Source organism: Orbicella faveolata, unplaced genomic scaffold (assembly GCF_042242905.1).
Source record: "Orbicella faveolata isolate gen_17 unplaced genomic scaffold, um_ofav_v1 contig_46, whole genome shotgun sequence".
Lineage (NCBI taxonomy): Eukaryota > Metazoa > Cnidaria > Anthozoa > Scleractinia > Merulinidae > Orbicella > Orbicella faveolata.
In genome coordinates this window covers 21,986,750-22,058,838 of record NW_028301576.1, presented here as the reverse complement: position 1 = coordinate 22,058,838, position 72,089 = coordinate 21,986,750, and the positions used below count along the sequence as shown (strand labels likewise).

At 40.2% G+C, this 72,089-nt stretch overlaps 4 protein-coding genes and 2 pseudogenes across 4 annotated transcripts in view; 3 read left to right on the top strand and 3 right to left on the bottom strand.

Annotated features, from left to right (window-relative positions):
* Positions 1-43,292: 43,292 nt before the first annotated feature.
* Positions 43,293-44,672, bottom strand: LOC149098892 (uncharacterized; annotated as a pseudogene).
* Positions 44,673-44,860: 188 nt separating this feature from the next.
* LOC149098891 (uncharacterized) lies at positions 44,861-46,159 on the top strand (annotated as a pseudogene).
* A 2,095-nt stretch (positions 46,160-48,254) lies between these two features.
* On the top strand, positions 48,255-49,208 carry LOC149098890 (uncharacterized). The gene has a single exon (XM_089277294.1). The coding sequence runs from the start codon at positions 48,480-48,482 to the stop codon at positions 48,903-48,905; it is 426 nt and encodes a 141-aa protein (XP_089133420.1). The 5' UTR covers positions 48,255-48,479; the 3' UTR covers positions 48,906-49,208.
* A 689-nt stretch (positions 49,209-49,897) lies between these two features.
* Positions 49,898-51,910, bottom strand: LOC149098889 (uncharacterized). Its single transcript, XM_089276736.1, has 3 exons — positions 50,777-51,910; positions 50,261-50,482; positions 49,898-50,026 (listed from the first exon to the last, which is right to left on the bottom strand). Exons 1-3 carry the CDS (start codon positions 51,908-51,910, stop codon positions 49,898-49,900), a joined length of 1,485 nt encoding a protein of 494 aa, XP_089132862.1.
* An 8-nt stretch (positions 51,911-51,918) lies between these two features.
* On the bottom strand, positions 51,919-55,083 carry LOC149098888 (uncharacterized). The gene is made up of 3 exons (XM_089276735.1): positions 55,065-55,083; positions 52,004-53,716; positions 51,919-51,941 (listed from the first exon to the last, which is right to left on the bottom strand). Exons 1-3 carry the CDS (start codon positions 55,081-55,083, stop codon positions 51,919-51,921), a joined length of 1,755 nt encoding a protein of 584 aa, XP_089132861.1.
* Positions 55,084-68,586: 13,503 nt separating this feature from the next.
* Positions 68,587-72,089, top strand: part of LOC149098887 (uncharacterized) — a 13,743-nt gene continuing 10,240 nt past the window's right edge. The window contains exons 1-2 of the mRNA XM_089277296.1: positions 68,587-68,654; positions 68,763-68,971. Coding sequence (XP_089133422.1) covers positions 68,587-68,654; positions 68,763-68,971 — 277 coding nt within the window. The remainder of the gene's footprint in view (positions 68,655-68,762; positions 68,972-72,089) is intronic.

Here is a 72,089-nt window from a genome sequence, read left to right as displayed (position 1 = left end):
AGGCGAATTCTAAGGAAATCTGAGGAGAAACAAGCTTCCTTCTTTTTCAGAAAAATGTTGATGTCAGCATTTTCGTTGAGACACAAGGCTAATTATCACAGTAAATGGTTTGAACCCAGGAGTATCAGTAGTTCGTATAGTGTGATCGTCCGGGTGAGTGTAGTTCTGAAAAGAGCTGTTGTTGGTGACTGACGTTTCGACAACCTGAGCGGAAGTCATCTTCAGAGTCAAGTGAATAGTGTTTGTCAGTCGATGATCTTATAAGTCTGGTCCGTTGAACGTGATTGGTCAGTATAGCCATGATGGTATTGGCTGAAAGACTCGTGTAAAGTTTGTCATCAGTCATTGGTGGGTTTCGATCCGTCTATTGTTAGTCAAGTAGGTCGGTTTTGGTCCGTGTATTGTTAAGTCGGTCTGTTAGAAGTCCGTTTGTCGGTTTCGTTTCTGTCGTGGATAAGTCGTTTGTAAGGCGCCGGTAGTTGTTGACATCTGTTAAGAGGCGTTTGTTCTAGGTTAGTGTACCAGCTTTCCAGAGTCAGTCGTTGAAAATAGTTTGTACTGTAGGTTAAGCACTGAGCAGAGTCCCAGTCAATGTTGTGGTTTGTCAGTTGATGATGTACAACAATGTGACAAACGGACTTCTAACAGACCGACTTAACAATACACGGACCAAAACCGACCTACTTGACTAACAATAGACGGATCGAAACCCACCAATGACTGATGACAAACTTTACACGAGTCTTTCAGCCAATACCATCATGGCTATACTGACCAATCACGTTCAACGGACCAGACTTATAAGATCATCGACTGACAAACACTATTCACTTGACTCTGAAGATGACTTCCGCTCAGGTTGTCGAAACGTCAGTCACCAACAACAGCTCTTTTCAGAACTACACTCACCCGGACGATCACACTATACGAACTAAGGCTAATTATCTCGAAAAAATGCGTGGCTACCCCTATAAATAAATGTAAAACTTACCATATCGTCAATAAAATTTCAGTCATACAATTTAATGCTAAGTGTAGTTAAAATGCTTTATTTTATCGTGATATGATATCACTGTACTGATCACGTCACTGATGATCATTCAAGCTTCCGAATTTTCTGCAAGCCTTACCAGCAAATGTCCGTACCATTTATCACCGTTTCGAAACTTTCTGAATTTTTGGCTGAATAGAAAGCGCCCATCTTTTCGTTTGGCCACGTGTGTGATTTCAAACTTTGTTCTGCGTCGTTGTCCGCTCCATTCAGCAGAACAGCCTCGTCACAGCACGTATCCGATGGTTACTTTTCTTGTCTGGTGAGTTCCACATACCACTTGAATTTCTATTTTATTTCTTTTCTTGCAAGGCAGTTTTGTTTTTGTCGCCAGTCAGGTTTCCTGCATTCACTTCAACGGTTGTCTCGCGCTGTTCTACCCACATATTCATCATTTTTTGACTCCGCTGGGCTTAATTCTAGTTCTGCTTCTTTTTTTATTGACACTGCGTTGCCTTCGCTCGAATTCCCAACAAAATTGTTTCGCTTATGGTCGCGTAACATGGCAAAACAGCTCCGCCTTTGGTTCTGTTCTTCTAAAACCGCTTTGCTTGGGGCGGGTTTTTTGTAAAGGCGTGTCGGTCCTGGTTGTATTTCCGATGGGATTGTTTTGCTTTGGTTAGGCTTTTTCCAACACCACTATGTCTCTCACGTGTTTCAGGTTATTTTTGCCTCCTTTGTCAGTACATGCAGTTTTAGTGTTTTGCGAGAGTCCGGATGGGGGATCAGAAATTTCAAGCAAAGTCTAGGGTAACTTATACAGTTTTTCTTCTTTGGAGTAACCTCTTAGCTTTATGTGTTTTTCTGAGTCATAGTTAATCGAGAAATATTCAATGTTTAAATTTTTGAAAGGATATGTGTGAAATTATTTGAGTCGGTTTGCATTTTTTTTTGTACGTATTTTATCCCCTGGCCTTGTCTTCCAGGGTCTCTGCTGAGGCTCCACACCATAATTGTGGTGTCTATTGGCTCGCACAGAACACGCTTCAAAATAGCGGAAGACACTTAAAACAATCGTGTTGTACGTCTCATATGTAAGAATGTTGAAACAAATGGTTGACAGGCTTTGCTCTAACGAATACGTTTGTCAAAGACCTCCCTTTGTACGAAAGCCGGGAAGAGAATTATAGATCTCTCTTAGCAGAGGCTTATTTTCTTTTAAAAAATTTACTCATAAGAATATTTTTAAGATTATAAGCAGCTGTGTGATATTCTGTCACAAACGGCAAAATTCCGTTGCCTTTTTTTGTTTACTTTGTAGAACCTATATTCTTTCGCTAAATTTAATTTCTGAGACTATATTGGCTAAATTGTGTACTGTGTAGTGTTTTCTTTAAATGTAGCTTTTGAAGAGTTCCTTCTCAGAAGCCGTAAGGCTTGGTCTTTGATAAAGCTTTTCCTGACGCCTGTAGGGTAGCAGGTGGTGAAGTGCGCGTATTGGAGAGTTTCCGTGTCGGTTTGAAGTAGGCACAAGTGTCGAGAATAGATTCAATGGTAAATATTTCCCCCTCGTATACATGTGTCCAAGAAAGTTTCTGTATCTGTAATTTTAGCCGTAAATCCAATTTTTTGGTGGGAGGATTGTTATTTGCTAGCTCTATAAACTTGTTTATTTGTTCGCTGATTATGTTCCATAGAGAAAAGACGTCATCGATTTTTCTTAGCGAGTGAGCGGCGATGAAAACGTTCGTTAAAGAGACTGCCTTGTTTTTCCATTGCGGCATTCTGTGTTTGAAGTCAATTTGGACGCTAAAATGGAAAGAGATTTCTTTTAAGATAAGCCTAAGCATATCCCTGAGAAAGACATCCTCGTTCCCAGGGTCTCTCATCTTGCCGCCCCCTGGAGCGAACGACGAGAGACCCTGGCTGGGTCTGATCACGCGCCACTTTGACAATTGAGAACATCAGGGAGGGGTCCTCTGTAAGCAGCAATTTGTCGCGTTGAGCTTTGTAGAATTCAAAGTATCGCGCTGCGACTGCCATTACCCGCGGCGTTTATCAATACTTTGCTTTCAGGCTGAAAATTCGGATAATGTCTATTCCAAATGTTTACCTAAAGGTTAAACAAGGCTGTTTCGAGGCAATTTAGTGGTCGTGATTTTCAGTGTTGCCGTCTTACCCACTGGATTTATGGAAAGATCTGGAAAGTCAGTCATGTTTCAACTGTGGACGTCAATTACTACGGCATTTCATCCCGTAGTAATTGTTGTTTCTCCTTTGAATGCACTCGATCAAATTGATGCAAAAAACATAAGAATGTCTCTAGGAAAACGTATAGCTTTCTCGAAGTAAAGCTAAGGCAGTCTCTGAAGAAAAGGTGGACGAAGATAAATATGATATTTGTGCGACACAATGTGCTTGCAAACATCTAATCAAATAGCCGTGCCCGGCGTCACCTGCGGCGTCACAATATAGAATGGAAGTAGGCAATATGTTCACGGAATATTTTAAACTTTGTCCCTGGAGAGCCAACACTTAGAGTCTTAAACCATATCTTGCAATAGAAACGAACCTAAACAAATTATAAGCACGGCATGGCAAATTACAGAGGTGTCAAACTCTGAGAAGCGATGTGCAGACCGGAAACCATGCAGAGCTACGACCTCTAAAAATATGCCGTAACACAATCAAACGACTCCGCTCTACTTATAATTTCCATTTCTTCTAATAACACGGCATAAAACGTGCCCCTCAGAAACACGCGTGAAGTAAAGAAAGGTCGAAAAATCGAAAATTAAATTAGAATGTGCACAATTGTCACGAGCCGTTGGAGTGTGATAACAGGTTTTTGGCCTGGGAAAGCACTTCTGTAAAAACCTGGGGAACTCTCTTGCTGCGGGGATCAGTACCGGATCTGTTACAGGGAATTGTCTTCAGAGAGGTCAACAGCACTCAGAACTTAGGTCCAACGATATCGTTTTAATTCAAGAACACAACCAGAATGCAACCGGAACATAACTGGAATGCAACCAGAATGTAACAGGAATGCAGCCGGGATGTAACTAAAGAATATTTTACAAGGCACGACTATTTAAGCCGAAAGCACAACCCTAAAGGATCACGTAAGGTTATTAAAAAGTCTTAACTAAACATCATCTGATACATTTCAGAAAGCTCGATTGGCTATAACGGAATTCAACGTTTACAAGATTAATAACTTTCAAAATAATACAGGTAGATAACAGTTTAACAAAAGACTGTCGCAGATAGAAATTACAGTTCAACGCTTATTACAGTTATGATCCTACAACAAACTAGCAGGTGTCTGCTACGGTCAATGAACTGGAACAGTAAACCTGTAACTTAAAAATGCAAAACGAGCTAAAACTAATATCTACGTTGGATTTCTATATTTTCTGACAGCGAAAGCAAATATGTAAAACATACTTCATTATCTAATTTTCTCTCCTCGCAGGAGTCACGTACACTAATTTATTAACGACACAATAAAGATTATATTTTTCTTTTTCTAGCTTTCTTTCGGTCGAAGATAAATCCAGTTTATCAGCAACGACGGCGAAATGCATACCGCGACGAGTTCGTTGTATTATCCTTCGAAGTTCGGGGCGCCGACGGCGCGGTGAAACTTCAATAAATGTTTTTCACCCTTCCGCTCCTTTCGAAGTGAGTGGGGCTTTCAGTGATCAACTAATGGCCCTGAATTCTCTAAAATTATTTAACCGCCGTTCACAAGACCTACACTTCATTGTGAGGAAAAGATGAGTCAAAGATTGTCCATACACAGCCTCGGCCGCGGTGTACAATTCTCCATTCGCCCTCTTGAGGGGATTTTTACAATATGTAGTGTCCTTCACTGAACCGTACAACCTTCAGCGACTTGGATTTCCGCTATCAGATGATGGATAAGTTTTCCTCGGCGTGCATTGCCGCAGAACATCATATCGTTCCTGGTTTTATACTTTGGTGACAACACAGCCCGCACTCCCGTAGGCTAAGTATAGACGAAATTCCTACTAGGCCGCCCATTCCTTCAATAATAGACCATTTTACAATTGTCTGGTTGGTGACCTGGCCTTTGCATGGCAGCGAGGCTGGAGGTGACCTTGCTTTGATACAGACCTCTCCGCATTTGTCCTGTAAATGCACCTAGTTAGCATTAGAACAACTTGATTTACACAACAAAGCAGTGAGGTCTGTATCAAAACAAGGTCAACTCCAGCCTCGCTGCCATTCAAAGACCAGGTGACTGAGCAAACAACTGTAATATGGTCTATTTAATTGTCATCTCCCAGATTCTGGGAGACACGTGACCAGACCCAACCAGGGTCTCTCCTCGCTCGCTCCAGGGGGCGGTAAGATGAGAGACCCTGGGAACGAGGTTGTGAGAGAGTGTGGGTATAGGAGTTTTTTTTTGGTAGAATGTTTCATATTTCAAGAAATGGACAACAACTTTAAGTTTAAAACAACACATGTTTCGATCGTTCAACGATCATCTTCAGTTGTGAATTCGTTTACAAGTTCGGTTGAATTAATACAAGCAATGGCGTATAAGATAAAACGTGATACAATTCAAAATTTCGAAAAAATTAACGTACAATTTTAAGAAGCGCGAGGCATGTTTCATATGTTTTGCATACAGAAAAGAGAGGTCTTTGAAAACGTTTTAGTTAGAGCTTGGCTTTTCAAGTCAAAGTGTTCCTATCTTGACCAGAAGGTGCGTTTGGCGTGTCAACCATTTGTATAAATCTGAAGGTAATAACCAAAGCCACACTTAGCTGCCGATTTAAGTATCGCCTGTGTAAACCTCCAAACTTATAATTGCTTGTTTCGTTTGGACCTTTTGGGAAATGTTTTAAAGTACTGGAACAATGACTTTCCCATTATTAATCAGAGTGATTCGTGGAATAATGGGCAGTTAGCCTGTTACTAAGTTTCCCCACGTCGTTCGTTCCGCAACGCGCATCGTTCGTAAACTCGCTGGCGCGCTAAAGCGAAAAGTCAGATAACAGCACTTGAGTGCGAAACTCAAACAGTATTGCCTGCTCGCAGGCAAAAAGAGAGTAAGGATGGTATACAAAACTCACCGGAAGTATAATGATGAATGAACTTCTGTAACCCGAAAGGATCCGGAGCGGAGGGGTGTTGTGTGAACTATCGTCGGACAGTTACCACTCCCCAAAAGTCGACGTAGACGAGGTCAACTCGACTTATGATTCGTCTTAAGTAAAGCGCGTGTGCGGAAAAAAAGCTATCAAATGATGGGAAACAAAAACAAAAACAAAAACAAAAAAACCCATGCTATGTAAGTCTTCCTCTTTCTCTCGGTATGCGCAAAAATTTTAAGGATATACATTTTTTGGAAATGCGTATGCTTATATGTTGAGACAAGAAAAACTCCGCATATAGTCCATCAGCTGACGGGATTTTATGGCTTACTTAAGAGGAAAAAACGAAACTTTTGATATTCTTAAGCTTTGACTATTAAGCATCATAAAAATATATGATAGCAAGAATAGAACGGTAGCTTTCCCTTTGTAAATCGAATACTAATACCTTTTTGTGCCTCCATCTTGGATTTTTGGGGAAGGCATCAAAGTTAAAGTGAACAAGTCGCGTTTCAAATGCAAATGTTAAACGTATTTCAACTACAAACATGATTTCCGTTTGTTTTAGTGCTTGAATTATAAGTACAGAAGGCACATGTGAAGTCACAACGCCTGATCATTAGTGATCATAATATGACCAGTTTGCACTTACTGCTACCTATAATAATTGCAAAAACAAAACAAAAAAGATTGTGATGAACGGTTTTTATTTTTATTTTATTTTTTTCAGAAAAAAAGAGAATGCGTGGATAAATTATATGTACAAATTACAAGTTTGTTGAATAAATCCCTCAAAACATTTGTCCCGTTCCTTCCTCCAGCTCCAGTTCCCAAATAAATTATGTGGTCTCACAATTGAAAGTGCGAAAGTGTTTACTCTGCACCATGATCTAATGAATGGCGGACGAATACATTACATGCGGTTGCTCGGGTTCTAAGCTAGCCCACTATAGATATATTGTTTCATAGATATTTCTTTTAAGGAACACTGTCAGTTTTGGGACCGCGCTGACTTGGGCACTAATTTTCTCACTTTGAAAAAAGTTCATCTCAACCTGAAATCAGAGTACATCTAGAAATCCGCTTCAATCTGCGCACTGTTTTGCTTGACTTTCAATCGTTTACTGAGAAACCTGTTTTTTAATTGTGATTTTGTTCATCCTATGGTGTTATTTTTTATCATCCTTGCTTAAAAGTAGTATGGATCGCGTCTCTGTGATATGCAAATTAGCTGTGAAATGGTATCAAATGCACATGTGCATCAGCTGACTGTGTCCCTTTAATCCTTTTGGACGAAAGAAAGCTGTTAAGACTATTGAGAACACTATTAATTGCGACTGCTGAACAGAAGGAGGCTACACTGATCGAGTTTACATTTAATTTGCCGCGACTCAGATGTAAACGATACAAGGCGTGGTGTGTATAGGAAGCTTCTTTCAAACATTTAGCTATTACTTCATCACAAACCTACACACACGAGGAGTTGGCACCAGAAAGCATTAAAGAGGACATCAAAGCTGTAGAAAAGCTGGTGGATCTGCTTGAGGATGTATTCAACAGTCCATGGAAACAATAAGCAGTGTTCACAGGCGTGTTCACGGGTATCGAAGTGGCAACAGAAGTAGGTGATGACTTACTGCAGGGCAAGAGCAACAGAAAGAAGGCCGTAAATGATTTTGTAGCGAACCATTTCTCATCTAATCCTACTTTAGATTAATTTGATCTACTGAAGAAAGCCTAGTTAAAGTATTTTAGGATTTGACGACGTAAGGTTCCCAATAGGGATCTAGAATTTCCTTTTCGTATCGATCATGATGTATCCCTCTGATGGCACGTCTCGGACAGTTTCGTCAGATTGACTGGAATTTTGTCTTCACCTATCCTCCTAGTCAGGTATTAGTCCACTTCCTTGGTCTCCTGCCGCTCCCTGTGGACATCCGCGAAAAACAGCAAAGCAAAACTCTCTCAGTGTGGTAGCTCAGGTGGTAGGCGCCTAGACGTAGAGTTCAACGGGTATCGCGTGTCTACCTCTGATATACAGCAATATACTTCCTGCCTATACTGCAAAGTCATGGCACAAGCTTTTCAGTATCACCGCAAACATGCCTGACATTGGCAATTCCCTCGTGTCACAGCGGAAGAAAGAAGGACAAGAAGCGTTCAGATGGACGCTCGATAACGGAATCATGTACTTGACAATCGCGAAGATCAGTGCTGGAGACTAGAAGCAGCCATGCATGTGCGAACCAGTTCCAGGGATACGGTATAACCACGAAGAGGCTGATACGCGTATGGTTCTCTTGCCATACTCGTCACGTGGGAGACAAGTGCATCATCTACTCTGACACGGATAGCTTGTCTTTCTGCTTGGTCATAGCTGAAACCTTGGAAAGTGCTGCGTGAAGAAGAGGCAAAGTCCAGAGTAATGAAATTTCTTTAGTTATCACCAGCTTGCAGAAGCAACTCGACCAAGGCATTGACAAGCCCATGAAAGCCCTAATTGACTTAGACACAGTCACACGCCGTGAAACCATCCCTTCCTTCTCTGGTATTGAGAAATTGATATCAGTTCAGCATCTCCAATGCAGTGAAATTTACTTCCAAGATATGGCGAGAATTGGGGAGGAGTGGACAGTATCTGAAGCGATACGGAGGCACTTATGTGTCAGTTGTGTGAGCTATACTGGAAGAAGTGCCAGAGTGTGGATGAGCTGCGCTGGTAGATTGACTGCGCCAGAGGAGGGAAACTCTAGCCAGAAGCTGTTGCAAGAGCAAATTATTAGCGGCAATGTGGAGAGATGTCGACACAGAGAAGGCAGTTGAAAATACAACATTAGTAGCTGAGTATTTTTGAGGTGTTTGAAAACACGGTCGTGAGCGTTTGATATATCTTCTTAATCGAGACTAAAACTAATTTTAAGAGGAAACCCAAAATTAAAATCGTAAAAATATCTGCTAATGAAGATCAGATTTCCAGACACCTTCATGGTCATGATTTATCGTGTTTAAACTCGATGAATTGCGAGTGAGTTTGGGAAGTTATAGATGAAAAATGCAAGCGAGAGCGGCGAAGAACGATATTTTACGATCTTGGCGTTTCTGTACTCAAACGAGCTCTAGACTAAAGTGTATGTAGCTACTCTGATTTATGATATAGTGGTTAACAGTTTATAAAATTAGTGAGCTACTACGCGCGCTCTCATTGGTCGATAGGTGTGTTTAGATGAGAGTGTGTAAACACGGTTGTGGCGTTTTAGCTTCGCTCGTATTTTTTAAAAATTATTTTATAAAAGCAATAGAACACTTTTTCCGTGTTTAGATAGGCTCATCTAAACACTCAGGGTTTGGGAGAATTCTCGAAAGTTATACAAGCCCTCGACTACGTCTCGGGTTTGCATAACCGTCTCGAATTCTCCGAACCCTCCTCGTGTTTAGATGAGGCTATGTAAAGATGGAAAACGTGTTCTATTGCTTAAACAAAAAGGCGTTTTTCTAGTAGTATGATGTGGAGCACCTTGATGGTAATTTAGTTTTTTTCAGATAATTGAAATAGAGGTTGAATACACAAAGTAGAAAACAAAATGGTGTCACTGCAATGTAATTTATGAAGTCATCAGAGCTCGAATTATCCTCAGCAATATTGAAATAATATCTAAGATACAAATTTTTCCAAACATATGTCCAGGCCAAAAAAAAGCATTCTTAAAGTTTTTTTTAGAAATCCAAGATAGCGACTAAAAGCAGGGTATTAGAAGCAAATTTAAATTTCGATTTACAAAATGAGAGCTACCATTCTATCCTTGCTATCATACATCACTACGATACTTTGAAATACTGAGTCAGAGATTAAGAATACAAAAGTTTCGTTTGTTCCCCTTAAGTGAGCCACACAACCTCGTAAGCTGATGGACTTTTATAAAAGGCCTTTAAGACCGAAAATGTATATAGTGAAGCTCCAACGAGATTGTGACGGCCGTAAAATCAGTTGTTGATCCGTCTTAGAATGCTCGGCGAAATATAAGTAAAATGATTTCGTCGTTCTTAATTTGAGTTGCAAAAGGTAGCGTAATCGTTTATTCTTCATTCGTAAAGCGTTGCGCTCAAGATATACAATGTATCCGTGTGTTGACGCATATATATATTAAATATACTCGTGTATTATTTCACTATACTTCGCAATCTCACCATATACCTTCATGAGAACGTGCAAAATATAAGCTAGTAATGCACGTTTGTATACGGACGGAGACAGCAGAGCAACATTGGTCGAACTCAATGACTCAAACCTTGACTTGTCTGACGGGAACATGTGTTTGGTGTGAATCAAATAAGTGGCACGTTAATGGTTTCGTTTGTGTTGTTTTCGTCTTTTGCAGGCGCCTTATGCGATTGGTACGATTTTCCGATGATCCAGAATGTATTGAAAAAAGTCGACATACTTGAAAATGACATTATAATGGAATAATTAATCCCTTATTTCAAAAATACATGCGGATATTTTCTTCAAAACAAATACTGCGCAACTTACAGTATATCCGGCGTATTGTTTGTTAAAACAACAAATAAGGAGTACATTTTCTTTTCCTCAATCTCCTCAGCATTTCCCGAATATCGAATCCTAGAATTTGATTGGCTATTTACGTGGGGCAGTTTTCGACGATAGGGACCCCAAGTTACGAACGCTCACATCCCCTCATTAAGGGTTTGGTTTACTTTTAATTACTATATATATAGGCTATGTAAACGTAAAAAAAAAATGAAATAAAGTACATAAAATAAATAAAATAAAAACGTCGTATATCCTTGTCACTTCTTCGATGTTACTCTGATCTAAACAAAATATGCTAAGATCTGGATGAATGTCCTTTCCAACATAGTGATTAACAACGAACACACCTAAAAACGCATCAAAACTATTTACCAGTTAGACGGTGGCCCTGAATTTGCTGCACAGTACAACACGGCTGGAACACTGTTAAACAATGGCGTGTAATTTAAACAAATAGTTCAATATAAGTTTACTTTACTACTCAGTAATAAAAAACTCAGTGTGTACTCTTAAGCTCCATACTGATGCTACATATTGTTAACTTGTTTCTCTATCTATCTCAGAAACCTGAAGGGAAACAATATTCAGAATTTAACAGAGAATGTTTTCTCCGGTTTACCGCATTTAGATCAGCTGTAAGTATACTGATCAATGTTTTAAATATTAATTGTTGAATTTAATTCACATAGTTCCAACTCCTACTCCTAACTTTTTCAAACTTTCCAAAGCTTTAGTAAGGTCTCGATGCCTGTTAGGTATATGGATCGACTTCTTAAATACTAAATAATAATAGGTCAATAAATAATAATAGGTCATACTAAATAATACTAAATAATACTAAATAATAATAATAGGTCAATTGCAATATCTTTAAATTCTAACTTGGCGCCAAGGCATAGGCTTACCCCTTCCCTCCCACCTTGTACGTCCGAAGGTTAAGACATGCATGATATGAGCACAGTGATTAAATGCCAAATGGGAATGGCTAATGCGAACCTTGTTGTTGATCTGCCTCTTTGGGACCGATCGGGGCGAACAACATGTTCGCAATATGGGCAAAAACCTTGTAAACACAACAAAGAATGTCACATATGCTTTTTGGTCAACATGCCAGTATAGAACACTCCCTCATTCTACCTATGTAATTCTCATTGTAAATTCCTAGAGTTGTCACATCAAAGTTTCTGCTCATGTCACTCTCCTCATTTCATTTGAGTAGTGAGCGATTGTGTAGAAGTCACTTTGAGTGACAGAGATCCTCAATTCCAAATCCCTTGTCGGTCAAAACTGTGGTGCCTTTTTCCTTTATCATGTCAAGAAAACCACTGTCTGAAGTTAAATCACTATCCGTAACCGACCCTGGGTATGTATCAGTACACATGACCAAGCTACCATATGGTGTGATCCATATGCCAGTTTTGCCAGTGTCGTGGTTCTTTAAAGAACTAAATGTTGCACCGCTGATGTCATGATTCTCTTAGGAAGAGATCCAGTTTTCAGTCCAATCACCCAGAAGTACAGTATCCTAAAATTCCTCCAGGTAAAGGGCTGAGGTCTATTGCATCGAAAACGGCACAAAAAACAAACAAACAAACAAACAAGAAAAGAAAAAGAAAAAGAAAAAACCGCCCAGGCACTAAAAATTCTGGACTGAGTAGAGTCAGTTATATTTGTCATAAACCCCATTATTCCTAGATGGAGGGTGTGTTGTATATTTTTAGATAGCACATTAGTTCTGTCCTCTTTGTTCGCTTTCTTTATCCATTTTCATAATTAGGATAGACAAATACAGGGCAGGACACACTCAAAAAGACAGTCAAAGTCATTTAATGATAATCCAATCATGTACAGAAATTGTTGTGGATACAATTTCAAACAAGCATAGGAGAATGCAGACTTTTGGTTGCTTTGACCAAATTGTTTCAGTTGTTTGGCATAGGCTTCTTTCTCCGCTTTAAGTGAGCTCAATTCACCATGTAAACATTATATTTACCTGTTCTGTTTTCACTTTCAGTGTCTCTTTTAGATCCTCAATTTCCTCTCTTAACACTTTACAATCAGAGGGTTATCTTCCTTTTTATAAACCAGTCTCCTCCTTTTTACTCTCTCATTTGGCTGCCTTGTAAGAGCACGTTTGGTCGACTCCGGTTTTTGCACTTGATGTTGTTTTCTTAGTAATTTTCTTTTCAAGATAACTGTTACTACATGGCAAATCTCGAAGTTTATTTATATCCCTCCTTGTTGTATTAGTCCAGTGGGCAGAACAAACGAGATCTCGTTTGAAATGCACGCCTTTATTCAGAATTTTACTGTATGCGTGGCGTTTCTCTGAACAATTAGCGACTTCACTGAAACGGTAGTAAGTCAACTTACTATTTGCTCTCAACGAATTCGTACAAAGTGTTGCATCACAGTTTCAGTGCTCGACTCCACACGTGGTAAATTTTATAGTCGGCAGGTCTTCGATATCTGTTCTGCTTCCTGCTGCCTAGTGTTTCGTGCAAATGACATGGCCATTAAAATTAACTTCATGTTTTGCTTGGCCAAGAACATACAAATAAGCATCGACAACCTCTTTTCTTTCTGAGGCTAGTTTTGTTAACGTATAGTATTCACCACCGCTTTTCCAGGAACTCTTACAATATCTCCTTGAACACTACCACTGCCAAAAATGGAAACTCTTTACTTTCTGCGATGTACTTAATTCGTCTACCACAGCGGACGCCATTGTCATTCTGTCCGCACAAATCCGTTAGCGCCAGTCTCCCGGGCGACATGAAATTAGGCAATGTGTACGACGTATAAAACAGTCTTATTATACGTCTCAGATGTATAATGTGTCCAGGTAGTAAAACAGTCGAACTAAACGTGAATAAACTGTGTAAAGGACATGGCTCCGCACGTTTTTAGTGCAATTCGTTGCTGTTTGTACTTGTTTAGCTGAAGAGATGTTCGGGTTCTCGTAGATGGTCTGCAGAGTCAGGTAAAATATTATTTCACTCATACAATGTTTTGTTCTACATTTGCGAAACAAATGTATCGCAATGGAGTTTGCTAAGCTTCCTTTCTGCACGGATCGGTAATTTTGTACGGTCCAGCCAGCACGGTCACTGTCACAAAAGGTCGATTCGTCAACACATGAGCTTTATGGACTATCATGCCTCTCGTACCTAACTAAAGCTAAGGCTAGTTGGACGTGTAACACCTTTTTCTAAGTAAATACGGCCATTTGCGATCTGCTTAATAACGATGTGCACCAAAATGCCTTATAAATCCAAGTGGAAATGAGCATGTATTAGTCACGAAGATGGTAACTATCAAGGCCACAATTAGTTGCTTCCATCTTAGAAATACCACTGGCATTGGCATGCGGGCTTCATTGATTTTCGAACGCCGCATCGAAATCGAGACAATAAACACAAATGCTGACGGTCCCTTGGATAAAGCCACAAATGATTCTCTTCTCTTCTAAAACGTGTGATCATCAAAAATTAAAGATCCTGTAACACATGCTAGGGTCGAATTGGTAATGATTATTTAATGTGCAAATCAATACATGAAAGATTTGACATTTGGACTGCGAAGAAAGATATGAAGAAATTAGTGAGTATCACAGTTATATACACAACTTACCCAGCTGTGAAATTAAAGTCTGGAAAAAAAAATTGGGTTTGAACTGGATTCGAACCAATGACCTCTGCAATACATCTACAGTTGTACATATACCGTTGCAGTGCGCAACTCAGCTATCAAGCCAACTGGGAGCTGGTAACATTGTAAGTTTGTAATATACCCGTAGATGGTGAAGAATGCAAATGAATATATGAAATATCATATATTTGAGCTGCGGAGAAAGTTCAGGTGTTAATTTTGCAGCTGCTTAACTTATGTATATAACTGCCATGGTCATTGATGTCTTCAGATCATTTAACGTGGACGCAAAACTCTAGAATGATTATTTCTTACAAAGAAATCAACAAAAAATCAACCGAAAAGTTTTTATAATGGGTCTAAGAAGAATCATAAGATCCAACGCTCTTTATCATTTGTCAGTAAAGCCTATTACTATTTAAATGCCAGTGTCATGTTTTCTTAGGCTATTAGTCAGATGTCAGTTAAAAGTTTCGCCTGTTATGAATTCTCTTAGGCTTTAGGTCAAGCAATTTTCATTTTTGCTGGTTATGTCCAGCATAGGCTAATTGGACACATTTTTCTCCCAGACCTTAATCGTTCAGGCAACTTGTGTCTTTGTCGGTTGTTAAAACCGACGGGCTTGTTGAAGCTATCCTAGTAGATTAGTAAAATTTTTGTATATTTTGCTGGTTGGTGGCGGAGTAGTTTAGTTGGCAGTATTTCTACATTTGGTCAGTGGCTTCGTAAGGATCAATTTTGTAACAAATTGTTTCAAATTACTCGAACAATGAACTTTATCACCTACCCAAACAATGATCCGTGGAATAATGGGCAGTTTGGATAGTTTATAAAACTCACCGGAAATCTAATCGTGAATGAACTTCTCTCACAGGAAAGGATATGCGACTGGGCTGGGGAGAGGGGGGGGGGGGGGGGGAGGGTAAAATTGTCGTCGTCGAGCCATCACAATTCGACACCTGTCGACTCAGAAGTCGAGTCTGCTAATGTTACGTTTTAAGTGCAACGCGTATGCAGAGAAAATAAAATTACGCATTATGCAAACAAATCACAAGAGCCAATGCAACGTATACTCGTTCTATTAAAGTGTGTGGAAAAGTGATACGTTTCATGCAATCAAGTGACTCAAGAATATCGAAGCTGAAATTTTCGAAATTTTAAGAACGTTATTAGAATAAACCCGAGCTAAAGATATTGAAAACATAATTTTGTGTTGAAAATTTGTAATTAACCAAGCGTGAGGGCCGTACTGTGAGAATATCGGCCCGAGGTCTTGACGGTGCGGACCGAGCGCAGCGAGGTTCGTACCCTGAAACAAGACCGAGGGCCGATATCTTCCAAGTACGGTCCCGAGCAAGCATGATTAATACGATATTTATTTCACGACCGAAAATGTTCAAAGAAATGTGCCACGAACACGTACCAAAAAAAAAATCGCAAGCAAGAGGACATTTGTGATTGAAGTAAGCGAATCAGTCACGTGTGATGTTAAATAAATCAAAAGGGTAAGCTAGAGAGTTGGCTGGAAAAGAAAAGGAATCTGTTATGTGAAAGCAAGGTCTTTCATAAACGTAAACCATAAAACTACCAGAAGATCGCAGTCGCGCGCCATCATTCGGGGCAATGCCCGGTCCAATACATAGAGGATATTGGACTGCGAATAGAGCAAGGTGAATGGTTGATTTTGGTTATTTGCCCTTTGAACTAACTAGTAATAAAATCAAAAACATGTCTTAACTAAACCGAATAGATTCAGTCCTTTGTCTAAAAGGCAAATTGGCTAGCCAAAAAAAAAAAAAAAAAAACGTCAAAAGCAACACTAGCCTTGCGTTCGTTGCTAAAACATTTCTGTACATTTACTCCGATGTGTCATATCATACTCAGTTACCTGCAGTTTTGCTCCAAAATTACCTATCGACATAAAAGGCATGGTTGGACATATACTTTGACGTTGTGTCAGCAATTTCCACTTTGTATCTAAGAATATATTCATGTATATATTTTTTTTTCTTTCTAAGAATGTTCACAAGAATATTTTCAGCACAAAATCGGCAGGAAAGTAAAAATATTCAGCCTCGCCCTAAAAACAATATTTTTATATAAATAAAACTATGCACGCAAAACACAAAAATGCGAGTAAACCTCTAAAATGTAAGCCAAATCAGGAAAGAGCCCATGCTATATGAATGTATAGCTGGTGCGTACAGAAGAAACCCATGCTATGCACACGTCGTTCTACCAGCGTTTGCAGAAATTAAAAGTGATACGTTTTCAAGGAAATGCGTATGATAGCTATCTGTAGCTGAAGACAAGCAAACTCGACATGTATGCTTGTGTAGACCCTGTTCTTATCTTAAACATGGAATTCTAGAGTAAGCAAGGAGTTCTAAATTTGTGTTTTGAAACGACATAACATCATATCGGAATACTGAAAATAAGTTGGCTCTTCCGCAGCCCCGCACCAATTATCTGAAGAAGAGTTTCTCTTACAGCTGAGCCAGGTTGTGGAACAGCATATCCGATGACGTTCGTGCAGCAACATCTTTACATGATTTTAAAATTGACATGCGTCACCACAGTTTTGAATGAATTTTTTTTTAACACGGCCTTCTTGTAAAGCATCTTTGAGTAGGTAGTTTAGGTTAGTTAGTTTAGTTAGGAATAATTAGTTGATCTTTTATCATTGTATAATCTTTGCTGAAGGATGTACTGTGTACAAATAAAGTTATCATTACCATTACGGAATATGTATATACTGATGATCCCTCCCCCCTTCGCGGGGGGAGCTGACTCGCTTGTGAATAATGCGGGCGCGGCTTGTGCTTTATGCAGTAACCCCTTGAGGACACCACCTAAAACAGAAATGAGAGCGGGTTTTCTTTTATTATTATTTTGAGGTCGTGACGTCCGTCAAACCATGGGTCAGAATAAATACAAAACAATGAAATCTCAACTTGTTTGTTATGATGCTAAAGTGATTTATACAGAGTCGCTTAAATTGTCAATTTAACCGTTAAAAAGAAACCCTTCAAAAGGTCTCTAAGCAGTTTCGTATGTGTACAGGTTCGGAAATATGAACGAATTGGAAAGGTATTATTTACGATGTAACTGAAAGGAGCGGAAAGCAGACTTCAAGTAGGAGAAATGAAAAGTTAACTTGATACAAAAATGGACTTGTAACCTAAATTGTTTGTTCGAAATATCTTCGATTTTTTTCATTAGGTGAGGTTCCTATGCATGGCGCTATTGTCGTTTGTTTTTGCCTGAGTGATTTTGCACGCTGAGGCTTTGATAGTACTACGAGGAAAAAAAAATCGTTTGAATTCTCCATGAAGATGTTATTTCAATACACTGATAACCCAGAAAGGGAGCTCAAACTCTGAAATGTACAGCTGTTGAGACGGTCAACGCAATTGTTTTCCGTGAACTGCTTAGTGGATAAGCGAAAGCTGCATAAAAATAGAAACACAGACAACAGGAGAGGAATTGATTCTGTAAAAACACGTCAAAACTTGTTTGTGCTAACTGGCATTTTGCTTGTGAACGGCGATGAACTGAATTTTAAAATTCTGCCAAAGTTTTCTTACTTTTTTTTTCTTATTAGGCCTTTTGGCGCTTCCATAAATAGATAATTTAAGAAGAAAATATAGATGATGATTTTGCATTTTAGATTGCAACTTTTTCACTGCAAAACATTATCGGTCTAGATGTCGGTCTATATGGGAAAATCTAGACCGCATTCGATATCGATTTCAGCCAATCAAATTCGTTAATTTGGTAGTTCCCAGTCCTTGTGGGAGAGACCCATATGATAGTCTACGATTTTAGACGACAACCGTAAAATGATATTTTGTGTGGCCGTACGTTCACAGTGGAAAACAGTCCACCTAATGAGTTTACCACGCTTGTTAATGTAAAATCTAAAATAAAGTAACACAATATTTCCTAACGCGAAAGTACTAAGGGCTTGGGCTTGATAATTTATTAACAGACACCGTAGCTGCTTAAGCATCACGATGAATAAGTTAAGATTTCATTGCTTTGAATGGGACATTTGATTGGCTGGATTTGAAAACATTGGTATCTATTGTTTCAGTTCTGCCGCGTTCCTGATTAGCTTTCATTGTCTCGTAGCCTCGGTTTCTGTAAAGACAAAAGATTTACCTTATTTTTTTCGATTTTAAAATCCTTGGCGGTTAGTTTTGGAAGTTCTGTTACATTGAAACTTAAAGGAAAAAATTATTTACCCGCTTTCAATGACCTTCTTGACTATGCGCGGGCAACTGAATGTTTTTTTCTTTTTTTTTTCTGCGTATTTCCGCCATTTTAGTATTGGCAGTTTTGTAAAATGAAAAAGAGAGAGAGAGAGAGAGAGAGAGTTAAAAAGGCATGGGTATTTGTTACGCTAACTGCGTATTTGCTACGGTAGTAATTACTTACCAGGTAGGTATTTGCTACATTAGTAGGTATTTGATACGGTAGCAAATACGTATGGTAGGTATTTGCTACCCATATTGCGTATTTGCTACAGTCGCAAATACGGAAGAGTGGGTATTTGTTACCAAAAGTAGGTATTTGCTACCGTAGCAAATATGAAGGGTAAGTATTTTGAACCAAACATGCGTAATTGCCGAGGTATTTGCTGCTCAAAGTGGTTTAAGGTTAGGTGTGCTCAATTGCTCTATATTTGTTCGGAATAAAAATATGTAACTGTTATTTCCTCGTTTCTACACTTAGATTGGGAAACTCCGTCTTTAATCGCTGGAAATAAACGGCTTTTTGAGGAGGAAAATGTGTTGGTTCTTTCAAAAGGGGAGAGAGGAAGTTAACTTATCGAATTTCATACCTTTGCCCATTTTCTCCCTGTTATCATATTTTATTGCGTAGCTTACTTCGTTGACAAGTGATCAGTCAAGAATGTGTCAAATTTACTGATGCTTTGAGGAAAAAGATAAAGCAATAAAGGGGCGAAATGGAAACTTCGGGTTTGTTGCTCTTATGGCCATTTAAAAAAAAATTAATTGATTTTGACCCACATACAGCTGCAGGCTCAATTCTGAATAACGAAGAGTTTATTTGAACTTCCAGGGGCTTGAAACTAATTTGCAAAGACTTTGCCCTTCAGTTAGAGCAGTTCGGGAAAGATTACGACAAGCGCGTTGATCTACGTACTGGTTATCGTATTCTTAATCAGAAGAATAGGAGTCGTTTTGGCCTTACACGGACTTGAAACTGAGCTGCCAAGACAAGGATTATGACCGGACCTACATAGACTTGATTCTGAAACACGCAGAGATTATTTTTAAGTTAAATGGCCTTGTAACTAAATTGCAGAGATCTTGCCATCGAGTTAGAGCGGCTCGGTAAAGACTACGACAAGCGCATTACTCTAGGTTACTGTATTAAAGAAGATTACGAGAAGATTACGAGAAGCGCGTTGGTCAAGGTTATTGTTTTCTTAGTCATTAAAGTCAGGATGGGTCGTGTTTACTTTACACCGGCTTGATACTGAGCTGTGGAGACATTGATTTTGACTTACATAGGCTCAATTCTGAATAACGCAGATGGTATTTTTGAGTTCAATGGGCTTGAAACTAAATTGCAAGGCCCTTGCCTTTCTATCAGAGCGGCTCAGTAAAGATTCCAAGCGTGTTGGTGTAGGTAATTGCATTCTTAGTGAACAAAATAGAGGTTGTTTTGGAGTCAGACGGGCAGCTGCGGAGACATTCATTTAGACCTGAATAAGCTAGAATCTAAAACACGGAGACTGAGGTTATTTTCAAATTCAAGGGGGTTGAAATTAATTTGCAAAATAGTGAGAGCCACTCGGTAAAGATTACGACAAGCGCGTTATAGCTAGTCTAGATCTAGGTTATTGTATCCTTAGTCAGTAAAGTAGCTAGGTAGCTAAGGGGTCGTTTTGACTTTAGCCGGGCTTGATAGTGAACTGTGGAGACCCTGACTTTGAGATACATAATGTTGATTTTGAATAGCGCAGAGGTTATTTTTGAGTTCTAGGGCTTGAAACTAAATTAAGACAAAGAAAGGATTGCTTGTAAAGGCTCGGTGTATATTACGACAAGCGCGTTGGTCTAGGTTATTGTATTCTTAATAAAGTAGAGGTCGTTTTGGACTTACACGGACTTGATATTGAGCCGCGGAGACATTGATTTTGACGAACAGGGGTGATTCTGAAACACGCAGAGGTTATTTTTAAGTTAAATGGCCTTGAAACTAAATTGCAGCGATCTTGCCATCGAGTTAGAGCGCTCGGTAAAGATTACGATAAGCCCATTAGTCTAGCTTACTGTATTGTTAGTCAGTCAAATAGAGGTCATTTTTACCTTAGTCGGGCACGATACTGAGCTGTGGAGACAATGGTTTTGGCCTACCTACGCTTGATTCGGAAACACGCAGAGGTTACTTTTAAGTTCAAGGGGCTTGAAACTAAATTGGAAAGACCATGTGTTTTATTTGGAGCGGCTAGGTAAGGATTACGAGAAACGCGTTGGTTTAGGTTGTTGTGAGTAGTCGGTATTTTTTTTACACGATATCTTGTAAACATGAAGTTTGCAATTAACACTTTGCTTCTTCTGAGTTTCACGCATGATCATTGGTCAACTAGCATTGCGAATACAAAGTAATATTACAGCATTTTCCCGAACTTTAAGGTACCATGCACTTTATCAAATATCCCTTAAGAACCATCGCCGTTCATCGTTGAGTTCTTGGTATGTTAATTATAAATATAAATTATACTTAAATTATTGCGTTCCGTTGATTTGTTAGCTTTGACATTTTTGTCGAAAAGAAAACTAGGGACGGTATAATAAACATTTAAGCGTTGGAGATAAGTATTCCTATCGGGAGATTTCATTTGATTGACATTAATCATTGGATGGTTTAATCGTTGAATTAATGATGGCGGTGTTACGCCGTAAAAATGAAACAACTAACGCAAAATGTAACAACGCGAGATGTAACAACTTTTGACCCATAATGTAATATTAGCTCGAATTGTAACAACTTTTGACACAAAATGTAACAATTTCTTTGACGCGAATTACAACAACTTTTTAACTCAAAATATGACAACCTCTTCAACACGAAATGTAACAACGCAAAATGTAACAACTCTGCTCGTAATGTATAAAGGACGAAATTCAGATACTGTATTATCGTTCTTCTCAAGCTTAGCAACCCCTGTCAGTCAAATTATACAAACCTACCTGTTATATGACCAGTTTAAAATTTTAAAAGAACGTGTTAATTATACCAGGTCCGTGTCTCTCCGTCCGTGCTCTACGGACAGACATGAACTTTATATCTTCTAACGCTAAACAAACAACAGCAAATACAAAACATGTACGAAGGCACGAATAATATAATACTACCTGATAGTCACAGTTGGAGGCGTCAGAAGTCACCTGACTTTAGAAAACTGCTTGTCCACTACCTTATAACAAAAAAGTGATCACTTACAGGAGGTGGTAGCTTAAGGGAAGTGATCGTCAGGAAAGAGTTGACTTTATTGTATAAAATCATTTGGTTTCGGAAGGTCAACGTTTTCACTCGACTTAAAATATTTTAGTGCATAGAATGTATAAAGCGGTAGAACAACTCTCTTACTCTTGTTAAATTGCTAATTCAATTTAATTTTTGAATTTTGTTTAATGATGGGGAAAGCAAATTTACACTGTAAGTAAAAGCAAGGGAAAGTAAGTAGTAGAAGTTGTTTAAATAACCATTCTCCAGGTACCAGAGATAAAGCTCTCGAAACTCCTCCTGTGTGTATATAGCGTTTAACAGTGGCAAGGAAGACACTACATTTCCGCCATATTCCCCTAATCTGATAATCTCTTCTGCGTAACTTGTCGTCTCACAATTCTAAGAACTTGGGAATATAATGACCCTTCGCTTCTCTTGCCCGCTTTACCTCTATTAGTATCGATTGTAACATGAACAGCGGTTTATTAATTTAGAATCCGAAAAAAAAAATACTTCATAAGGTTTAGACCATCAAAGGATAATATTGACTAAAGCTATGTTAAGGATTGTTGTAGCCAAGTTTAGCCACACTTACACAGTGATTAGAAATGTCACGTAAGCTCTACTAGTAATAATATGTCGAAAGAGTTGTTACATTTTGCGTTGTTACAATTCGTGTTAAAGAAGTTGTCACATTTTGCGTTGAAAAGTTGTTGCAATTCGCGTCAAACAAATTGTTACATTTTGCGTCAAAAGTTATTACATTTCTCGTTAATGTTACATTTTGCGTTAGTTGTTACATTTTGCAGCGTAACATTGGTCACTGATTTTAGTTAAAAAGCGCTCTAGTACAATGTAGAGGTGCTCTCTCGTTTAAGCGTCACTGTTTGAAATGGAGATACTGGCTCCAGAAACATTAACCGTAGTTGAACAGTACAGAAAATATAAGGACAGCGGGTATTTTCAAACAGAATCAAAGGCTCGTTGAGCCTATGACTGTTTTTGAATCCGGCGAATCAGTGAATTACCCTCAACTTAGTACACACTCACATGCGTATTAATGGTACAGAGTTCCCAGTGTTGCAGTTTGGTATTTGCCTGTTGTGATGGTTGGATATGCTCGGTGATATTAAAAGCTGATAAAGCTACTCTGCAAAGAAGCACTTAGAATTTTATTTCACGTTGTTTTGCACTTCTTAAGTGCATGCAGAGCTGACTGCTCATTGGATCTTTTGTTCCCTTACATTAAAAACTTCACCGTCGTTATCCTCACATAATGCAGACTTATATGACTCAGTATTGTGATTATAAATTGTTAGTTCTGATCAAATCACTATGATCAACTTTCCCTCTTGTTTTCTTCGACCAACTGAAAAAGTCTAGTTTTGGAACGAAACAGTGGACGTTAAAGCCGGTTTCACTACAACATAAGCACAAGCATAAGCATAACAGTAACAGGGGCGTCCACAACACAAGCATTAATGCAAGCACATGGCAGTAAAGACGCACACAATACAAGCAAAAGAGTAAGCACAAGAAGAACAAACGTTCTTGTGCTTCTTGTGCTTGCGCTTATGCTTATGTCAAGTGAGAATTTGCTGCTGTGATCGCGCGCATTAGTATGCGCGAAAGTCCGCCTTCTTGTTTTACTGTATCGAGAAGGTATGGAGCCGGAAAAAGGCAATTATCAAATCTGCGCATGCCAACGTGCTTATGGGTGTGTTGAGGGCGTTCTAACTTCCGTCATGCTCATTCTAATAGTTGCTCTTGTGCCGTATAAAAAGTCCAAACTTCGACGATCATCCTTAGTGCGTATTTCCTACGTAAGTGAGTATTTGCTTCCTCCGGACTTATTTCTTTGAATTAAAAAGGTCCAGAATGTGCAATAACATGCCAGGGCAATTGCATCCTTTGCAAATTTTCCGAGGCGATGTATCTTAGCACAAAACCCTGAGAGATTTTTAAAAAATGGATTTTTTCCACAAAAACCCTTCAAAACACACAAAAACAGAAAAATAAATTGTTTGTTTAATTTAATATAGACCAAGATGCCTGATTTGGAAAGAAGTAAATTGCGCTTATCATATTCTCAAGTTAGACTTTTTGTCCGTTTTTCGTATTTAAAATAAAACGTGATATTTCTTCAGCGAAACATGAAAGTGGGTATTTGCTACAGTATGCGTATTTGCAACGAAATTACATTTTTTGAAATAAATTTGTTTCAACATACAAATTTCAGGTCAAACAAGGTGGAGGCAATTCTTTATTCAAAGCGCCCACATTCTCTGCGGAAAAAAACGTCGTAAAAAAACCAAGGGAAGGTTTTTAGAAGGCAAAAAGGTCCCGCTACCTTCAAAAAAACCTGTTCAGATTAAGGTCGAGTTTACTTGTAAACTAACAACAGGATATTATTCAAACTAAGCTTGGCAAAGGACCAAAAATATTTCAGATTGATGGGGGTTTAAAGGAAATTATCCTTATCTAATTGACCTTCGGATCTGGCCAAACGCTGGATTTTATTCTAAAATTTAGGCCCGTGTATCAAAGAGTAGGTAATTGCTAGGTAGGTGGTATAAGAAACGTGATAGAAAGTTTTATTCCTTAAAATTTAGTATCTTTCTACAACGGTCAAAGAATAAAGTGTTATTGTTAAGGACAATGCCTGTTAAATCGCTTTTTTATTTAATTTAAGGGATCAAAAACGTAAAGAGAAAATAAGCAGCAAATACCTACTTATGTTTCTAAAGAGAGAGAGAGAGAGGAAAAAAAAAAAACCTTCTTCGCCGATTTTGATTAGTAAATTCAAAACAAAAACTTTGTCCTCAGCCTTCGGCCTGTGGCCGTAGTCAATACCTCCAATCCGGCAAAGTTTTTCTCGATACGGACATTGTGAGGAGGTCAACCCAAGGGTAGAAAATTCATAACAGTGAGATTAGTCCTTTAGTTTTATTACTTCCTTCGTCTATGGAATAGGGAAACAGTTCCTTTTTCCTATATCGTGTTGTAGACACACGACTGAAACTGTGGGAGAAAGAGAAATTGTTACACTTGCATTGTGTAAGCAGTTTAAAATGAAATCAGGCAGTAAATTTGCGGAAGGGCACGAGACTGAGGAAAATTACATGAAAACTAGTTTAATTAAACACGCCAAAATAAATGATCAATTCATTTTCTACAGTCCTATGCTGGTGTATTCAGTCCTTGATAACTTTTATAACGTTTATAAGTTTTAAGCAAAGGGAACCAATTACCAGGTTGCCTGATCTGAAATATATATGAGCGCAATTTTGCGACATGCCTTTGTTCACGAAAATTGATGTTGAACGTAATATTTTGACGTGCATTTTTCCACGGTAGTGTTTTGACAGGTTGTTCTACCCAAATTTGGAATTTGTTTCATTTTTTCATTTGACCATTCCAATGGATCATTTACAGTGCTGAGACCATTTCGTAGTATACTAAGACAAGAATTGAAATTGAAGATGGCGGATATCGATCCAAGTCGCAGATCCCACATTAGGGACCGTTCATTTTTTACAAGGTAGGGGGGGCTGGTGGGATTTGGGGGGGGGGGCCATGCGAAAAAAAATGGCTTTCGAGGGGGGGCCATCCCAAAAAATAAGGGAAAAAGGGGGGGTCACGTGAAATATTTTAGTAAAACTTTAAAATGGCATAATGTTTGAATATCAAAAAAATTGCTATAGAATAAACATAGAAGGCAGGATACAAATTTATTACAAACTTTCCTTCTGCTTTAAAAAAACGTTTGGCGACAAAAAGCATTTGTAGCTACTGAAAAGAAGTATTTAACACTGTTGTTTTCGAATGCAACTTTCACCGGTACTCATCTTCATCTCCGCTTTCGTCGAGTTCTTCGTCGCCGCTTGTGCTGCTATGGGAGTCTCTTTCACCAATGCTGCAAGAAGCAGCAATGCTTTCCGTCAGAGTGTACTCTTCAGGGTACATGAAGGTGTAAACATAATCTCTGACTTCCCGCTCAAGGTTGGTGGTGATTCTGCTTTTTGCAGCATTGGTGAAATAATTCCCTTCCAAGAGCTGGGCGATGTATGGCCCATCTCTTCTAAATATCGACGTGGCAACATCCTCAACTTTAAGACACTCTTCCGGGACGGCCGTTCTAGGAGGGTACACAAGGCATTGTGGAAGATCATTTCCTAGCGGGTTTCCAACACAGATTCCATAAACTCGTTGGACGTTGTTTTCAGTCCGCTTCCTCTTTCTTTCATTTGACTTTCTGCGGTTTTCTTTTTTCCTTCTCCTTTTGTTGATGTGCTGTTTGAACTATAAGAACAAGTAGCAGCCTCGCCATTTTCAAAAAGCAACTGAAAACATTTCTTTTTAAGAAAGCTTTTGACTTGTGGAAATAGTTTTAAAGTTTAGCATAGTTGTTGTAATAGTTTTAAAGTTTAGTGATTTCCATTTATTCATTTATTTTAACTTAATGTAAAGCGCTTTTGAGTATGTTTGTATAGTTCTAGCGCTATACAAGTCTATTATTATTATTATCATTATTATTATTAATATGCTGTTATAATTGCTCTTCTTATTTTCTAGTGCTTCCATGTCCTGCGTGACCTTCGTCAACTTAGCTTCTGTACATTTGATCTGTTTTACATCAAAACTGTGGGCAAATTCTTCGCCCTGCTTTAAAGCAAGTCCATTGGACTGAAAGAGTGTGGAATCGTGTTCCTTTACATCTTTCAATATGATATTCAACTTTTCCACTATTGCTCTGTGTTCTTTGATGGAGAAGTTCAGTTTTCTTCCATCACTGGGCCTCAACTGGTACCCTTGCATGGAAAACTCACTCGCCCTTTCTGAACAGCCATCCGCACCTAGAAAAATTGCTTCTTTTGCTTGTAAGATGTCAAACTGCCTGGATCGTTCAGCTGTAGACCTTTTCTTAAACGACTCGTCGCTTTCGCCATTATTGCGCATTTTGGAATGAGCCTCTTTCATGATGCTCATGTAGTAATGCGCTCTTTCCCCGATTGGATTAACAATATAAAGAAGAAAGAGCATGGAAGTGGCAGGCTGGTTTTATCTGACCCAGAGAGCGTTGCTCTATTTGCAGATAAGTTTATTCTCAAATCGAAGTTTGTGGTGGATTATCTTCAGCATCTTGAAGTGCTGGAATTTAAAAGGAAAAAGAGAGCAGAAGAAAAGGCAAAGTTAAGTAGGGAGGAGGATTATCCTTGGACTGAGTTGTGCGAAGGTCTAACCAAGCTTAAAAAGCTACGTGTTCCAGAACTAAACAAGTACTCTAACCACCACGGGCTGAAGCAGCATTTGAAAAGCAGCAAGAGTGAGAAAGTAAAAGCAATTGTAAGACATTCATGCTTACAGCAGAAGAGTCCTCTCAGAGCTGGCCAACCAACACTGAGAAATGCCAGGACATTGACACAAAAAGACAACAGGGCAAGTGCTGACAGCAGTGAAACGGATGAAAGTGACAATGATGAGTATGACAGTGATGCCATTGACTCTGGGGGAGAAGATGACTCAAGTGACGTCATTCTTGCATTCATCAATTCAGATGAGGAAGATGCCAATGAGAGGCCAAATGCCACACGCTCAGGGCGAGCCATAACTAGGAGATCCGAAATTGACTTCTCTTCGGCTTTTGATTTGTTTTTTAAACAACAGCTCTCTGTCGTATAGAGATTGTAAATATTGTCTTCATAGTGAGCACAATAACGTGAAGTAGGGGGATAATAGAGAAATATTAAAAAAGTTGAAATCTAAATATTTTTTGTTCAATTTTTTTTTTGGGGGGGGTCATCCCCAAAAATGACCGCTATAAGGGGGGGTCATGTGAAAAAATTGGTAAGCTGAGGGGGGGTCATGCGATTTTTAAATGGTGCTTCCGAAATCCCACCAGCCCCCCCTCCCTCATAAAAAATGAACGGTCCCTTATTTAGGTTTTGTCAAAACTTGACGTCAGTATTGATGCTTGGTCACTACTAGCTAACAAGCTAACAAACAACCTTTGTTTTTCATTTCTTTTTCTTTACAAAGGATGCTATCTTCACCACAACGTGCATGCTTGTGTTGACGAACACTGTATTCCATCTCTCTCCCTTTGCCAAACACAAGCCATAGCTAAATAAGACTATACCTTCCTTGTTAATGTGTACGTGTGTTTTAGTTATTACAAATTGATATTTTCCGCAGGCTTTGACAAGGACCGTCATAATTAAAATTCGTCAAGAGAGATGAATGGTAGAGAAGTTAATCTCCCTTATAGACCTTAGATGAATGGTGGGGGAGTTTATCTCCCCTACAGACCTTAGATGAACGGAAGGAAGTTTATCTCCCTTATAGGCTTTAGATGAATGGTAGGGGAGTTTATCTCCCTTATAGACCTTAGCTTCAAGGTAATCCCTCTCAAGTTATTTTTAAACATAGTACCCAGTTCTTCGCCGGATAATGTTACCACACGTGTTGCTCGGATGTTTTCGTGGATTCTGTTAAGCCTCTTGTGCTGTCCGCGTTTGTAAAATATGCGTCACAGAGTTGGCTATTCTCAGACCGCCCTGAGATTTCCGAACCGGAAGCGACGTAAAAGTCATCTTACGAATAAGACCTTTATGGAAAATCAGCTCTTTTTATTTTCATCCTGTCTAATAAAAGTCGTGCTTTAACACGGTGTGAATGTAATTCATCAGCGAAGCTTTCAAAATACAAAAGTTTTCAATACATCCAAGGAAGGAAAATGATCGAGGCTCATCTCCGGTCAGTTCATATTGCAATTGACCAAATGTGATTTAGTTTGCGATTACCAACTTCAGCGGTAAAATACTCTAACCGCAATTGTTTTAATTAGCTTTGGATAAACTACATGATATATTTTATATGATTGCAGGTATCTCGGCTCAAATAAAATTCAACATCTCCCCACAGGAGCATTTTCCAAACAACAGGATTTGTACTTGTTGTAAGTATATTTATAAGGGTATTAATGCATGTCATGCATGAACGGGGAGTAGGATTGCTTTGATGGTTCTTGGTCCAAAACGTTTGTTTTTTACCATACATTTATTATAGGGTCTTTTTTACACAGTGGGCAAATCAACTGAATGGCTATTGGTCAAGGAGTCTCGATTTCCTTCCCTCGTTTCATTTGTTGACAGACAAACTAACCTGCTTCTCATTGGCTTAGTGTGAGGTTTTTGCATTCAATTTACCTCTGGCAATGACAGGAATTTAAAAACTGTCAACCCTGCTCTGTGTGGCCCTTCGGAGTTTGAGGTCACTTTTAGGATATCTGTTTCATTACATAGCATTAGAAACTGAACGATAAATGCAAAGTAACAAGAGACTACTCAGCTTGAGACTAGAAAAGTTAATTCACCTAGAGACAGAGCCGTTTGGTCGATATTTTACACACAGGCTGCTAAAATTCTTAGCTTCTTTCCCGGGGAAGGGGAGAACTCTACCCCCTTTATTGGTCATAGAACACATCAAATGACTATTGAAGTTTTGCATTCTGTGCTCGAAACAACATCTTAGTGTTTATATCAGTAGTTTGTACGGTCGCGAAACGAGACAGGCACTCGCTCACGAGCTAATGTTACGTGACCTCATACGTTAGTTCCTGTTCGGTGAAGTTGTCCACCAGCAATCGCTTAGTCTTTTTTTTTTTGGTAGAATTGTGATTATGCGTTACGTAACAATTTTGTATATGCTGTAGTTTGCAAGTTCAAGAGAGAAGACAGGGACTCACGTGTACATCTCACGGGAGCTCCTAAGTGCTTGATATAGTTGTTGTTTAGCCAGTCCAGTCCTAACACCATGATCTTACATTGTTCGGGCAATTTACAAACGGTTAAATGCTTAAAGAAAAATAAAATTTTCGACCTTTGCACTATAAAAAGGAACTTTGTTTATTTTGTTTGTTTATTTATTTATTTATTTATTTATTTATAATATTTTTTTCGCAGGGATTTGGCGTCAAATGAGATTCAATATCTACCTAGAGGAGTATTCTCCAGCTTCTCGCGGCTTCATTACCTGTAGGTTAAAATGAAAAAAAAATTTAACGTTGCTACACAAAACATTTAGAACCTAGCAGTCTCAGATTTTGATTTCTATTCCGTTTTGTTTGTGATTTTGATTTTTGTATTCTTTTTAAAGTCATTACTTTTTAGTACTTAATGTTTAGTAGTTTAGTAGTTAAAAGTAACCCCCCCCCCCCCCCCCCCTCCGGCGTGCAAAGGTGGAAGGGACTAGAGTATGTATCTGAGATATACTTTGTGATTTCGGAAGTTTCAGTAGGGGTACCTTAAATCTGCCCCCTTTCCCGGCTAGATGAAAAACGTGGGGACGGGATACGGGATACGGGGTCCCGGGGTCTGTAGAAAACACTGAGCTGATGTAAAACACGGGGTCCCAGTGGAAAACGTGGGGTCTAAGTGGCAAACACGGCGTACATTTTTTTTTTCGTCAAAATATGAATTTTCCTCCCTAAGAGGAGAAGTCGACATTGTGTTAGTGTAAATTGCAGTGAAAATCAATTCAGCATCTCGAGGTGAAACGCGTTTCTCGATCAAAAAAGCAAATTAAACATTTTTTGAGAAAGAAAACCATTCAAGAGCCAACGTGTCGTGCATTGGTTTTCTTTTGGGGCGTTTATTTCGTTTTTTAGCAGCAACTTGCGTGTGGATAACATAGGGTCTAATAATAAAAGCACAAAGCAACATAACGCACCTCTGCACGGTATTCTGTGAAGAAAATATAAACTAAGGAAATTTAATTACATACAATTATATTTTTTTGAAAAAAAAATCAAAAAGTAGTTGTTTGAACAGTGAGCGCTATAAATTTTTTTACCATGACGAATGCGTATATCAAGTTACCACAGTTGCCGTATTTGCTCGATTAAACGCCGGTTACCTTGTAAGTAGGTCCTCAAGAAATGGCTACAAAAATTACCATAGAATATAAGGAATGAACGTCGCTCGAGCTTACCTAATTTCAAATGTAGAAATAAAATATGCCTGGACAAGCCGGGCCAAATTTAAACAAAAGCTAGGGGAGTTTAAAGGGTTATTAATCGAGAAAATACAGTAACCTTCTTAAAATGCCAGTTCCAGAATAAATTCTGGTGTTCTTTAAAATAGAACAGAAGTCGACACAGTACAGTAGTTGCTCGCATTAATTTCACCCCGAATAATCTCCACTCTATAGATTTCGTTTTTGGTGTCGCAATACACATGAGTTTACAAAAACTAGACGCTTTGCTGCGTGTACACAGGCAGTCGTTATACTGAGAAGCAATAGCTATATTGCAATTGAGCTAAATGTTCTGCATTTAAAGTTGTACGAAATTCAATCGAATTGATGTGCTTAGCTATTCTGCTTTTGATTGTATTTCTTGGAATCGATTAATATATAGCTTATTACTCGTTTGCAAGTCTTTAGGGTGTGAAATTCAAGTCAAGGTCTTTATATCAACCTTTAAACGTTTCAGTCTATTTTCCGTAGCCTTTGTCGTTGCTATTTGCGTTTCTCAAGCAAGCGAGACATTTTGAATTTCATAGTTATGGCTATGCGTGACATAGACCTACGAACGCGGTTGTCGAAATCATATACTTATCTCGTGATTTTTAGCCCATTTAGAAGATAAAGTATTAGGAAAAGTGCTTATGTAAATGCTTGTTTGTTCAGTACAGATAATCAGTCGCCTAGATAGCCAAAGTAAGTTCCAGATGCATGTTTACAATATTTTCCGGCCGCAAATTTGTAGGCGTACCGCGGTTCCATACTGGTCTCTGTAAATTTGTGCAAAATATTTCGACGAATATCTGAGCTTGGGAAAACGCACAGACTTAAAAATTCGACGAGTGTCATCTATATTAATCTCCTATAACATCACAATTTCTTGATTTTATCCACCAAATGGTTTTCGAATAAATTTTTTAATTGCGTCAGGATTGCGTGACAGTGCAAGCCAAGAATTGTTTTGCTGTGGTCAACATACATTAGTTTCTTTCAGCTTAAATGTACAATAATTCGCTACATGAGTTTCACTTTTGTTAAGACACGTAACTCTGTTACAAGCTAATAACGAGAGAATATCGTTTAGTTCGAGATTTTATCTTTATTTATACTTTACGAAGTTTCTCAGAGCCGTGTTACTTAGGTGTACTCGAACAGATGAATTCGTAAACAAATTCTCTAACCTTTCTGCTCTTGTTGCTCAGACTTTTTTGAGCTCGTGCTGGGATTCTGCTTGGTTCACGATCACGTCTAAAAATACGAAGACGCTTCTGAAGATGCTTTTTATCAAGTTGAAGAGTTGATAGCCCCCCGGTTGATGGCTCCTTTGGTATAACATGATTCATGATTCACTCAAAATGTTCGCTCGTAAATTGATCTCTCGTACGGCTTGCAGCGACCCGTTCCGAAAACGCTTAACGTCCTTTAGTGTTGGTCTACCTGGAACGGTGTGTTCGTTTGTATGTGATTTCATTGCCCTAGAAATCATGGAATCCGTGCTAACTTTTCTCGACGACAACCTCTGTAAATTCCATGTGCTGTACGCATGCACAAGTGGCCCATGCGCTTTAGAGACCAGACGGTGATTTGTGACTGAACGTGGAAAAAAAAAAACAAAAAAAAAAAAACGGAGCCGAAATTTAAACCCAGGCCTCACTGCCTGGGTAAAAATGTAGCTCTAGTGAAGTCAAAATGTTATTCCCTTGCATCAACTACCGACTGAGACCTTACTAGCGATATACCACAGTCGTTTAATAAATGATCGGACTCCAATTACTTTTGTCGTATTTCATGTAGCTGTTGTGTACATTAGTCGCGCGCTTCAAACGCTCAGTTCTGCAGTCGGAAGTGAAGCTCTTAGCAGTTGTATGGAGAGACTTTCTCATGGTTAAAGATACTAAGCAAAACAATCTTTATTATAACATTATATACAATACAATGCAATGCAAGTTTATTGTGTCGTACGCTTATTCAGGTGTGACATGACATGATGACCTTTTTCAAAGGGTTTGAAAAATACCTGCCAGTTACTTAGTGATAAAAAAAAAAAAAATAGACGCCTTAAAAGAAAACCAAGGTCGGACACGTTGGCTCTTGGATGTTTTTTTTTTTTTTTTTTTTCGCAAGAAATGTTTAATTTTCGTTTTTTTATCGAGAAACGCGTTTCACGCCGAGATGCTAAATTGATTTTTATTGCAGTTTAAACTAACAAAATTGCGACTTCGCATTTTAGGGGGGAAAGTTCATATTTTGCCGAAAGCAAATGGTGCTCCGCGTTTTCCACTTAAACTCCGTGTTTTCCACTCTCGTGTTTTATACAGACTCCGGGACCCCGTACCCTGGCCCTGCATTTTTCATCTAGCCCCCTTTTTTTTTTCCAGTTTGATAAAGCAACATTGCAGAATAAGCACCTTTTTACTGGATGAAGTTTTCATCGAGTTACGTTGTTTTCTAAGTTTGTGAGACAATGATGAAATCCAAGATTTCGGATCGAATAAAAACGATCTAGTGGACTTCAAGACACTTTGTTATGTTATATGACGTCACAGCTAAAAAAAGACATAATAACCTTGATATGTCTTATTAAAACGAAATCCATGGCTGGGCTTCATCCCTGCCACCCCACTCCCTCTCTCCCTCCCGCCCCTCTCCCTCCCACCCCTTCCTTCTCCACGGTGGGGGTACGAGTTTGCTTGTAACTCTCGAGGATTAAACCTACTGACATACTTTTTGCGTAACTTTTCTCAGATTTCTGCACAGCAACCTTATAAGCACCATATCAAATGAAACATTTTCCAACCTTGAAAACCTTAAATATTTGTAAGTATGCAAATTCAAAACATTCAAAGCACCACCTCCATTATGGACACTGTAGGTAGAAGTTTCAGTTGCCCATCAGAGACACATTGCGTCTTGGACAGTGAAATAATTTTGTGATCTCGATGAATAACTTAATGCAACTTTCTGTAGCCTCCAGTAATATTCACCGCCTAGCCTTCAAAACGAAATAAAAGGTTTAAAATCTATAGTGAAGCCATTCTGTCATTCTGTGCTGTCCTAGCCCCTCTAAATTCGACAAGACCTTTATGCTTCAACAGCTTTCTTTTCAATTTAACTGCTCTAGCTACCAGCACAGTTGATATCATAGCATGCTTTCTGTGTGGCAATGATTACTACTCAAGTATCGCAAATATTTTTGTGAATCCTACATACTGAGTTCTGCAATATAGCTGTGGAATTGATAATGAAATGTCTGGATTTCACTTTTATTAGATTACTCAGTGAGAATCGTCTCCAGGAAATCCCTGATCAAGCGTTCAAGACCTTGACAAAACTGAAAATACTGTACGTAAAAATTGAATCGTGCTCAACTGAATTAACAAAATATGCATTATAAACTGCAGAGACTTAGTTTGCATACTGTAGGTAATCGCTTAATTTTCAGTATCTTCTGGAACAAATAGAACAAGAACAGTTATGGGATCATCTTCTGAAATCTCCGGAAGATAAAATTTCCCATAATCTTTGGATTACCATCAACATTCTTTCACCGCCTGTTCTCGAGTGATTTTCGATGATTTTCTTCTTTTTTTTCTCTCTCTCCTTTTTTTCATACGGAGTACGATTAAGTTAGTTTAAATAATAACATTACTTACAATACTAACATTACCTACAGCAGCAACTTTGCTTACAATATTAACATCGCACGGGAGAATTAAGTCAGGGAAGAGAACGATAGCCTCAACGTTTTGGGGGGTTGGGTAGTAAATATAAAATAGTGCGTCTTATGTCAGTGTTGCTAACCTAGTTAGAGTTACGGATGTAGATTAAACGATCCATTTCTAAAACTTGTCTCGCTAAAAGATCAAAAGAAGGTTACTTCTTGAAGGATAAACTTTTAAGTATCCGACTTCAGCACGGCGTTATCCATGGGATAGTTTCCTAGTAACAATCGAACGTTTTCTAAACTGTAAGTTGCTGACTGAGTGTTAACCCCATCGGCTTTGGACCAAGGTTGGGCCAAAAATACAATAGAAAAATCGAGGATCCGTAAACTTGACAATATGGACCAAGAAGATAAGGTTAGTAACATATCTCTCTGGCGCAGGAGGCCATTTTAGGCCGCGGAGTGTCGTCTGCCAAAAGCATAAACTAGTAAACAAACTTAGTGAGTTATGGCAACTGAGAATGATATGATATAGCTTATCGTCTCTCTCGGTTATGGAGTTTTTGTCTTTATTTAATTTTTTTTTTCCTGTCACTTTAAATCAGGTTAGTCTGATTTGTTTATACTTTCATAATTCTAAAATGTCTTTTTTATGCATTTTCTAGATTGCTTTCAGATAACCCTATCGAGACTATTGGATCACAGGCCTTTGCCATCAATCCAAATGGAAAAATGTAAGAAAGCCTACTAATTGCTATTATAGTTTAAAATTAAAGTTTTCGTTGTCGTCATTGACCAAAACTGATCACGTGGTACGGTCTTGTGAGAGCAGATTCGATCAGGCGATGGAAAAGGCCATAGGCGTACTATTAGACGATTGTGCTCGCTCAGGAAAGTGGTCCAGGAAACACAGATTTGTCCTACAACGTTTTGCGTGAAGATAAAACACAAGTAACCCTCTTAAATTCCAGAGGAAAATTCATTATATGACGACGGAATTCCTTGTTAGATTTCATGCGAAAACCCGGTGATGTCGCAGGTGGAATTCACGAGTCAGGGTTATGAATTTTCCTTGAATCGCATACCTTTCTTTTAAACCCTCATCCTACAACATATTTTACATACATATCATACCAACTGGGGTTTAGTCGGACCCCGTAACAAAATGTGCTAAAAACAACACCGGAATATCACCTTTCATTTTTTTTTTTTATTGTTAATTTAACAAATAACATACCACGTTGGTGTATTAATAACCCAATTATTAACTTTTTCCCACTCAACATACACGTCAATAATTTCCTTTAAATCCCACTCAATAATAATTTTTAGAAAACTAATGGAAATTATACTTCCATTTGGTTATACAAATATTAACATAGCTCCTTGAAATTTAAGGAACGTGTTTACTTGTCAATTGGACAAACATGCTTAGGCAATTCAATTGTCCAGTAGTTCAAGTAGTACACTTGAATTTTCCTTGTGCTTCGCTGGGGTCATTTTGAACCCCAATAGGCAAATGAGCGTCAAGTTAACGTAGTCCTCTGCAATCTAGAAGTAACATTTGCATTTAAGTCAGCTAACAGATGGAGACAAATTCTTAAAATCTCGAAAATTATGTTTTACCATGTGAGCTATTGTGAATGTTTATTATCACCTGGGATCTCTTTGGACCCCACTTGATAGGATGAGAGTTAAATTAAGTGAAGGAAAACCCCGTTTCATTTACGTCTGTGTAAATGTTGCAATATTCAACGCGCCTCACTTTCAAGAGTCGCAGTTGCAATTGTACGCTGAATAGGTCGCCTAGGTAACCAACAGCGTACAAGAATTCTCTGGGTTATGCGATCCTAATGTAAACGGATGATTAAATTACTAAGAAGACTAAAAGAAAGACATTAACGGTTTCTTGACGTTAGATTTCTTGAAATAATTGAAAAATGACGAGCGCGCGCACACAACTGCAATTTCAAATTCAATCCGACGGATCCTTCTAACAGTGAGGTGGCTTAGGGTGATTTTAAGACGTGATGTTTACAGAGTGGAAGAAAGTAAGAAATTTGGAAAAAGAATCTTGTTGGTGTAAGAAACAAATTTAGCCTGGGTGCCACGTGTGCCAATGATCCGGGGAGAGAAGGCAGAGATTTCAATTCTCGACAATCTTCATTGGCATAAAAACGAGGCTGATGAATAAAACAATGGTTCTCAACTGTTTTGACCACTAAATTAAGCCAAAATACATCAACAGCTTATAAATTACCCTGAATGCCTGGGTGTCACGTGTGTCAATGATCCAGGAGGAGAAAACGTGCTATTTCAATTCTCGACGATCTTCATCGCATGAAAAAAAGGCTACTAAATGAAACCATGGTTCTTAGCAGTTTTGATCACCAAATTAAACCAAAAGACATCAACAGCTTATAAATTGAATGTGTGGTTCATTTAAATAGACTTTAGGTAATAGCGTCTTCTGAAAATAGCGTATTTCTTTGCTTTTTTCATTTAAGTTCAATGATCTGACTTCAGAGCATGCAGTTGAATTTGAACTCGTTTTTTTGTTAGTTTTACCTTGGTTATTCACCAAACGAATGAGAAACTGAGGAGTTAGAAAAATATACAATCGCTGCCAGGTATGCAAAGGATACGAGCGTTGCCACGCACAGAAAAGTTTGCAAAAGGTGCCAAATAAGGGAATCCTGTAGAAGATCAGTTTTGGTTTGACGTCAAAAGTATGATCTGTAAACAAGTTTTGCTGTTGTATCAGTAATTGTTTTAGCTCCCAAGAAGCTCCAAGAGAGTTTTTTCTCCACAGTCTTGGTGAATGCATAGAGTTTTTTTGAATGAAGGAAGTCCTCTACAGGTGAAAAGCGCCCGGCTGCTTTCCATTTTTGGAACATAATTCTCAGGTTGGAAGTCCTCATATACCCATATTTTCATCAGATCTCTTCGTGAATTATATTTTCATTCTCTGGTAAAACACTTGAAACCTTTGTTCCATGGTACTCCTTCCACTGTGCAAATCAGGGGCATGATGAACAGTCAAAGAAGACAAGCAGAATTACTGGATTGTTAAAAAGACAGAGAAGACATTTTCCTTTATAGCAATTGAGCAGGCACCTGGGCAAAATAATGCCATCGTCAAAGGTTCTGGTGGTGCACTGGGCTAAATCGCACGCCCAACGGTTTTTAAGACGGATGGTTTCTGGCGCAGGGTGTTTGTTTGTTTGTTTGTTTGTTTGTTTGTTTGTTTGTTTTTTCAAGCGCAGTACCTCGCTGAAAATGACCCCATGCTGACAAGTCGTTAAAACACCATTAAGGTGGCATCTCTGCACAGAAGATATTCCAGATGCAGGTGCTTAAAATAGCAGACACGTGATTAAAACATTAGGAATCTTTTATCGAGGGGACAACGTAGAAGAGATTGTGAACATTGGAAAAGGAGATTGTACATCAGGTGTTATAACCGCGCATTGAAGTCCATCTAGAGGTACGGGGCAGAATCGGGACAAGAATTTTGTGATTATAAATACAATGATCGAAAACAGAATTGTGTCTATTAATAATAGCATTACCTTTTTACGTAAAACGATGTAATGTGTGTGTGTAATTTGTTGTTGTTAATTTGTGTAATGTATGTTACGTTGTAAGTAATGCATTGTAAAATCTAATAATAATAATAATAATGATAATAAAATTGTAAATAAGCCAACTGTAATTTAATTAGGTGATTGCATATTGTAATATATGTATTGTAACTAGTGCATGTATAAATAGTGTAAGTATATAAGAAGTGTAAGTAGCAAGTACAGTGTAAATGTAAATGTAGGTATAATATTAGTATTGTAAGTAGTGTAAGTGCTTGTCCTGTAAATAAAATTCCATTTCAAACAAAAAATTAATAATACCATCAAGAAAAATCCGTCTGTACATAGATAGCCACTCAGCATATCGGAGTGGAAAGCTTGGTGAATTTTTCATGCACAAAAACTAACCTTAGTACCTACCATCTCTATACGACTTTGGGAAGCACACACATGTAAGGTGAGGGTTCTGGCGCAGAAATTCTTGCAGCCTTTCTCCGAACCCCGCCACCCCACCCCACCCCGGGGTTCGGGGAAAAACAGCAAGAAAATCAGCGACCAGAACCCTCACCTTACATGTGTGTGTCACAAAAATAAAATCGCGCGAGCGCTTCAGCGAAGCTGTAACGTCTGCAATCAATCGGCACACAAATTCTTTTTCTTGAAGAAATGCCTGCACTGATTATATACAAAAGTGCGCCAGAATTTTTTTCCTATTGAAGAAGTATATGCACAGTATATACGCCGACATGGCTGCCGCAAGATATTCGTCCGATGTTCAACTTTCCGAGGCCATTCAAAACCTCCCTCCAGAGCTTCGCGAGAAAATTTACAAAGATTACGTCACCATAAAGCTTTGCCAGCGAGCGGCTTTCGGCTGGGACAAGATCCACGAGCATATTTCAAAACTGCCTTTCTGCCAATACATGCAGCAGATTGTACCAATGATAATTTGTTTTGAATATCCGGACTGTTATTTCGAGGGTTGTTGTTTCCCCTGTTTCGAAAGGGAGGGAACTATTTATAAAGCGTCGGTAAGCCCGCCGATGGAGTTAATTCCTCTCATAGAAGCCAGCCCTGAGTACAAGATAGCATGTTCCTGGACCTATAACTGGCACGAGTGGTTCCTTTTTGGCAGGGAGCGTTAGCGAAAAAAGGCGGCGACGCTATTAACCTTCGTTCGAAGAAAAAGTTTTGTTTTGAAATCTGCGAGTTGCGTGACGTTTTTCTCAGAAGACTGGAACCAAATATTCCCCAGACCCTTGGACGCGCAGTACTGAAAAACATGGAGGACAACTCAAGTTTTTTTTGTTTGGGCCGAAAAAAACGAACCAGAACAGAATTTTCAAAAAAAATACGCTCAGTCAACGCGCTGTAAGTTATTTTTTCACCACAGAAGCTGCCGAAGTGAAGCGAGAAGGAGGAAACGAGAAAATAGCGAGATTTGATCGCAGCATTCGATCGATCGTAACATGAAATATTCCTTCAACAAGGGACTCAATCGAGCCTGTTTAAGTCTTCTTTGCTTCTCGCATGGCTTCAACGACTTGATATGTTACCTGTCTGGCCTCTTTCTGCCAAGCGGGTGTAGAAAGTTCCATGAAAATAAAGCAAATCGCGTGGAAAAGCACAATCATTTTGGCCTTCAGAAGTGCTGTTGTGATATAATTTATTCAGCCTATCTCTAAATATAGCTCAAGCATGACATCATCTCGCATCCCAAAAACGCATACGTATGTATATACTGCGAAATTTAGGAAAAGGACAGAGAAGCTACACCACAAGTGAAAGGGGAGGCGGACGGATCAATGTATATAGCTTGCTGCATTATACTATTTATCAGCGAGCAAATGAAGGTGCTTTTGGATATGAGGGTGGCCACCTCTGATTCCTAATACGGCACGTACAGACGCTTGTCAGGGGTATGGGGTGAGGCCGTCCACGGCGACAACCCCGGGTGAACCCACCCCGGCCCAGTGGAGACTGGGGGGTGCTCAAAGGTCCCTCGGGATTTCAAACCTCGTTCCCGGAGGTAAAACGGGCGACAACCGCCTTGTCAGCGGCGGGAAAAGTCCTAGCCGGGGCTAGGCAAGAACAGCCAACGAGCACCCCCCGACAGGGCTTTTGCCCTTTTGTGTGACCTGTCACGCAACGTCACGCGTGAAGGTAACGCGGTGTAACACAATCATCTGTTTTTAAAAAGACTTAGAGATAGTTTTGTGTTGTTTCGCTCAAAATTTAGTTCAAATTTGTGCTGTACTCCGCAAGTTTTTTTCTATATTCTTCCCGAACCTGAAATTTTTTTCAATATCTGGCTGGATTAGATTTGCTTGTATTTGCGCAAAGTTTGAGCGTAAAGTCTCTTTAAGTTGGCGATATTTCTGCATTTCACGTGTGATCAGTTGAAACTCCGTGTCAGAAACCCGATTATCATTCAGAGCTTGTGAGACAGAGCAGTTTATCGAGTCACGTTTTGCAATAGCCAGAGAATGGATTCTCGAGTGCTTATTAACTTTGCGTTCAAGCTTCTTGTTGACAACGGACAGGCCAGTGGAAACTGCGCCAGATAAAGCTGCTATCCCGGCAACAGGCGCGCCGATAACAATTCCAACACCAGTGAGTGATGTTGCAACAGCCCCAGAAGACAGAGCTGCCGTGACAGCGCCAAGGCCAACCACGGAATAGTGAATCGCTTTCCGGGCTTTTTTATATTTTTTCAACACAAGCCTGTAATGCTCAACCTCAGCAGATATTTCTTTTTCAATTTTACTTACCTCAGTTAGCCGGAAATTCTCGGCATTTGTCGTTTCGGGAAGGCTTGGCTTTCAATCTCGGCAGGCGGCGCGCTTGGTGTTAACACATTTGCAGAAGACATTGCATATAAAGAAATTTAATTCAACTCTGATTCAGAAAGAAGAGGGAAGCCCTTGAAATCAAAGAGTTCACCATTTTCATCTTTCACGCTAATGGTGATGCTATTTATAAACTCGCCTGCAGAGCAGTCTCGCAAAACCTGTTGGGGAGAAGCCTGGTAGCTCACCTTTTCATAAGGCTTCCCTTTCACATCAAACAGGGCTAATACATCTGACCTTTTGCCATTGAACAAATTCCGTTCTGTGTCGATCAAATTACAATGAATAAAATATGTCGTTGAAGCTGTAAGCCTTTTTACGAAGGTTATAAGATTCAACTTTCGCCCAATACCAAGCAAACCGGCTAAATCTCGATCAAGTTCAATCAGTTTTAACCCAAAATTTTTGATAACAAGCTGGCCAGCAGGTTGATTTATTTCTGTCTCCAGTTTATATGAATATTTTGCGAACAGACCGTCTATTTCTTTTGCCAAGCTTTCTAAATTATAACGGCCTGGGGTTATTTTACTAACTGACCAAGCTCTATCTTTGTTTTTATCTCCCAAGGAGCCTGAACCTTCTTTTTTCAAAGTGTCCCAGCTGTTGTGCAAACTACAAGATATGAGTTTCATGAAATGTACTTTCGGTATCGGCTCTTCAAAATAGATAGTCTCGCCGTTCTGTTGTGCGACAATAGTGAGAACAACCATTTTTATATTTAACAAACAAAATTGCGTTCAAATACGATGGAGAATTTGTGGAACTCTCCTGAGGTTTTGAAAAAAGCGGATGCCGCTAACAAAAAGGAGTGGACAAATTTTTTAAACCACTTTCCAAAAGCGGACAAAAGCCGGTTCGTTTCGCAAGAAAACATCGACGAGAAAAACAACGCAACAGCAGAGGTGTTTTTCAAAGAAAGCGAAGGCACGTTAAAAAGCGTCTTCGGCTCAGACAGAAAATATTGGAGCGCCGAAATGAAAGAAGCGCTTGGTTTGGGAGACAGCGGAGGTTTTCCTTATCAACTGTCGCCACTTGGTTCAAAAGTTTCCCTGCCCATCCCTGCGGTACCTTTCGACGGAAAGGCGCCAAGCTTGAAGAAAATATTCAACGCCGAAATCAAAATCTACGTCACGCCTGATTAGTATTCACGACAAAATTCAGAGAAATATTCCAAGAAACCAAACTCAGGCACACTTCTGGAACCGAAGCAAAACACTGGTTAGGAGGGCCAGACATGAAATATTGGCCGCAACAGCTCAACTTCGCGGTTTACTGCGCGACACAAGGTTTCGGAGTTTCTCGCGAAATCTTTGACGGCGGGATGAATCTCCCACCGCAGATAAGAGCTTTCTACAAACTCCACGTGTATTTCACGGTCAGGCGCATTTTGTACCAGCTAGGAGGAATTCAGAGCATGAGCGCTTTGCCCGGAGACCCGCCTTTCAACCAATTCAACAATCATTATGACGTCGCTTCGTACAAAAGGATATGCAGCGAGTTCGGCATTGACCCCTCGAGTGATTTTCGCTTCACGCACGGGCCAAACCACGGCCTGGGAAGTGTTTACATCTATGTGAGCGGCGCAGGCGCGTCGAAAACTGACTACCTATACCCGGGATGGAACAAATTCAGTGATGAAGGGGGAAAAGCGATTGAAGGAGACTTGATTTATTACATCGAGCCTGATGCCGCTTCTGATACCCAATCAGACTGGTTCGCGCCAAATACAGCATCAGGTTTGACGCAGGCGGGCTTGGCGCGAATCAACCAGTCAATCGAGGCTTTCGTTTACTGCATCCTGGGCGCGCAAGTCAACGTCCGCAGCAGCATTCTCGGCTCAGGTGGCCGGGCGAAAGAAGCCCAAAGCGAGTTCATGGTGCTGATGGAAAGCGTGATCACACAGCCAGACCTGGCCGCGAGCGTGCAAAGGTACCAGCTCTCGGTGGATCAAGCGAAGGTCAGGCTCAATCTTGCTGTAGCTCCCATGGCCTGGCTCATGCCCGCACAAATGATAATCAACACCGCAAGCACGGTCGGTTACAACAACAAGCTGAAACAGGCGGTCTCCGGGATGAAACTGGGAGTGAACAACGAGGTAAATCCAGACACAAAAAAAGCTGGGCTCAAAATCATGGCAGGCGGCCCGTCAAAGATTAACCCTCCCAACAGCCACCCGTCCAACCCGATACACAAAGCCGCAAAGGCCGAATCAAGGAAACCAGCTCCGTCCGAAACTCAACAAGCACAGGCGCAAAAAATAGAGCCCAAGGCTCCGGATAAAACATCGCAACACGAAATTAACAAAACAGCTGTCATCATCGGTGTAGTTGGATTATCGGCCTTGCTGTTCATGGCTTGGCGGTAAGTTAACGCTGCTTCTTAAAATATTGTTCGAACAAAAAGGCCACCGCGGCAAGAATAAGCAGCCAGGTGTGCTCGGCCAGAAACCCGATGGCTTGGCCTGCAGCTTTGAAAAGGAAGTTCACAATCGAGCCAATCAGCCCGGGCAATATGGAAGCGAATTTTTTGCCTAGCTCTTTTAACCCATTTGCCACAGCCTTACCAGTGGCTTTCAAACCTCTGGTGAGGACCCCGATAACAGCTCCGATTGTGGTCCCCGCGGCGAGAATAATAGCTGTCAGCGTCACGCCATATTTTTTGAAAATGTCTTTCACCCTTCCCAAAAGAGGCTTCTCTCCACCCAATTCTTCAAGCTGAGCCGTTATCGACCTAATCTCTTCATCACGTGTCTCTATTCTCCCCCGCGCGGCCTCTTTTTCTTCAGGTGTGGCATTTTCATCTTTCAAAATCTTCGTGTCTTCTTTATTATCTTTTTCCAGCTTTTCTCTGTCCATTTGTAGATTCTTTATTTCTTTTTCCAAGGCAGCACTTTTCACGCCAAGTTTTGTTAGGAAAACTTTTTCATCTTCGGTTATTTTTGCATAACTTTCTTGAAGCTCCGCAAGTTTGTTTTTTGCCCCTTCTATTAGTCCAGGCGGCGCATCAGGGTCTAAAGTCTTGTTTCTTTCAAGCCTGATTCGCCAGTCCAGCGCCTCTTTTCGTTTTCTTATTACTTTGAGAGCTTCACTCGCATTTTCTTCTTCTTCTTCTTCAAAATCTGCAGCTTCTGAATCTTCGATCAACTGAATATCTCTCTCCGCTTGTTGCTCTGCGAACCTTTGAATATGTTTTTCACTAACCTTTTGATGTTTTGTTTCAAGACTTATCAATTCTTCTTTTCAGTTTGTCAATTTCCTCTTGCGAACCCTCTGCATTTTCAAGATCTTCTATCTGGCTTTGTTTCTTCTTTATGGCTTCTCTTAATTCATCCATTTATTTTTTTATTTTTTTTCTCTTTCTTCGTATTGCTTCTCTTTGAGCTCTTTTCGTTTTTCGTATACAGTTTGTTGAACCTTCTCGTATTTGGAAGGCCCGAGAGCATCTTTTATTTCTTTTGAAAGGTTTGGATTAATCTGATCTTTTCCCGTTCTCCTGTTTTTGGTGAACAGGTCATACGTTTTTTTGCCAGCTCCAAACATTTTGACTTGGAGCTTCCCCTTCGAGCTGTATGAAACCTCAAGCTCGCTTGATCTCATGTCCTGGAAGATATCTTTTGTAGCAACCCACGCTTGGTCACTCAGGGTCTGAGCTCCGGTGAAAGGGGTTTCCGCATAAGAAGTTGCAGGCAACCCGCTTTTTTCAGTCTCCATTGTCTGCATTGGAATTTCTTCTTTACCATTTGGCGTAGATGCATTTTCTGGGATGAAAGGAGACGTTTCGTTGGCATCTCTACCTTTATCAGCGTCATCATCATCCAAATCGTATGGGTCATAAGCAGGGTTTTCAAAGCTTGTTCCTTGACCTTCCTCCATAGCGATATATTGCAAAGCTTGTTATTTTTTAAATTAGGAAATAATCGCCGGCGTATTATACAATGTCAGTTCCAGAGAACCTTCGCCCTTCGCACAACGAAAAGACATTATACGGCATGCAGGCCGAGCGCACGGTCAAGCGAATCACCTTTACCCCCGATGAAGCCAACCCCGGCAATAAGCCGTACGTTTCCGTACCCAAGCTGAACGTGAACGAGGTTCTGGTGCCGGGCTCGCTAGCGCTTGTCTTTGACATCGACCTTTCTGGAGGGCACGCTAACAACCTCCTCGTCCAGAACGTCACGAGGGCGCTCGTTGACAGGCTGGTCGTGAAGTTTGCGGGCACTATCTTGCAAGACACGGTTGGGCACGACTTATATAAAGCTTTCGAAGACCTTTTTCTTTCGCAGGACGAACGAGACAACAGGATTCTCGAAGGGATTCAGAGCGAGGATCTATGCAAGATCCGCTCAGGCGCGGGAGACAAGAAAACCTCGGGCGTCGACGCTGAAAACAAGCTGAACGAGGTATACGGAAAAAAGTACCGGATCAGGCTTGACCACCAGATCTTGACCAACCATGGCGTTTTCTACCCCCAGGCCCTTTACAACGACCTCACGTTTGACCTAAAACTTGCTGAAGCTATACACGTTGTCAAAGGCTCCGACACAGCCCAGCTGAAATACAAGCTCAAAAACATCCAGCTCGAGTACAAGCAAGACTCTGGCAGACGAGGCGCGGAGCGTTTACTCCAGCGGCAAAGAGTTCACTTACGACCACGTGATGCATGAAAAAGAGGTGGCCTTCAAAAAAGACACTGACACGAGGATCAACATCAAAGTCAACGCCCAAAGAAGGTCACTAAAAGCGCTCCTTCTCCTGTTTGTAGAGCCGCATACTGCTGGCGACAGAGATTCAGAAAAATTCATCTTCCCCGATCTGACGAAAGTCAGCGTCACGGTCAACGGCTCGCCCAACATACTTTACAACAACGGCATTGAAGGCAAGGACATGTGGGAAGAGGCCAGCAACCTTTTTGTGAAAGAAAAAAATATAACCGAGCACATGAATATGACAAAGTTTTACACCGGTGATAAGTTCGGGCTTGTGATTGACATGCGCTCCATGGCTGACCAAGAAATGCACGGCAGCGGCACTCGGATTGTGAACTGTACGGACGGTGTCCAGCTGGAAATTGAGCGGAAAGCCGAAGGCTCAGGCGACGTAAAATGCCATGTGTTCGTCATCGCCGACTCCCAGTTCAACGTTATGGACAGGCAGCTAGAATCTGTACAGTTTTAATATGAACATGGACCCAAGCAAGATACCCTTCAACGCTCTCATTGTGGGGCCGACGAATTCAGGCAAATCAAGGTTTCTTGTTGACCAGATCTACGGCCCTTTCCGCTTCAAGTTCGACTACATCGTGCTCATCTGCCCGACATTCGCGCACAACAAGACCTACCAAGGAATTGGTGAAAATGATCCAAGAATGGATGTGATAGTATGCGAGCAGCACGAGGTGGAAATGTGGTTGAAGATCGTGAGATGGCTTTTCGTGGGCGCCAACACGCTCATAATCCTAGACGACTGCGCAGCCTCCAAAGATGTGAAAGGGCGTACAGGCGAGCTGGTGAATCTCGCCTTTTCTGCTCGGCATACGGGCATCAGCGTTTGGGTGCTGACTCAGAAGATGACCGGCATAACATCTTCCTTCCGGGAGAACGTGGCGGCGATCCGCCAGGACAACGAAAGCCATCTTTGATGATTACGCTGGCGAACTCTCCCCGGATGAGTACAAAGGTCTGGTTTCAAAGCTGAAAGAGCGAAAGTTCTCTTATCTCGTGTTCTCGCTTCGCCACCCCTACGGGGTAAAGTTATTTTGAACAAAAAAAAAACTGAAAGGTGTATATAGCCTTGAACAATGGCTGGAGAAGAGGCCGCGTTAGCAGAAGTTATGAACCTTCTTCAAACCGAGCCCGAGCCGAGCGGGCCAGCAGGTGGCATGGTTCCAACCGCCCCCGGACCTGACATTCCTGCTCTTCGTGAGCAGCTGGCCGTGCTAGTGTCTACAGGCAAAGCCAAAGAGGCGATCGGAGTGCAGTTAACCCACGAGCAGGTGAAGCGCCTGAGTGACAAAGAGGTCGAAAAATTTACCAAACGCTACGAGATGTACGTGGGCTCAAAGACAACAGAAAGCCTGATCGACGGCTCTATTTTTCTTGTATCCAAAGCGGTCGGAATGGCAGTCAACATCAAAGATATCGGCGCTTACCAAAAAGAACTTAGAAACGACTACATCATAAACAAAGAGCTCTCCAATCTGGCCGGCAACCTTGCTTTGAAGTGCGGCCGGTTTCTTGCTGCGGCCAATGCGGTGTTCATCACCACAAAACATATTGATTTTAGTGCACAGTTGTCGGAGCAGATCCACCCTTCTCGTGATGAATACGGCTATCCGCTTGAGGGTGTTGAAGAAGTACCCGGATCAGCAACTGCAAAATAACTGGGCAGCAATCATCAACAACTGCTGAGGAGTCACAAAAATGTTATTAATTAAACATTTTTCATTTGCTTAGAATACACATTTGTTTCAGAATGTCAACCGAATAATCCGAGAGCGCACCTCAGGTCGAGACCCAGACATCACCTGCCGGCGATATCACACAGCAAGCGACAACTCCGACTGCAACCACGAAGCGCGTAAAAAATCCAACGCGTGTGGCCGCTGGAAAAATGGTTGCCGAAAGAACGCGGCTGGCCCGGGAACAACAGAAGAAAGCGGCAGAGGCTTATCTCGCGGAAAATAAGGCGAAAGCCACCACAGCGGCCCACGAGCCAGCCCCGACTACAGAAGGCGAAAGCCCAAAGAGCAGCGGAGAAAAAATATCGGCCTCAGTACCACCCAGTGGCTTGCTGTTGGCAGCATAGTCGTTTCACTTATCGGGATTTATTGCAAACGTGAAGAGCTCAAGGCTATGGCCAAGGCCGCATTCGACAAAAAAAAAACCGATGCCCGCGCCTGAGCCCGCGCGTGTTGAGCCAGAACCTGCTCGCGCGACCCAGCAAAAAGGATTAAAAAAAAAGATTTTAAACTTTTGAGTGAAATATATATCACGATGCTAGGACTTAACGTTCAACAGAAGATTATCGCTTTCGCCACCTCTTTTGGTGTCACGTATGTGTTGTTAGGCTTAAGCAAAAATGTTCTTATCGCGACATTCAAATTTTTGAATGCAGCTTTTGACGATAAGGACGGAGAAGAAATAAGAAAAAGAAAAATGGAAAAAGAAGTAAGAAGAAGAATAGGAGAAATACTAAGAAGAAGAGAAGAAGTAGTAGAAGAAGAAGAGGAAGCGGAAAAAAAGACAGATTAATTTATTTTAAACTTTCGTTTTTATTTATATCATCCGCTATCATGTCCGACAACAAGCTTGTCAAGACCGTCATTGACGCCGCAACTCTCACGGGATGAGCCGCGGGCATCGGCTGGACCGTAAAAAAGGTTGTGAAAGAGAATTTCACTTCTGATCCCAGCAGCAGCGCAATGAATTACGTGAAGTTCACCGCCGTCATGGCTGGCAGCATTGCGCTCAAAAAGTACCTTGAGGACCAAAAATTCCTCCCCGACAGCGTCTGAAATTAATGATTTGAAAAAAAGACGCCACTACATAGAACACCATGGCGAGCATCGCAATTATGGTTGGCGGGGCTGTGGTGAACGCCGCGGCTTTTATCGGAGGCAATTATCTGGCGGGGGCGCTTGGAGGAGGCGACAAAGCTGCACTTGAAGAAAAAAAGCGCCATGACAAAGCTCTCGAGGCGTACCAAGCGGCTTACGCCAAATACACGCGCGACCGCACCAAACTTCTCGACTGGATTGCGACCAACGCGCAAATAAAGGCGGAGGCCAAGCAGAACTTCACCAACACCGACTATGCCTTCAAACTCCACAACCAGGCGCATCCTGACGAACAGATGATACCCCCCAAGGAGCCCAAGTTCTCAGATTTCTATCAGCCAAGCGAGCAGCAGAAAAACGGTGAACTCATGTTCGTGGGCGCCGGGGCGCTCGCTCTGGGCTGCTTAGCCTTCCGGTTCCTTTAAACTTTTTTACGCCTTACTTATATGGACGCCAAACTCGCAAAGATATACTACGGCCCCGGGGGCTACTGGAAAGGAATCGCCGCGATAAAAAAATTAGCCGAGGCCGCCAAGGTACCTGAAGAAACCGCAAAAAAGTGGCTGATCAGGCAAGCGCTCTGGCAGATATTCCTCCCCGCGCCGAAGTAAATTCCTCGACCGAAATTCGACGTTCCCACACCCAACAAGGTCCACCAGGCGGACCTTCTTTTTCTGCCGCACGACAAGTTCCCTCGTGGCCGCAACGTTTTCAAATACGCGCTGACCGTTGTCGACGTGGCCACCGCTACAAAGAGGCCGAACCCCTGACTTCGAAGAATTCTGATGAGGTCGCCCAGGCCTTTCAGAAGATTTACAAGCGCTCACCTCTCAAATGGCCTGAAATGCTGCAAGTTGACCCCGGGCGCGAATTCATGGGCGCTGTCACACAAGAGATGGACAAGCACAAAACATATATCCGGCGCGGGCGCGTTGACATTCACCGCGACCAGGCCATTGTAGAACGTTTCAACTGCACCCTGGCTGAGCGGTTGTTCGGGCACCAGTACGCCGTGGAAATGCTACTCCCTGAGGGCCAGCGGTCCACTGCCTGGGTCAAAAGACTTCCTGAAGTTGTTTCGGCTTTGAACAACGAGGTCACAAGCCTTATCGGCAAGAAACCCGCGGTTGCCATCAAAGAAAAATTTGTTTATGCAAGGCCGTCGACACCTTACTCGAGGCCTGTTGGAAAAAGCGAAAAAATACTCCCCTCTCTTGTCCAAGTTCGTTATCTCTACCAGCCTGGCGAGCTTGAAGGGGGCGTGAAAAGAGCCACGGATCCAATCTGGTCTTTGCAAGTTTACAACATTGAAAGATCTTTCACCAAACCGGATCAACCCGTTCTCTACTATTTGCGCGACGGACCCAAACGCGGCTTTGTTCGTGAAGAGCTGCTCGTTGTCCCTCCAAACACACAGTTACCCCCAGAGCAACTTTGAAACTTCAGCTTCTAACTCTCTAGGTTCATCATCCGTTAATGTAGGCAATATATCAAAGCTGGTGTACCCGTAAGCTTTTGTATGGATACCATCGTCACCTATCCATCGCTTTGAATCGAACGGTGAAAGCGAAATTTTGTTTAGATGCATACCGTAGATCTCGTGTCCCTCGCTTCGAAGAATGTTCATTCCATGCCATTGCTGCTTCGTACCGAAAAGCGTTTCCTTGTAATTTTCATGCGTTATTTGTTTCTTGACAACGCTCTTTTTTACGCCCTTCGCTTTTTTGATATTTTTTTCGTCCGCCTTCAAGATAGAGTACATTTTTGGTCTCATACACACGCACTCTGCCATGGGGGTTCCTGCACATTCATCTTTCATTTTGCCCAAGACCTTTTTGTTGGTGTTTGAGCGGAGAGGATGCTCCTTCGGGTAGTCGCTCGTGTCGTAAAGGTCAATGTTGTTTTTCATGTCTTCGTATACGTCTTCTGTTTCGATCTCGACAAGAAGGCTGTCGGTGTCCGTGTATAGCAGCTCGCACTTTGAGCCGTACTGCTTTTTAAGCTCATTGTAAAAGAAGTCGTACATCAGGATCTTGCTGTTGTCGAGGATCGTCATCCCCGTGTAGACCGGCTTGTTGAGAAGCAGCTTGCTTTTTCGCATGTCGATTCCTGCAATGTCGTTTGAAAATAAAACATGCCTTGAGTACAAAGGGCTGGCGATCAATTTCCTTATTTTGTCCGTCTCATTGCTGCGCACTATTTTTATGTCAACACGGTTACGCAGGTTTTCCATGGTTTTGCCGAAAACTGAGTTATTCATGAGCTTGTAAAAGTTCTTTTCAAAGTCGCTCTTTGCCTTTTTTCTAAATTCTGTATTCATCCTGATGTACGGCTCCATCCAGCATTCTTGTTCGAACTCCAACACTCTGTGTACGCGCTTCAGTTTCATGCCCTGCTTCAGATAAAACTGCAAGTTTCTGTAATGCACGACATAGTTGCTTTTGTCCTCAAGCGTCAGCAGCAGCTTCTTGCTCTCCGGGGGTTTCAGATCCAGGTCTTTCATCAACCTCTTTTGGTATTCCGACATCCATTCTTTTTTCACGGCCTTTTTCTCCGGCGCCAGGGGATAGCTGTTGTGCTCCTCATTCAGTTCTGCTGGATATTCAAGATCAACTTCAAGAATCCAACCATTCTTTGCGTTTTCTTTTTTCTTCAGGATCTCATCCTCTGTGGGCATGACACGTTTCCATTTGAAATCTCTTTTCGGGAGGGGCTTGCTCATTGCCCATCCGTAAAGGTTGTTTGCGTCGAGATACATGATGTATTTTTTTGGCTTGCTTGGGTCATAGTCAGGTACTTGCGGGTTGTTTGCTTTGGCGTACCTCTTGCTTACCATGGAGATTCCGCCCCGCATTCCCCTTTCCACGAAGAGATGCATTTCAAGGTCTGTGAATAGCTCAAGCTCCACCCCCGTCTTTTTCAGGAGCGCGTCCCAGCTCAGGCCTGGGGACGTGAAATAATGCGCCGGATCTAACCCGTACTGCTCTTGGCACAGGTTTCGGAAGTTCTCAAAAACATCCGCCAGCAGCGCGACGTCCGTTTTCACGTAAAGATCGTGATAATCGCCTAGCGTTTTGCATCCAAAAACCTTCCAGACAGCCTGCGCGTGCGCGTACTCTTCGTCTGTTATATGCTCGTCGTTCAGCTTGCTGTAAAACTTCTCTTTGTCCGGAGGCCTTGTCTCGCCGAATCTCCCCCATGAGTCCATGTACTCGTAAGGGTAGATCCCTTTTTTGTAAAGCAGGTCGCCGCCTTTCGAAATCGTTGATGTTATTTTCAATGACTCCTTCGGCGTTGCGCTTACAAGTGAATCAAGCCTTCCTTGCAAAAAGTTCAAGCTGTCGATGAAACGCAGACCTCCGACTGAAAATGTGATGTATTTCTCCATGTTGTTGGCGACGCATTTCACCTCTTTCTGTAGCTGCGACATCGCTTGCATTAAATGGTGTGCGTCGTAGCCCCTCGTTGTGAAATACGACGGGTATTTGGTCCGTCTTGGGATTTATTCGCAATTTGTTATTGCATTCGCTCTGCGCGGCTCCGCGGTACCTGCCCGTTATGTGGCAATGGTCCTTTACCGCGTCTCTGAAGTTTTTCTGAAGTAAAGGGTTTCCACAGTACTTACAGTTTTCCTGTGACTTTGCTTCCAGCTGGTCTTTTTTGTCTTCCAGTCTTTTTAGCCTTTGAACGCCCCATTTCTGCTCTTTCTGTGCCATGTAGAAACATTTTTTGTGGCCTTGGCCCCAGTAACTCCATTTTTCACTGCCTTCTTCACCGGCTTCTTCGACGTTCCAAACAGGTAAAGGATCTAAGAATTCGTCTTTTATCAGACTTTTGTTACAAATGTGGCAATCAGTTGCTTTTTTGAATTTTCCCCAGTCTTCGGCCGTCATCACAATCGGCTTTGGGGTTGCCAAACTCTCTCTTATTTTCACCTCTTCCTTCAGAATGTCACTTAAAAACTTTCCCAGCGCGTTTTCACCCCTGTAAACTTTTGACCCTACCACTTTACCGTCGCTTCTCGCAACAATGTAAGAGTAACCGCATGCCTCGTGCCTTTCGGTCTTCTCTGTGTAGCTTTTTTGATTGTTCTCTGGCCCACGCTCAAAGCCTGGAATCTTTCTGACTAAAGCCTCGAAGTCCGCGTATGTCACGTAGGGCTTCTTCATCTGTTTGTGATGGTTTTGGAATGAAAGGGTGTTTTTCCCCTCCTCTGGCATCTCAATCCTTGTCGGCCTGCCGTTCACACCGTTACAATATTTTTTGTGTCTTTCCAGCAAGTCTGCTCTTGAGAAACCAGTTAACCACAACATGCAATAGTGCTTTGCATTTCTGTTCTTGCTCTGATCGAAGAGCAAAGCGCTTTCTCTTTTTACGTGACAATATTGCTGAATTTCCCCTGACTCAATTAACATCAGGTTTATCCGCGGCACATTCGCTTCTTTTTTGCTTATCTGGTGGACAATCACACAACTGTTTTCCCAGCCAAATACGTTTATTGCGAGTTTTGAGTTTTGTGCCTCGAGCTTTTCTATCTGCTTTACCGGTGTTGGGAAATCGATGCCTCCGTAGTTAATACCGTCGTTAACCGGATATTTGCTTGGTCTTTGCGGGTCTTTTCCGTCTTTTGGAGGGAATAAAGCGGCTCTGAGTGCCCACTTCAAACATTCGTTATCCCTGTTTTGCACGTTGATTATTGCCTTCTTTTTCGCCAGTTTAGCTGGAAGAGGTAAATAGCTCCCTCCGCGAAGTGGCTGATAGCGTGCAACATTCACGTACGCAATCTGTATCTTTTCAACTTCCCATCCTGATCCTTTCTCAGACCAGTGTTCTATTTCTCCTTTTGCGGTTTCAATAAACTCATCGAATTTTTGTTTTATCTGTTCCTCATCATTCCTTTTGAAAACGTGTGGTTTGTCGTCTTTAAAATAGTGCTCCATGAATTGCGTTTCGCCGTTTCTTTCTATTGAAAACTTTACTTGCAACCCAAAACTTACTTTAACGCTATTTAACCTTTTGGTTTCTTGTTCAACCAAATCAGTTATCTTTTCTTTGTTTTCTCTTGCAAACGTTAAAAGATCTTTCTTGTTTGGATTCCTTTTGGATATATCCATTCTCCACACACGGAGCCATTCTTGGAAATTGTTTCGGGATATTTGAAACCCGTCATATAATGCGGTAAAATCTGGTTCTAACGGTTCGGGTAGGTTTATTTTTTCCTCCCTCGGTATTGGGCCTTAAAACATTTGCAGAACATCGGACGAATATCTTGCGGCAGCCATGTCGGCGTATATACTGTACATATACTTCTTCAATAGGGAAAAAAATTCTGGCGCATTTTTGTATATAATCAGTGCAGGCATTTCTTCAAGAAAAAGAATTTGTGTGCCGATTGATTACAGACGTTACTGCTTCGCTGAAGCGCTCGCGCGATTTTATTTTTGTGACACACACATGTAAGGTGAGGGTTCTGGTCGCTGATTTTCTTGCTGTTTTTCCCCGAACCCCGGGGTGGGGTAAGGTGGCGGGGTTCGGGGAAAGGCTGCAAGAATTTCTGCGCCAGAACCCTCACCTTACATGTGTGTGAAGCTACGATTTAGGAAGAAGTCAGACCTCTTGACATACGTTGAGCCTGTCAGTACAAAGCAGCCTGACGCGCCTCCACTCTGTGATTGTCGGATCTTTGATGGCTCAGTTGCATCCACAACTGTTCGATAGCTAAGCTGAAAACACCTTTATTTCGTTAATTATAAATAATCGAGTGGTTATTGTTTGGGATACATACAAGGTGAACATCATCTGGCAAAGATGGCTAGGTGGAAAACGCGGGGCCGGGGTTTCGGGGTACGGGGTACGGGGTCCTGGGGTGTGGAAAACACGGAGTCTGGTGGAAAACACGTGGTCTGGTGGAAAACACGGGGTCTAATTGGAAAACACGGAGGAAACGTTTTTTCGCTAAAATATGAATTTTCCTCACTAAAATAAGGAGTCATTGTTATTTTAAATTGCAATGAAAATCAATTCAGCTTCTCGGCGTGAAACGCGTCTTTCGATCGAAAAACCAAAATAAACATTTCGTGACAAAGAAAACCATTCAAGAGCCAACGTGCCGTGCAGAGGTTTTCATTTGCATGGGGCTTTTATGTTATTTTTTGCAGTAACTCGCGTGTTTTATATATATATATATATATATATATATATATATATATATATATATATATATATATATGTATATATATATATATATATATATGTATGTACCTTTGAAAGAGAATAATGAAATAATAAAGATTGTTTTGCCTGCTATCTTAAATCATGAAAAAGCCTTTCTATACAAATAATCACATTTCGATCGGTCATTATTTATCGCCTGGGGGGTGGCGGAGGATTTTCGGCTAAAGACAGTAACATTTAGCTGATCCCCCATTTAAATGTTATTTTATTAAAGTGTCCCCCTCTTAGCTATTAACAAATTTCATGATACCACTCAATGTCTTCGCACACATATTTACCTTTCGACGTGTATATTTAGTGCTTTTAACGGTCATGTGATAGTAATATTTCTAATCGTGATGCTGACTGACAGGTTAATGAAGCCGCCATGGTGCAGTCTCTTGATCCGTGTCTTCCTCATATCTGATCAGGGTTCTAACAGAAGTTGGAGGCGTCAAAGGCGTCCAATAAAGCATAACAGGCGACATAAATTAAAGTGAGGCCCGATTCGCCCGAAGGGGCAAGCCAACGTACGGGCTCCGGGGTATGTTCCCACAGGAAATTTTGAACTTTTAGGTAGTCAAAGATGCGATTTCATGCATTTTGGGGCAAAGTGTTGCGGAAAATTAGTTTTTCATAATCATAAAATTAGACGTAACAAGTAGCGCTGTTTCACCTTTTAATTAAAATATTATTTTCTTCTTGAAACATCTCAATCTGTAAGTTTTAATTTATTGTTATATGTATACAAATTTCAATGACCGGAACAGGTGGCTACATTCGATTTTACAGTCGGTAGAATTTCGCCGTTCCACTGAGAGCCCTATGACTGATGCCAGTTGACATACCAGCAACTAACCATCCCAAGTGTTTAGAAACTGCAAAGTTACATTTTAGAGTGCCAAATAGCCGTCCACCAAGTCTTTATGGGCATATGACATGTAGTGATCCTCTCTTTTGGGCTCTCAGTTATGACTGATCCCCCCCCCCCCCTGTCATCCTAAAAATCCAATGATCCTCCAAAACTCCTCCGCGCGTCCCCCAATATCCCCCCCCCCCCCATCCAGGAGTCTGATCATTTATGAATCGATAGGGAGGTCCCAGTCGATAGTTAATGTAAAGGGAATAACATTTTGATTTCACCAGAGCAACAGCTACATGAAATAATACAAAAGTATTTATAAACCTGGAATCCGATAATTTATTAAACGACAGTGGCATATCGCTAATGACGTCTCAGTCGGTAGTTGACGCAAGAGAAATAACCTTGTAACTTCACTAGAGCGACATTTTTTGTAAACTCGTGTGTAAGTAGACACCGAAAACGAAATCCACATTCGTGATAGTGGAGATCATTCGCGCTGAAATAATCGCAAGCAACTACCGTAAGGGGCCGACTTCTGTTTTACTTAAAAGCACACCAGAATTTATTTTGGAACTGGCATTTCAAGAAGGTTACTGTATTTTCTCGATTAATAACTCTTTAAGCCCCATTAGCTTTTTTTTGGCTGGGCCACGCATATTTTGTTTTGTTTATTCTTTATATTCTGTGGTAATTTTTCTTGCCATTTCTTGAGGCAGGTAACCGGCATTTAATCGAGCAAATACGGCAACTGTCGCTTTTCATGGTTAAAGGTACTAAGCAAACAAATATTTATTATTTCAATATTTTTTTAAAAGTTAAAACAAAAATCCACGCAAGTTACTGCGAAAAATAAAATAGACGCCCCATTCAAAAGAAAACCACCGCACGGCACGTTGGCTCTTGAATGGTTTTCTTTCTCACGAACTGTTTGAGAAACGCGTTTCACGCAAAGATTTTGATTGCAATTTGAACTAACAAAATTCCGACTTCCCATTTTTACTATTTTTGGCGAATAAGAATGGCTCTTCGTTGTTTTTCACTAAGACCCCGTACCTCGTACCCCGGGGCCCCGGTCCTGCGTTTTCCACCTACCCCGGCAAAGATTCAGCCAGAGAGAAGAGGACTAAAGCTCAGAAAAAGGTGACAGCTGACACCTTTGGATTCCTCCAAACTGGAAAGCATTTTCCTAAGCTAGACAATGCCAGCCATAAAGATCTCTTTTCCCCGCTGACAAGCAGAGTTGCAAACTTCAAGTTTCCAGAGATCAAGGAAGTAAACTTTGCCTCCGACGAATCCGTTGTTGAAAGCAGGGGCTCTACTTTTATACAGAAATGCGTCCACTAGGGAGCTGACACGAGGATAGCTGTTCATGTTCAACAGGTGCTGAATAATGTACACAGTCAGGTTCTCGTGCGCACAGTGGGTACAGGTGTTCTTGTCATAATGATAGGGCTTTTTTCATTATACAGTATTCATCTGCAGTGCAATCTAAATTAGTTCGGGCGTGGAGAAATATGTCCAGTACATCAGTGTGGGTTTCACTTACGAATGTCTTGGCCCTAAAACGTATCGGGCATATTTCCCGATAGTGCCGACATATAGGCCATTATCTTATTGATTGATTAAACGCAACAACCTCCTGTTTCATGGCAAGGGTAAGAAGTCTGATTGCGACACATAAAGTTGTTCACTGACATGACGGAGGCATTTGATTTCCTGTAAGATCACCCTTAATATGAGCTGACCAAGCATGATTCCATTTGCAAGCTTCTGGACCGAGTTACTAATCATAGTAGTTCTCTACCACAAGACCAGCAATGGGTTATAAATGTTAATGAATCCCACAAAGAAATCCTCAGGAACAAAACCAGACCCCAGTGGGAACACAGCTCGTACACGAGTAAATTGCGTGTGCGATATTTTTTTAAAAAGTGAAATTCAGACTTTCATTTCGACTTATTCTACTTTTTTTATACTAATAAATGTGTAACGAAAGGGACAGAAGTAACAAACTTGAAGTTGACTGCTAATTAACAATTAGATTATGAGCTCGAGATTTCTATGAGGTGATAGTTGATGAGACCGAAGGCCGAATCAACTATCACTTCAAAGAAATCGAGAGCGAGTAATCTAATTGTTTTAGTAGGATTCTAACTTAAATTTCCTTCAAATAGCCATTTCAATTATTCCTGGTCTTAGTAAACTTCAAGCTTTCGAGAATTCGCGCGGACTGAATTAATTGTCAATTTGGCATTTGCAGTTGTGTACGCGCGCTTATCAGTTTCTTTCAAAAATTTGGAGCTTTTTTAATTCAAGAAACCGTAAATGCTCATCTTCTAGTCTTCTCAGGAATTTTGTTTATTCATTTTTTTTATATGTCCTTTCAAAACTACGGAGAAACAAGGAAACGTTGCAATTTTGTCGACCAAACCAAGCCACTGCACACTAATGGCTATTAGTAGAATTCTACTAGTATACTAATGCAAATGCTGCAATCTGATTGACTGAGCTACTCGTATACTATCAGCCATTAGTATCACCCAACTAGTGGGCTAATGCAAATCCTGCATTTTGATTGGCTACGCTACTAGGGGATTATTAGTAATAGTCATCGAGTAGCGAAATTGGCGCCATCGAGCGTGACGCTTTCTTTCGTTTTATTCCCAAATAAATATTTCTTCAACTTGCATTTGCTAACTTTATTATTACCTTTTCTGTCCGACTAGTTGGGTGATACTAAAACAATTAGACCCTTCGCCCTCAAGGGCCACGGGTCAATAACCCATTCGGCTTCGCCTCATGGGCTATTGACCGGTAGCCCACAAGGGCTACGGGTCTAATTGTTAATTAGAGTGCAGTGGCTGTCGGTGATCAACAAAATGCGACGATTTATCGTTTTTCCGAAGTTTTGGAAGAAAGTTTAGATGTAAATGGATAATTAAATTCCTCCGAAGACTAAAAGAAGGACATTAGCGGTTTCTTCACTTCAAAAACTTGAAATTATTGAAAACATGGGTGCGCGCGCGTAAATAATTGCAAATTTACCAAGGACAATTCAATGCGTGCGATTTTGTTAACGCGTAAAGTTCAATAATGCGTTGAAAAATCATTAGAAACCGTTATTTGCGTTTATTTCAGTTAGAATTCTACTGAAACAATTAGATTATTCGCTCTCGACTTCTATGAGGCGATGGTTGATTCGACCTGCGGTCTCATCAACTATCACCTCATAGAAATTGTTAAATAGTGTGCAATGGCTCAGCCAATCAGATTACAGCATCTGCGTTAGTATACTAGTAGAATTCTACTAATTTTGCTTATGTAGGACTTACTATTACAGCACGCTTTGAAATCGGAGAAGTTTACCAAAGTAGCATCTCGGTACACAAGCCTGTAGATGGTTTCTTCACCAGAGGGATGGGCTAGAGTGACATGAATGGCAGGTGGAAACCTGTGTGGATGGCTCTTCCTATTGCTGGTTTGCACTGTCACACCATCAATAATAAAAATCCTAACCATTCAATAAATCTTGTGCCGTCATGTCAGGGAACGCATAAACTTGGAAATTTAAATGTGCTCTATAACAAAATTTGAAACCCTGTCGAACTTAAACGTTGGAAAACGTCAAGTTATTAAAGGGTCTTAGATCTGATTAGTTTTAAGGTTACCGTATACCTTCAGATCCTCAATTTTCTTCAAATTTTGATTTTTGGGTCAAAGAGTAATCTCTAATTTCTGAAAAAAAAAATTGAAAAAAAAATATTGGCGGAGAAATGGAGGTTTTACGTTATGGCCGGAAGTAAAAGCTCCCTCTTGATTGACAGCCCTATAACGCGTATGCATTCAACCGAGACGACTTCCGCGGGAATATGGATACCACGAATTGACTGGCTACTCACCTCTACTCAGTTGATCAGCATTGTTAATCCAAGCATTTTTCGTATTAGGTATAATCCTATTAAGTTATAAGTAAACATGGACCACGGAAAAACTCCGTGGACCAGTTCCGAAAAGCGAAAACAGCGAAGAACGAATGAGAATACATCTCTGAGTGAAGAAGCGAAAATTGGCCTCGCGGATGAAGTTATGGCTATCGTATCAAGCGGGCAAAAAGATCGACTCAAGAGAAGAGAAAGGTTCTGTAAAAATTTGGGAACTTGACAGCGATAACAGCGATTTTTACAGTGACTCTTCTGTTGAGTCCGATACCGATGAATCGTCGGACTCATTGAGATCCATTGGAATATTATCCATGCACATTCGCTCCGCTTCGATTTCTTTTGTTTGCTTTCTTCGCCCAGCCACTCTAGCGTTCGTATCCTTTTTCGTCTTCCCCATTTTGCCAGACCAGCTCCAAGAAAAAATCTCTCCGCCTTGAGCGCATTGCGAAACACAATGGTGTTTTGGAGATTCGCGCGTAAATTTTCACCGCGAGGAAAAACTTTCCAAACGCTGCTCAGTGATCCCATGATAACCCAGTTGAAGGCGTTTGTGGGCGGAGTTTGTTTGCGAAGTAAGAGATTTTTCTTATCGCTGTTTTCTCGAATAAAAACAGCGAGAGATACTCAACAGACGGAGCTAGTAATTAACAACAGTAAAATTGATATCACCGATGCATTTAAGCTGTTGGGCGTGATAATTGACAAGGACCTTAACTTTACGGAACATATATCGCAGGTTTGCTCGAAGACTAGCAAAATGATTGGCGTCCTACGAAGGCTGAAAAATCTCATCCCTATACATGCAAAATTACGGATCTATAAGACTGCAATCTTACCTCATCTAACATACTGTAGCTTGGTGTGGCATTTCTGCCGCGCCAGCGACACAAGGAAACTGGAGAGGATCAATGAGAGAGGACTCCGTACAGTACTCTGCGATCGGGTCTCCTCCTATAGTGACCTCCTAATACGCGCCGGGATGACAAGCTTGTACAACAAACGATTGCAAGAGATCGCAATTTTCATGTTTAAAGTGAAACATAGATTACTGCCTAGCAACGTACTAGAGGTTTTTCCAAGATCACCCTCGAGCTACAGCTTAAGGAACTCAGATTTTTACGTACCAAGAGTAAGAACTGTTAAGTACGGGAAACATTCCCTTCGCTTCCTTGGGCCATTGATGTGGTCGAAGTTAGACAATAGGGACAAGAAAGAAACGTCTTTGCAGCGTTTAAGGCGAACATCAGGGGAAGGGACCTCAGTAGACTTGTCGGAGGCGACATATGCAAAGGGCGTCACCTTTGCAACTCTTGAGCCGTAAACACTAGTTATAAGTATTATAAATATAGGTTCGATATTCCGTATTCTAAAGTAGTATCTTAACTGTAGGAATTAGATGTAAATACAAAGAGTGTGCGAAAATGTAGTAAAATTTAATGTAAATAGACCAGAATCGTTTTTATACTTATATTATATTTTAATTTTAACAGTGTTCCCGATTAGTAAGCTTAAGACTAGCTGGAAGACTAGACACTCAAATAAAGTTATTATTATTATTATTATTATTATTATTATTATTATTATTATTATTATTATAACGTACACGTGTCTGCGAATTGTTTATTTCGAAATATTTTTTCTCCGAGAGCGATTTTTGTACGATCGCTTCACATTTTCTAAATCCTATTTAGAAAATGTTCTGTAACTTTGTACTGCAATTGAATATGGCAAAGCGCAGACACGCTTTTTTAGCGCTTTTTGTCCCTAAACTGGGGAAAAAAACAAAATTGGCGAAAAACAAAATTCGCTTTGACTTGAAGCTTCGAAAAGGTGAGTAGGGCGTTCGCAATAAGTGGTCCTGAAAAAATCGGCAATTCATTTCATTTCAAAATTCTTGGTACAGTTTGATAGCCAGCTCTATAAGCTTTAATTTGATATATGGTTTTCGGTATCTACCGCTTAAACCGGACGCGCTACATCGCTTGGACGCGAGACACCCCTGAAGGTATACGGTAACCTTAAACTTCAGAAGGATTGGTAATTATTAGTTTTGGATAATGGTGACGTCACCTGAAAACCGGCAATAGAAGCCAAAGCCTGCTTTGAACTCCTTAGATGTGACTGCAAACAAGAACGTGCTGGCAGATGCAAATATTCCAAAACTAATCTCCTTCTATTAAGATCATTAACCTGATCCTAATAGAATATGTTCAAAACTCCATGTTACCTGTCAGTTTTCAAAGTTGTTTTTGATAACTGAAAACACCCAGACGCCCACCCCCCGAATACTTGATTTGATTTCGGTCAAGCTTGCCGCAAATCTATTTTCATCGTACGACTTTCAATTTTCAAAATAAATATATCAACACAGGATGTATGTGCTCTTCTTTACTCTATTTCTCTATTCATTGTTGGTCCACATTTAGTGTGTGCAAGAAATATCGGCACGTTATTGTCACGTGACTACATCATAGGTACAGGTACTATCTTTTTGTGAAATGAAAAGAGTACCCAAATAATTATTTCTGTTTATGAACAAATTGTCACCGATTATAAACATCTGACTGTTTTTCCAAAAACATGCCTGCAGATATGAACCCCTTCATTCATGTAACCTCTGATTTTGTCGTTGTTCTTGTTGTTGTTGGCTTTCCTAATGGCAGCACCTTGTAAGGCTTAGCTAGCATGAAATGTAGAGAACTTATTTCTGTACGTTTCACTCATTTATTTATTTCTTTTTAATCATTTATCGCTACCCCCGTACCCCTGCTTTATTCAATTGGCGTTAAGTTTAGCCCAGGCTACACTCGTCTGAATTTCAGTTCGCGCCGTGACTCGGAGAAGGGGCTGATCTATTAACGTTCTACTACTGCTGTCTAAAGGAAGTCTACCCGAGGACATCATTAAGTCCAATGAAGGCGCAAGTCTCACGCTTTGCTAGCAAGCGTCGTCCATTATCGTACATGAAAGGGCCCTGAGATGTACTGAAACGGGACGTCATTTAGTCCCGCAATATTAGGCCGTTTGCACTGTGGCGATAATGTTGTGCTCCCTTTAGACAGCAAAGAGCTTTAGCTGCATCAATTAGGGCTTAGAAGTGCAATGGACAAGACATTTCTAGCTGCTGTTGGCGTTATCTGGGTTGAACTTTGATGCGGCTTAAGACTTTCCCACTCGATGAAATTCAAGTACATCCGGGACATTGCTATTTCCGAGCAAAACATGACCACAAACCGAGTGAATGAAATCACGTCAAAGGCCGATCGTGAATAGAATTTCCTTGTTTCATCAATTTTAGGCGTTTTCGGCCTAGCTAACTATCAGAACTGTCTTTGATTCGCTAGTGCGGAAGAGATTTATTTGTGTGGCTTCCGGTCGATAATTGAAGTACTGACAACATACGGAGTGTTCGTTTACTCATAATTATGGCCTAGTTTGTTTGAAGTTCAATCGATTCACGATGTAGGAAGCTCTTGTTCAGTCCATTTAAGACGATGCAGCCGTTTAGAAAGCCACAGATCAGCTCTCCGCCGAGGTTTTGATATGTGTATGTATGTGTTGATTTAGACGCGAATTTCATGTCGAAAGTTCTCTTAATTAAATTGTACAATTCATAATTCAATGAAAAGACGGGTGAATTTAGTCTTCCTGGCTTCAAAAGGCATACAAGAGAGTTATTTCCTTTTATTTGGGCTACGATAAGCCTTGTAGAAAGCTAGCTCTAGGACAGAATTGTACCAAGATTATCAGTGACAAGTCAAATTCTGTGGCTATGTTTTTGCGAATACAGACAGGCATTTTTTAAAACATTTAAATATACAAGCCTCGTTTTCATGCTAGCAAAGAGTGACACAAATGAATTGCTGTCATGCTCCTTACCCCCCCCCCCCCCCGGATAATCAGATCATGTGGCACCCAGCCTAAATTTGTTTGCAGTATCGTAACGAGTTTGTGTGCCAAATAAGGTTGAAGATGTGTTTTCTTCCAGTGGGTAACGATCTTTTTCCCTTAACCACCTCACTATAACGCGCAAGGTTTAATAATACTTCGAGAAGTAATTGGAAATCGTTATTTGAAGTAGATTTTAGTTAAAATTTTACTGAAACAGTTACATTAATCGCTCTTGATTTCTATCTAGTATCTTACCATGTAATTATCATGCCAGAGAAATCGAGAGGCTATGTGTAGGTTGTTGTATTAATTTAGACTTGCATTTCATGTTGAAAACACCGCTAATTAAAGTGGTACTATATGTGATCAAATTCTTACCCCTTGATTCTTTAGATGTATCACACAGAATTCCATGAAAGAATAAAAATGCCGTTCATCATTTGTAAATATCTGATTAGTTCCGGAGATATTTAAGTTTTAAAAACGTGTAAAATATGTAAATGAGATAACTGATGACATCATACACTCAACCCAATATTATATCAGACAGACAGACAAATTATTTCAGCACTGTACCTCTTCAATCACAAAGAATTGGTTTCTAAGAAAGCCGTGCTAAGAAATTACTAAAAACAATACAATTACAAAATTTAATGATATACTACGAGTATAAGCAGATTTGCACGTTGTCGTCATTTGACTACAACTACCAGAATTTCTTTCGTTTTTTCTTAATTGTTTAAATTTTGAATTCTCAGTGGGTTTTAATAACAATTGTCCTGATTAGCACAAGAAACAGAAAAAGTGAAGGATTCTGGTAGTTGTTGTCAAATGACGCCATCATGCAAATCACCTATTTGCAGCACAGACCATTGGTACTTGGTAGGCTAATAGTTCTACAGGAAACAAACCTACGGCTACAAAAAAAGTTATGTTCCCATGGCAACTCACTCATTCCCAGTCCCCACCCACTTGATTTTGATATGTTAGCGATTTTCAGCTCAAAAAACATTAAACGAGGCAACGAACTCGAGTTAACGTATTTATATGCTTGCTGGATCATGCATTTTAGACACCATAAACAAAATCAAAATGAAACATCAAAGGTGGTGGGGAGGTCTGGTAACAAAACTGTTAAGCTGGTATTGTGGAGCACGTCTAGCAGAATCGTACTGCAAAAAATCAAACATTTCTGATTCAAATTGGCTGGGATATCTTTCTTCGTCATATTTGATCAAAATTTGGTTGAGTGTATGACGTCATCACCGGAACAAAAAGAGAAAATGAAAATAGTAAATAGCATTCTCCTCTCATACAGACTACTTGTTTATGTTTTAAAATGGCTTGAATAGGAAAGATGCGATCTTCGTCATAGCACCACTTAAGAGTCCCTGTCCATAAAAATGGAAAATAACTCGGCAAGGGTCCAAAATTCGATTTCGCTCATATTTTCATGGTAGGTAGGCTAGGGCATGACAAAAACTACTGGATAGTTTTTTTGGCAAAATATCCTTTTACTTCAAAGAAATATGTAAATTACCAAATTCCGTTAAAATCGTCATTTGACGCACCATTTTATTAAACAAGTTTGAGAGCCTCGCATGCAAAAGCACATTATTCTTCCGTCTTTAAAACACTCAAATATTTTTGTGCAATGTTTAAATGTGTACTGGGTTGGTTTTAGGGGATGTTGCGTTGTCTTTTTGGGTGCAAAATAATTAGATTTCGAAGACGCGAAATTAAAAATTTGTCTGATTTTTACAGGCAGGCACTCTTAAAATATGCCCAACTCATGATTCAATAAAAAGACCGTGAAGTAATTTAGTGTTTCTGGCCTCAAAAAGGCAGAAACCTTGTCCTAAGCTAGCTCTAGGACAGGAATGAATCAAGATTACCAGGGACTTGTCAAATTCTGTTTTTTGCGAACACAGACAGATAAATTCTTAACATACCGTAAAATTCTGAAAATAACGCCTCCCCGAAAGTAACGTTAATTCTTCACCTTCTTATTGAATTCCGAAAGTAACGTTTCGTCAGAAAGTAACGGGCCACCTGAAAGTAACGGGCCACCCGAAAATAGCGGCCCTTTGAAGAAGTCACTAAAAGAGAAACTTTTTGTTCTCAAGCGCAATGCGGATGGGACAGCCTGACTGCAGGACTGAACAACTTGAAGAGTTATTTGGAATTTTATTTCGAACTAAACTGAATGCTTCTTGAAACTATGATTTATAAGCTGTATTCTAGCAGCAGAGCCAAATGATAATATTGCAGTATATCGAAGTGTAATGAGTTACGTTGCGATATAATGCAACGTTAATCATTATACTTTCGCCCCACAGCACCAGCGATTAGGGCCTTTTTTGTTTATACAGTCTGTTTCGTTTATGTGGGTAGTTAGGAATATTCAAAAAACGAAACTTATAATTCCACGAATTACGTGTCCGCTTTGTCTGAAACGAATGTTACCGTACAAACGTTTTTCAAGCTGCCGAAAGTAACAGCTGCTACCCGTAAGTAACGGCTATCCGAAAGTAGCGGCCCCTTTTGCCTGCTAATTCCGATAGTAACGGGGGCCGTTACTTTCGGAATTCTACGGTAATCTTAAAATGTAGCCAATCTCAGTCTCAATATTCTTTCAAAAAGGCTTTTACATATATATAAAAAGCGTATCCATTTTAATACCGTAAGTTAGAAAGAACGGGACATAAGCAGATGTAGAAGCTGAAATGATACTTGTTGTAACATCAATATTTACATGATCCTAAAAAAACATTGGTCAGTTGACCATTTGCCATTACCACCGCTCATCCTAAGCTTGGGTACCTGATGGCGCTGATCGGGCATAATACCACGGCTTTAATCACTCACCAAACCTGCATGCCCTCTGAACAACACCCAACAACCTATTGTTACTTTTTGCTAATGTTTTCGTTAAACCTTATTTCAGCAGCGCCGCGCTCTCATAGCTTAACCCAAGCAGATTTTGAAATAAAAGGGTTCCAATGGCGTAGTTGAAAGAAATTTGTCACCATGGCACATGTCGAAAAATATGTCTCCATTTCATGCCTAAATCAGGAATTTAACCAATTTCCCAAAGTCATTCTTTTGACATTTAAAATCTTTCCCGAATCAGCTCTCAAGTCAAGTTAGCACCTGTTTTTAAAATTGAATATTTTGTCTTTAAGATAAAGTATCGGAGTATTTTTTTAATACCAGTTGTACTGAATGGATCAGACCCACAGCTCTAACTTATATCCAAGCAGTGCGAATTATTTATTTATTTATTTATTTATTTATTTTAATCATTTCTTTTGTGTATTTAGTTGCTGCTTTGTATTTTGCCTTTTTTAGATATATGATGAGGACAAATTTAACACGTGTAAGCCTTCAATCTACTTACTACGTCGATAACCTGGCTACTATTTTGTAAGTATTAAACAAGGTTTTTTCCTGCTCGACATTACTGTTGAAATAGTAGTCTAAATTTTAGATCGAGTCCTCCACTGTGTAAAACATCATTAATTATGCGGAGTGACGAACGACACCGTTTACTTCAAGATAGAGAGAACAACTCCAAATACAGTCATAAGCCATGGTAATAGATATCTAACAGTAGCAATTAAATAATTATTAGAGAGTTTAAGAAAACTACGACGACAACGGCAACGGGAATGTCGCTAAACAAACGAATTAATGAGCAGAACAATTTCTGTGCACGTGCGTTATAATTATTGGTGCATTTCTTTGCCGTCCTCTGCAAAACAAACAACGTGAAATAACCGAATTCTGTGTTGTCTGGAGAACGTGAACGACAACGGGTAAGTTTTTAAATTTATATTCCGAATTTAACACTGTGTTCCATATTCAGTTTCGAGGTAATTTTGACAGTAAGAAACAAACTAAATGACTTGAGGGTATTGCGAGATTCTTAGGTAAAATATAAGTTCATTTTTTAACCAACGTTGTCCTCGCCGTCGCCGTCGTGGTTTCTTAAACTCCCTAATGAAAGATGCGGATGCAGCCATAACACTACTGGAAAAATGACCTGAAACAGTTTTGGCTCTGAACGGGATTCGAACCCACGACCTTTGCGTTACCGGTGCAATGCTCTACCAACTGAGCTATCAAAGCCCCATGAGAGAGGTCGTGTGTGGGTTCGACCCTGTATGTTCAGTGGACGTAATACTCGGCTCAAGTATATGAATTCCATGGTACTAGATGTCCAACAGTAGCAATTAAATAGTGAAAGAATGAAAGCTGCGAATGCAGCCATAACACTACTGAAAAAAATGACGACGAATGGTAAGAGAAACACGTCAAATCGGCTTTGGACCTGCCTTCTACAGTAAATGAGGTTAGAACATTTCGAACATCGGTCAAGTCATGTGGCGCATGCTAAAATCTACGTCTAATCCGTAAATTGAAATTTGACGAGGGAATGGTCAAATATTTGCATTTTTAACGTACTTTGAAAAGCTCTCGCGTCGCTCACAATTATTTGCCCAAAGAAATTTTTACAGGAATCTGTAGACCATCCTTCTGCAATTCAACCACCAGAAGCTTAATCCATTTGAAGGTTTCGCACAAGGTGAAAATTAATTATATTCACGAAGTACTTTTAAGTAAATGAAATACATGTCTTCGAAATTTAATTATTTTGCACCCAAAAAGACAACGTAACATTCCCTAAAATCAACCCAGTACACATTTAAACATTGCACAAAAATATTTGAGTGTTTTAAAGACGGAAGAATGATGTGCTTTTGCATGCGAGGCTCTCAAACTTGTTTAATAAAATGGTGCGTCAAATGACGATTTCAACGGAATTTGGTAATTTGCTTTAATCTTTGAAATAAAAGGATATTTTGCCAAAACGAACTATTCAGTAGTTTTTGTCATGCCCTAGCCTATCTACCATGAAAATATGAGCGAAATCGAATTTTGGACCCTTGCCGAGTTATTTTCCATTTTTATGGACAGTTACTCTTAATACAGTTTAATTAATAAAATCATATGATTGTGTTGTATTGTATTTACAAATTGTCATCACACAAAATTATATTCTTTTCAAAATATTAGCCTCGGGTTATTCTCAAAATATTCTTTAATTTTTCAAATTTCAGACTCGATATTCATATGAAACATATTCTTAGAAAAAAGAAAGAGTTTAATGATGTCTTTGTATTTCGTAGAAACATGGCCGAGGGAAACATTGACAAACTGAGATTTATGAAGGCAGGCACAGAACGTTGCAGAATTCGCATGTATGTAAAATTTCGTGGAGACCTTTGATTTAATTGCATTAACTTGTGCTTATTACAGAACTTCTCAGTCGTACCCTTGCAGTAATGTGTTTTTGTATTCGATTTTAGTGGGTTGGGGAAAGATGACAATGACGACATCGATATCCCAAGTGATGATTATTGGGTTCGTGACACCTTATTCGAGGCTTTTGCTGGAGCTGGATTTGCCAGAAGGAAAGACCAAGATAAATACAAGCTACTTCCATGTCCCAGGGGAACGTTTGTCAATTCATCTGCCACCGACCATAGTAAACTTGTGTGCTTGGATTGTCCTGCAGGTAGTTATAATATCTTAACAACTCGTCAGAGCTATTGCATTAAATAACGGTTGCACGGGCATTAACTACTTTTATATATATATATATATATATATATATATATATATATATATATATATATATACAATGTGGGAGGAAAAACACAAATAAACTACAAGTTCATCCCTACAAGCCTGTTTCGTGGTTGCCCACTCATCAGGGGATTTAATAAGAATAATCTTATATACATATATGCTTGTAGGGATGAACTTGTAGTTTATTTGTGTTTTTCCTCCCACATTGTATACTTCGCTCTACTCTGATGTATTGAGCACTGTTCTACGAAAATCAAATTTTACACTTTATATATATATATATATATATATGCAGAATAATATGGTTTTCCAAACGGTGACTTCCAGTAGAAGGATCAAAAGATACCGTGTTTCAATGTGAATTTTAGTTAAGTGTAAGATGAGGCGTCATGAAGCAAAACTTCTAACTGTTCCGGCTTTTAATGTGACGTTTCGGCCTTCGGCCTTCTTCAGATTGGAACAATATTTACAAGTTAAAAAATAAAACGTTAAAAATCCTAGCAAGTTTTCAGATTTGCATGTATATATATAAGATCAGAAAAATGTAAATGTAATTACATAATGCTATAACACCTGAAATAATAGATTACATAACAAGCTAATGTCAACTTACAAGAACGCGCCGGGTGATAAGGTTACAACAATGTATCTGCGAGCGCCTTAATTACTAAGTGTATAATAGTCAGTCTAATTCTGTATTGTAACAAGCTAATGGCAACTTACAAGAACGCGCAAGTGATGAGATTACAACAATGTATCTGCGAGCGCCTTAATTACTAAGTGTATAAGTGTATAATAGTAAGTCTAATTATGTATTGTAACGGACGCGATTTTTGGATCTAAATTCCCGTCTTTTATTAAGACCATGAGGGCTGAGTGTAAATAGCTGGGAGGTCCAATAGGCCTCTCTGGTCAATAACAACTTATCAATATACGCAGCAACCCCCTGGCTAGTAATTTGTTCGATGACGATAAAATTAATTTCGGAAATTTCGTGCCTAGTACAATTAAAATGGACTGCAAGCTCACACGTCTCATCCGGCACATTGTAAAAGGGCTATTCCCTATGGGGTTGCTCTACGAATTAGACGTAATTGTTCCTCTGACGATTTTCTTAACGAGAGGTGTGCTGAATACAAAGGGTATCTTAAGTCCCAGGGCTATAATGCAGCTTTAGTAGACAAACAATTCGACAAAGCGCTTAGTATTGAGAGATCAGAATTGCTTAAGAAAAAAGCCAAGCCTGTCAAGAGAGTTTTCCCGTTAGTTCTTGACTACAATCCTATCCTGCCTGATATTCAGAGAGTTATCAAGAAACATGCTCATCTTCTGAGATCGTCGCCCGAATTACTTGAAATTTTTCCATCTAAATCGATTTTTCCAGCATATCGCCGTACCAAAAACCTCAAAGATATTTTAGCACCATCTAAATTTCGTGGCGACAACGGGGCAAACCAGGCAGAGAACGAAATGGGAGGGTGCTTCAAATGTTGTACTCGTTGTGATCTTTGCAAAAAAATTTTAATTCAAGATTCCAAATTTAAAAGTTTTTCCACAGGCCGAGTCTACAAGATAAAGCAAAAATTGTCTTGCTCTTCCAAAAACGTTGTTTACTTGGCCTCGTGCAATAAATGCAAATTGCAGTATGTAGGTTCCACCACAACAGAATTTAAAGTACGTTTTCGCAATCACAAATCATCCATGCTCACCAACAAAAAGACGTGTGAGCTTGCAGTCCATTTTAATTGTACTAGGCACGAAATTTCCGAAATTAATTTTATCGTCATCGAACAAATTACTAGCCAGGGGGTTGCTGCGTATATTGATAAGTTGTTATTGACCAGAGAGGCCTATTGGACCTCCCAGCTATTTACACTCAGCCCTCATGGTCTTAATAAAAGACGGGAATTTAGATCCAAAAATCGCGTCCGTTACAATACATAATTAGACTTACTATTATACACTTATACACTTAGTAATTAAGGCGCTCGCAGATACATTGTTGTAATCTCACCACTTGCGCGTTCTTGTAAGTTGCCATTAGCTTGTTACAATACAGAATTAGACTGACTATTATACACTTAGTAATTAAGGCGCTCGCAGATACATTGTTGTAACCTTATCACCCGGCGCGTTCTTGTAAGTTGACAATAGCTTGTTATGTAATCTATTATTTCAGGTGTTATAGCATTATGTAATTACATTTACATTTTTCTGATCTTATATATATACATGCAAATCTGTAAACTTGCTAGGATTTTTAACGTTTTATTTTTTAACTTGTAAATATTGTTCCAATCTGAAGAAGGCCGAAGGCCGAAACGTCACATTAAAAGCCGGAACAGTTAGAAGTTTTGCTTCATGACGCCTCATCTTACACTTAACTATATATGTATATGTATATATATATATATATATATATATATATATATATATATATATATATATATATATATATATATATATATATTTGTTTTGGTCTCTTTTTTTGTTCACAATTGCGCTTTCTTCAGGGACGATGTTGGCTCTGATATTAACACTACAATGCAATACAATAGAAGCTATGAGATAACACACTTAGACGAAACCACTTCTACACTTGAGAGCTTACGTGTGGTTGTAGCAAGCTGCGCTGTACGAATGCCATGGAAGCTAACAGAAATGAGATAGCATTAATGGTTCAGACTTAGCTTCTTATTTTCTTTCACGTGATTCTAACTTTCAGAAGTTCTTATCAAAGCTTGAGTAAGATTCTCCAAGTAAATTAACTGAAAGGGCGATACTTATAAAAAATATCTGGATCAGTAGTGCAGCAGTTGTGAGACAACACGCAACGCCATGTTGGACGAGAAAACACGCTACTTTATTATGCAGCCCAGAGTGCAACGCGCACCCTAAGATCTCCTTTCCTTTTTTTTAAAGCTATAAACTGAACAAAACATTTAGTGAATGCCTAAAGGGTCTTGTGCCACAGCTACAGTGGGCCAGAAAGTTCCTAAATAAATTAAAGTGTCCTTACATAAATTCAACGAAAAGGAGAGGAA

Excerpts from the sequence above, each read along its gene's own strand:
- LOC149098889 (XM_089276736.1), bottom strand. The coding sequence starts at position 51,910 with ATGTCGCAGCTACAGAAAGAGGTGAAATGCGTCGCCAACAACATGGAG. Across the intron at positions 50,483-50,776 it reads ATACAGAATTTAGAAAAAAG|CTTAAAAAGCAGTACGGCTC; the intron begins GCAAAGAGCGAC and ends TTTTACAATGAG. Across the intron at positions 50,027-50,260 it reads GAACCCCCATGGCAGAGTGC|CGATGGATAGGTGACGATGG; the intron begins GTGTGTATGAGA and ends TTCGATTCAAAG.
- LOC149098890 (XM_089277294.1), top strand. The coding sequence starts at position 48,480 with ATGGCGAGCATCGCAATTATGGTTGGCGGGGCTGTGGTGAACGCCGCG.
- LOC149098888 (XM_089276735.1), bottom strand. Across the intron at positions 51,942-52,003 it reads CGGAGCCGCGCAGAGCGAAT|GGGCTACGACGCACACCATT; the intron begins GCAATAACAAAT and ends TTTCACAACGAG.